The following is a 71,595-nucleotide window of genomic DNA, read 5'->3' on the forward strand; positions in this document are numbered from 1 at the left end:
TATGTCTGCTATAGATCAACTCTCCATGCCCTCTTCGATGTCTATGATACCAGGAAAGTTGTTATTTTTATGATTTCCAAACTGTCTTGTGAATAAATGACTGTGGAAGCAAGTGATTTAGTTCAGCAGTTAGGAAAAGATTCAAGGCCTGATCTCATATACAGTCATAGCTGTGCACATGTTTAACAACACACCATGAAAAGCAGTGAACCTGATACCTTTGCTAGTAACTGAGGGTTATCTGATTTAAGACTAAGAGAAGAACCCTTTTCTTTTGTCTCTCGTTCGAAATATAAAAACAGTGATAAACAATTTTTTAAAAAGTCTTTCCTTGGGTTTAATCAAGCTTTGTTTGATTTGGTTTGTCAGTCAAAAATAAACTCCGTCATGTAGCGCCCTCTGGTGCTGACAAAAATAATTATTTAGTTTACATCCAGGGATTCTTCAGATTAAGACAGACGTTTTTTTTCCTGCTCAACACAAAAACATTTTAAAATATTTGAACACCAAACTTTCACATGCATTCACTTCTACATGCACTAATGTGCACATGAAGTCTTTTACTGACAGAGCTATCATAAAAAACGCGTTCTGTCTGTGTGTTCCTTGATGTGGCTACCAACACAGCTGTGGTTTGTTTTTAAAATTCTAATTCTTATAAATAACACAAATTTAAATCTTCATCACTCTGTTGTCATTAGCATGTGCTGAATTTTATTTAAAAAAAAATCAAAGACAAGTCAGACCCCTTGATTTCTTTGCACTATGTTGAAATGGAAATTAAACATTTGTTGATTTGTTCTGTTGAAGACATCAGTAGAAGCCACAGTCTATGGAAGGATCTCTGCTTTCCCAAAACAGCATCAAGTCAATTTTAAATATTTACACCTTGCACACCTCTGATGGTGTCCTTGAGTGGACTTTGGATGGTACTGTGATGTGACCAAACCATAAAGAAATAATCAAGTAATGTGATTAAAACACTACTACTACTACAGTCACAGAGGTTATTGTACTGCATATATTTTCTCATCTTCATATTGCTACTTTTACTCAAGATAAATAAACACTCCAGATATGACTTCCATCACTTCTCCGTGAAGAAGAGGCAAGGCAAATGGGATCGACGACAAGAAAGACATAGAGCCACTAACTGAAGATTAATGAAAGGAAATCTGCATACACTACTACAATGAGAAGTGATGTATATTTACTAAAATGCTGTATGTGATTAAAATTTGAGATGCGTTTGTTTCTGTAGTTTAAACATCTGCTCTACTTAAATTCAAGATGAAAATTTTCAGCTTAAAATGTATTTACGTTAAATATTTTGATGTAAAGTCTGTTAATCTTACACAATTTAATATTAATGTGTTATATTATACTACTTGTTTATGAGTTGTTAGTAGTTTAAACAAGAAGATATTTGCCTGCATCTTTGCACAATGGTTTTGCTTAAAGAGCTCATTAAAAAAAAAAAAAGGTTCAAAGCAGCATGCCCTTTTTTTCTCCTTTCACTGTTTATGCTCAGATTTATTTTATGTTTGCTGGTTATGTATTCAGATCAACAATCTAAAATCACTCATCTAAAAAGAATACATCACTTACACTTTACATTGCTCAGCAAAAAACTGTAATAAACTCAAAATGAATAATTGAATTTTCTGATCACATTTAGTTTAGCTTGCAGCTCCTACCCATCTCATTGTTATTAACGCTTTCCTCAATAGCCCACAGCTCCAGCACTATATAAGCCCATTATATACACCAGGGGTGTCGAATTAAGGGTGATTAAGGGTGTGCAAAACTGTTGGTTAGGTTTAGAAGATTTTAGTTTGTCTCAAAATACAGGGATTATTAACACAAAACAGTCATGTCTTGGATTATTCTCACCTTCAAATCATCAAGTGTTGCTATACTGTTTCATTACATAAACATCTTTCCATTGTCTTAATTTTTTTTGCTAATATTTGATTGCTGTAATTATGACACTGACAATTTGTCAGTTTCTTTTAAATGCCTTTTTAATTTCATTTTAGCATGGTTTAGCTTTCTGTTTTAACTCGTTTCCAATAAACAAAATAACATAATGCACAGATAATTTCCACACCTGCATCATCAGATCTAGCAAACTTTCATTTATTGTATCACACAGCCTTAGCTGCTTTGAAAGCGCTTCCTCACGCTTAAATTGCTGTGTATATGCCTGACTCATAATCTATGAGAAGACAGATCAGACAGGACAGTCACACTGTTGTATTATCATTGTTATGAAATAATATACACATAATAACTTGGTTACAAATCAATGACAAAACTCATGAAACTGTAACATTTTGTCACTTCAAATTAAACATAACCCAACATTTTTTGATGTGAAATCATTCTTTAACACTGGATTTGAATCTCATTATAGAAAAATAAAAGACTAAATTACAAACACCCGCTCTCCCCCCAATAACAGATATCAAGCAAATGTGACGTTAATTGAGGACTTACAGCACAAATAAATAAGGTAAAAACAGAAAAAACAAAGCACTTAAGAACACTTCAAAGGAAAATACCATTTACACAATACCAAGGTTAGTGTAACGACCCCATGTTGAGCCCATAATTTAATCTCTCTGATAGGCTGGTCAAATAAACAAACACGATCAATGAGTACATCCAGCCGCTGCTTTTTTTCAGAATATAAAAGAAGTCTAAAGATCGCTGCATTAGTCTTCTACATGCGTATTATTATTAAACCTAATTTAAACGCTGTTAGATACCATACTGCATCTTTGGTGGTGGTGACGGTGAAGGCGTGGGGTGTTTAACACTAACCCTGAGAAGTGTGTGATGTGGGGAAAAAAAAAAAAGCCATCCATCTGCCACTCTGTCAAGGAATTAAGAGAAAGATATCAAAGTCACCCTAATACTAAGATCAAAAAGCACAACGACACCAAATAAAATCTTAGTGTCTTAAAGTGTAACAGCAAAAAATAAAATAACATAAAATTAAGGCACATCAGCAGTAAAGTACAAAATATAAAACCTTGAAATGGCAGAGCTCAAGATTTTACAGCATTTCTATTAAACAATACAGGTTCCTGTGTGATGATTTCATTGAAGGCATTTCACAAACCAAGTAAAAGAAACACGTAGGACCACCAAAGGAGTCTCCTGACTTGTAATGCGGCTCAAAGTCTCTTCTGTACATAAATTTATATTTCTGTCCATTTCTTTGTGCTTCAGGTACACTCGGGCAGATTTTTCTTTTCTTAAGTACTTAGAAGTAGGGCTGGGCCATATCATACCGTTCACGGTAATACCGGTGTAATTTTGGGCAACGATAGGAAAATGAAATATCGCGATAGAATATGGGTAAAACGCGCATGCGCAGTGCCTTTGTTTACATACGCACATGGCGGCGACGCAGAATGAGAAGAGCGAAAGTGGATCGTTAAATGAAACGGATGAACCAGAATTGGTTTGTAAAAATGCTGCAACTTCAGTGGTGTGGGACTGGTTTGGCTTTCATCCGTCAGATACACAACAAAGCACTATTTGCGGTAGAGCATGCTAGCGGGCCGTCGTTATTACCGTGTTGTTTGGAAAATACGGCACACTTAAAATCAATCCTTTGATTTTTCTGAAAATCGACAGCGCCCCTCATAATCCTGTGTGCCTTATGTATGAATTCTGGTTGTGTTTACTGACCTCGAAACGATTTTATGTGGTACACGGCGCTCGAAGATCTGTCAAATGTTTTAGTACGACTTTGCTAAGCTATGAACCCGCACTGCTTGATGGATTGTCGGAGCATTACGGCTATCGTAGGCAGGAGCCTCGCGGAGTGATACGTACTGTGCTTCAACATAATATTACCGTATTGTGTGTGTATAACCTCTTTTTAAATTTTGTGGATATTATACATGGTTATGTTGCCGATATGTCGGCCAATTTCCACTGGAAATGCCTTTTGGTTAAACTGTCAGCAAGGAATTTGCATTTGCACTGTTACATTTTTATATAACTTTAATGATACTAACCCCATGTTTGCCTACTGGTGGTGGTCAGAGGGCCCGGTGGCGCCAGTGTCCGGCAGCCTCGCCTCTGTCAGTGCGCCCCAGCGCAGCTGTGGCTACAATGTAGCTTGCCATCGCCAGTGTGTGAATGTGTGTGTGAATGGGTGAATGACTGAATGTAGTGTGAAGCGCTTTGGGGTCCTTAGGGACTAGAAAAGCGCTATACAAATGCAGGCCATTTACCATTTAATGCACATAAAAAGCTGCTTGTTTAAGTGAAAATACATTGATGGGTTTTTTTTGCATTAATAAAGTTGTGGAGTTGTAAAGTATTTTGTCTAGTGTCAATTATATCGTCAGTTATATCGTTATCGCAAATTTTCAAATGTATATCGTGATAAATATTTTTGGTCATATTGCCCTGCTCTACTTAGAAGTACCTAATAAGAACACATACAACAACAGTAGCCAAATATCATTCTCAGTTCAACTCTAATTTATTACATTAATAAAAACCTTTCCATTTTTTCCTCTTTAGCTAATATAACTTAATGTTAATAACAGCGACTGAACATTAAGTTAGCCTAAAGTCAGATTACTGATGTCGACATATCAAATTAAACATGTTTAAAAGACTAAAATAATGTGAAACAACTTTTCACTTGTGGAAAGTTTTTCTCTGTTGCCTTTGTTTTGGCATTTCTTTCACTAAAACATCAACAAAAGTGGACACAAGTCTGGCATTTTATGCATGAATAGGTCAGCGATCTTTGTCAGATCTCCTGAGCCAGACAGTAGGAGCAGAGAAGCATCCACTGGCAGCACCACCATGTATATATGTTCATGCCTTTTAAAACCAGGCATTTTAAGCAAGAGGAGGATCTGAGTGAGTGAGAAACCAGACGCACTACATCCTCGTATGACGGTATTTTGTCAGTCAGAAGGAAACCACACTGTAAATCACATGCATTTTATCATCTGTTACACTCTAAATGGGGACGTTATTTATAAAGCACAAAACAACCTTAGAAGCTAGAGTGAGACCATAACTTCATCACCAAAGTGTTTAGGTAATAAAATAAGATGAGCAGCAAGATTGTTTTTCATAGATTTCTATATATTGGGGCCAGAGCCTTTCGTTTACATACAGTCTACGTTCAGAGTGTTACTGAACAACAGTTGGTAAATCTGAACTCTAACCCATGCCTGAAGAATATCTTGCTTCTGTGGAAGGAACCCTGTTTACGACATTCATCGCAGCTGACATCACAACTGATCTGAACTTTGCCAACGTTGCAGCGTAATTTCTTTTTTAACACAATCCCAGTCTTAAAGTATTTTAAGGCACAAATGGATATCTCGACATTAAGCAGGCATAGTTCTGTATTTGACCACATTACAGCTAAGTATTCATTAAAACCAAACAAAAAGCATGAAATAAAAACTCCTCAGCAACATATCTTGAAGAAGCGCTCATCCAATAATGCACTCTTTCTAGATGCTGACATGCTGCAGGTGTTGCAGGTGGCAAAACTTAATCTAACAGTCTGCGCAGGAAGCCACACAAGTGTTATTAGTTCATTTCAAAGTCTTTCCAAAGAACATAGAGTTTCTGTCTGTTAGCTTCAGTCAGGTAAACGTTAACCAAACAGGCTGAGGAAGCAGAGCGTCACAGCAACTGCTCCCTCAATTTTAAAGGGCCAGGATCACACTTCTTCAAAGAAGGCCATCTGAGACATGTATGCAGAGTTTCTCTGCAAAACAAGAGAAGCATGAGCAATCATGGAGTAATCAGTAATTCTAAAAATACAAATGCAAACATTTTCAAGTATTTCATATTTGCCACATAAATGCTTTTGGCATTACAAAGTATTTACAACAGTAACTATTTACCAAGTCTGCTGATCCGGTATATCCTTAATTTAACTGAATCATCAGTATACGGCTGCATATTACATTCTGCTATCTTCAGGGCTAACTCGGTGAAACAGAAATGCGAGAATTCGAAGTGCAACGGTTTGTGTTACATGTTAAGATGCAATTTGAAATCATTTTCTTCTATGTGGTAAAATATTGACATAACAAAAGCAATTCCTTTGAAGATGTTTTCACATTAGTATAGTCAAAGGATTGAATTTAATATGAAAGAAAGCCAGGACGATGGATAACCTTTGAGTACAGTACCACTCCACTTTAAACCTTATTTGTCATCATTATAACATTTTCTTTAATCTAGACTTTTCTTAAATTCGTGTTCGAGAGATATTGTGGTGCTCTGGTTGTCCTTTGGATAATGAGATCTGAAATTCCAGCAGTGATTCAAGCTCAACAGGACAAACAGTAATTACCAGTGATGCAGTGAGTACACAGGCCAAATAAAAACTGAATTCAACTGAACTGATTGTGGTGGACTGCGTGTTTCTTGTAAACCTAGTTTATGCTGAAGAGTTTTTAAATTAGAACATTTATAAATGTGCTACAAATGAAAACAATCAATGACCTTAGGAGATAATATAAGATAAAAATAAATGATAAACACAATCTGCTTTTTGCATGTTAATGTTAATCTAGAATTTTTGAAATTTTAAGAAATATTACCCCAAAAAATTACATTTTGCACTTAAACTGTCCAAAATTTCATTTTGAATGAAAAGGTTATGTTTGGATATCAGATGTTTGTTCACAACCTGATTAATCTCCTAGGACCTGGCATCCACATATGTGGACATCACATTTTGGGTTATTTAGACCAAAATACTCAATTTTGCTCTACAAGGGCCTGATATCTACTTACGAGGACATTATACTGCTACTGTTCTATCAAAATTTTAAACGAATATCCTCATATGTGGCTCTCATTTTTCTTAAAAACAAAAATAAGGTAAAAAAAAAAAAAATCTGGTAATTCTTTGTTTTTACATTCATCAGGTCCCAATCAGCACAAATATCAAAGAAATTCAAAATGCATGCTGTGGAAGAGTTTGGGTCTTAGGATCATTAGTGGGCGTGAGCTGCAGTTACTGGTTTGGTTATACTAACACTCTGACACATAACTAAGCATCAATAAAACTAATGACATTACATGAATGGCTCATACGTACGTTGCTGTGAGCTATGTAGACGGGCTCTGGGATGTACCCCCTCGCCTCACTGTGCAGGTTGTAGAGACTGGCCTGTTGCTGCTGCTGCTCCTCCAGCTTCAGAGACTCGATCTCAGACTTGAGCTCCTTCAGCTGGTCCTGAAGATGTTTGCTCTTCTCCATGTACTCCAGCCTGTATTTATGCATGCCACAGTATCATCAACAAACAGCCAAACTGTCACTCTAAAGTGCCGTTGCAGGGGATTTAAACCCCAGCTTACCTCTCTCTCTCAATCTCCATAGAGAGCCGTTTCATGTCGGAGTCCTTGAAGTCGAGGCGTGCAGGTGGTGACTCGCAGGCAAAGTCGGCTGCTTCAGGAGGAGCAGGAGGAGCAGGGGGAGCAGAATAAGCTGCTATGAGCTGGAAGACAAGCACACAGATGTCATTTAAGTATAAATATTCACAAAGGTAAAGCACATTACACTTTTAAAATCTGGGGTCACATGAGGGCAAAAAACCAAAATAATTCACTGAATTATCATTATCAGAACATTCAGTTTTGTGTGTAATACCACTGCTATTTGAAATCCCTCATTTTGAGGAATAACACATAAAAGCATACAGCTTTCTCTATCTAACTTGGTTACTAACAAAGTCCATTTATAGTGAATGATATAAAACACATTAATGTTTTGTGGGTTTTTTCTCGTCAATTATCCACACTAATAAATATAAATCTGCAATACTAGTAACACCCACAGATTTCGCACCTCTTCTCTTGCCATTAAAAACATTCTGGGAGACATGAAATCGCTAACTTCAAGAAATAAATGAGGGAAGTTATAGAACAATGATAATCCTCCCTAAAAAAATAACTTTGAAGATCTCAAATTGATGGTCCATATTAAGCTCATAAATTACCTAGAGCAGCTAATCAATGGCCTTTGCAGCGTAATAACACGGAGATCAGAGCTTTTATAATGAAAACAAACTCCTTCAATCTACAAAAGAAATCCAGGCATCACAGAGATCAGAGAAGCAGTAGTGTGATCAACGTACAGGGTAGGTTGTTTTGGTGATCTCCAGCAGCTTCTGCTTGGCTCTCCTCTCAGCATCCTTTGCCTCAGTCAGGTCCTGTTTCAGGTGATCAGCTTCCTTCAACCTGGAATCAAAGATTTAGTCAGTTCAACTAAGAGTAAAGTAAATACATGTGATTATTATCAGAGCAGTACTTTTTTCTTTTCTTTTTACAACTTATTCTGAAACAAAAGGAACACAAATGAAGCATTATAGGCTTCTTATCAAAGACATGAAGATCATCATGTGTCTCTCGATGACATGACAATTGGGGGGCTTTTATCCTCCTATCGAAGTGATTTGCAGACCTATTTATGCATAGCACAGTTAGCACATTTATATATAGCAGTTTAGGTTTAGGTTGAGTTTAGGTGATTTCAGTAATTAAGTTTAAGGGATCATGTGCCTTTGAGTTTAACAATCCATGTTTAAACCCAGCCTTAATGTTATAACAGAATCAAGATAATGACAGAGCAACAGACCCAGTTTTTCTAACACATTCATTTTAGAAGTGAACCCCAATGCTGTTGGTGGTTGAGGAGGAATGCTGGGTTTTGAGAGGGAAGAAAACTGGATGGAATCAAAAGCATATCTCGGGTTTCCTGCATCTTTTTTTTTACTCATTTTGAAAATAGAATAAGTGGAAAACTCTTTTTAAAATTACCACCACATGCCAGCTTCGGCTAAATCTTTGCAGGTTTATGTGAAATATTTTTAGAGGACTTTTATTAATAGTGTTTCATTTATTTAGTTACCAGTTGATAAATGTTATGCACGGACAAAAGTTATAAGGGGATTAAATTTTAACTAATGAAAATATCTCAAATAAAAACTCAAATGATTTCAGACCTCCGCTCAGACTGCTCCACCAGTTTTACAGCCAGCTGCTCCGCCTCCCTCATCTTCTGCTCCATGAGCCTCTTCTCCTCCTTGGTCTTCATGGCTGTGACCTCTAACCTCTGCCTCTCTTGCTCAGCTTCTGCAGCTTTGTGGGCCAACAGCTTCGCTTCTTCCTCAGCAATCTGAGCTTTCTCTGCCAGCAGGTCTGCTGTCTCCTCAGATCGCAGCTGGACAAAATTTATTTAACATTTAATCCAAATTTTTACAAAGTTGCATAAGATAAACTCTGAAAATCCAACAGTTATCTCAGGTACCGTAAATGACAATATTCTCACCAGTGCCTCATTAGCCAGTCGTGCCTCATCCTGCAGCTGGAACAGCCTTCTTTCCATTTCCTCTTTTGCCCGTTCCGCTTCCTCCCTCATCTGTTTCTCCCGTGCCAGGATCTGGCGCTCCATCTACATGGCGGACCATTTAAAGTTTGTTAACCACAATAAAAGATTTATGATGGATCACTGTGAGCATCCTATCTAATGTGATGTTCCAATGGAGTTGAGACCACAGACCTTCTTGCGGGCCTTTTCCTCTTTGGCTTGAGCTTTCATCTGCTGCACTTCAATTGAGTCCACCTTCCTCCTCCTCATAAACAAATCATGATTCCCAATGCACAACTGCAGGATCTAAGGAGTCAGGTGAAACATAATCAGCACAAACTTACGACATACAACATTTAACCTTTAAGTAGATGACATCACAAACACAGAGGCAAACCAACCAGCTTGTTGACACGCAGCTGAGATGAGTAGAACTTGAAAACATCTTTCTTCTTGTCCAGAGGTTTGATTGTGAACTGGAACAACATGAAAACAGAAAAACAAAACAAAACATGCAGATTAACCGAGAGCACAGTTTACAACAGATCAATATGAAAGAAAATATGACACTGAAAGAAAGCAGTTTCCAATACACAGCTGTAAGGCTGTAATAATATAACAAAAAGGCAGTTCAAAATCAAAACCAAATGTCACACAGGCACGTTTGTTAACATACAACTTAAGATGTACATGGAAAATGTTACAAAAATATAAATAAGAAAAGTTAATTATCTGCATATATTAAATAACAATGCCCCTTAAATAAAATGTTATTTTCTTGCATACCAAAGACTCACATTTGTGCAATCAAGAAAATGCAACGCTTGCATGCAAAAGTATGAAATGGAATAAAATGAGGAAAATTCTATCCCTTTTTCTAGCCAGTGAGTTTCTTTGTAAAAACTGGGAATAATTATAAAGATATATACATATAGATATAGATATATAAAAAACAACAACAACAAAACAGAGCAAGATGCCCTGTGACAGGTTACATTGTTAAGCTGTAACTGAAAAGCTTTTCAGAAGGGTGTGTGGTAGCTGACACACAAAGATAATTTTTGGCCAGGCAGTTCATTGCTGGATAGCCAACTTTATGTTCCTTCCACCATTTGAGAGAATCAGCATCACAGTCTATGTTCCAAGAAGCTTGCCAGTGATCTTTTCTTTTTAGTCGAATGTGCTACGGCTGCTCATCCGAGTATAATTTTAATGAAACATAAACAACATTGTCTCATCCCGCATCCTTTTTAATATGTCTTAAAAACTCAATATATTGTCCAGACTTACACTCAGCTAGTATTTAACGAGTGTTTCCAGGAAATCTGGTATATTTGCACAAACTATGGTTGAAAAGAAAAGGAAAATATTAAAATTAAGTGAATGTCTCTATTTAAAAAAATAAATAAATCATGATGTGATATTATAGAAATCTGTTCACTACTTTTATTACAAATTATAGCAGTAAGGAAGCTGACTAAATATTAACTGATAATTTATGGCAAAGGGGTGGGATTAAATAAGCGTTTACTTCTTCCCACTCCGTTTCAACATGTAAATTAATCAGAACGGTAGCTATATTGAAATGTATTGATTTTTTTTTGTATATTATTATTTTTTCTTTCTTATTTTCTTTTCTAAATGTACCTGTATATTGTTTACATGTTTGAAATAAATTATGAATCAAAGTGTCTGTTAGGACCCAAAACAAATTGCAAGAGGGTTTCTAGTGCAGCAAACCTTGTAACGGAATTCATATAGTAACAGCCAGCAACCCATGGAGGTTGCTGGCTGTTACTCACTGTTGATCACTTTCACTGTTACTGAATCTGTACTCACCAACTCTTGCCTAGGCCAGAATGACTGGATGACATTAAAATGTTGAAAATACAAATTTGTTGGAATAGGACCAAAGATGTGGAATACAATCCAAGCGTGCCCATGAATGCTGCATTTATGTTTTTAATGGATTCTCAGATACACAGACACAGTAATACAAAACAGCCATTTAAAAATACCCACAAGTGTTTCAATTCAGGTGGCAGGAACGTAATGAGAGGCAAAAAAATTGCAGACAAAATATATCAATCTAAGAGTATTTTAAGCATATTATTTTGGATGTGAGCATTATGCCCAGTTTGTCTGCAGGACAGCCCACTCCTTGCCCTTACCTCCTTTTCACTATAGGAGATATTACGGATGCCGCTCCAAGGAAAGGACTTGTTAGGGGCGAGTTTGCTGTTGGGGCTGTAGATGTGAAGACCCTGGGCATCAACTCCAAGTAGGAGGTTTGTGTCCCTCTTATTTTGCTGCCAATATATGTAGAAACACAAATGTTAACCCAAGAGACAGCAAAGTTAAATGTCAGATTCAAAAATGTGAAATCAAGTCATACTAATTCACACTCACAGTAATTTCAAAGTAGCTGACACCATACATCTCAAGATCCTGAGCAATCTTTAGGTATTCCATCTCAGCTTCATCTCTATATGGACGATGTGAAAATAAGAAAGGGGATCACACAATGATACACCGATTACACTTAAACTACATGATCTCGTGCAATCTTTTGCTAAAGGTGTTAATAAGTCTTCACATGCTGGTCTTCAGCAGCCCCCTGGGTCAGCTGTACCTGGCGAGGCCTCTGTGCTCGGCATACCAAGCTGTGATCTTCTCCTCCCACATGTCTGCTGTCATTTGGTACTGCATCACAACCTGGGATAAAGACACAGGATCACAGGGAAAATGTTAATACACTGAATGCACAGATGGTGTCTGACAAACTCGGCCAGAAATGACTGCTAACAAAAGAAAATAATTCTGGGAAGCACCAGTTTTCATAGGTCAAATCTGCACAGAGACCTGTATACTTACTGTTTTTGGCAAAAGCTCATCTTGTGCCAGGAAGCCTGGTTTATGGAAGTTTGTATCAAAGTCTCCATACTGAAAGGGAAACAACAGTAAACAACAAATCAAACATTAATGACACACAGAGGAAAATATTTATTCAGAGTTTGGTTGAATAACATAGGTCATTAGGATCTGTGCAGTAAATAAGTTGCCCTTTATCAAATTTTAGCCCTTTTGTATCTCATGAATGCACTGCTCTTCATGCTGTCCATATAACTAATCTGCATTATATTGATTTTGTTTCATATTTGCATGATGGTCTCCAGCAGCAAATGTACTCCAGGAGACTAATTATTTTCAGATAAAAGAAGGCCGAGCAACTGCTGGTTTAGTGAGAATTTGACCCTCCAAATTTTCTTACCTTAGCTTGGACGGCATATGATGCCAACAGAACTGAAGCTTCAGGGGAGCAGAATATCTCTTCATCTAATATCTGTTTTTTTACCTAAACAAGAGTTTGACAACATGTGTGAACATGTACTGAGCTACATAAAAGCTTCTTAGACGTGAGGTAAATGCTACACACAGGTCGAGTTAAAATTCAAAATAAACTAAAAGAAAGAAATTCACCTAAAGGTTTCACCACAAAGTTATCAGAGTACCTGTAAGAAGAAGAGGTGTTGAGTTATTTCTTGAACCAGCTCTTCTTCTACTTTTTCCGGGAAAAATTTAGCAAGGAAATTAAATGTTATGGGAGAGTCCTTAGGAACCTCCTGGTCCAAGACCTTGATGAAAGATGAAAAGGAAAAGTTATTATATTGTGTTTATACAACCATTCAAAAAAAGTTGGGGTATTGGGCAGAATACAGTGATCTGCAGATCCTATAAAGCCATATACGTTTTACAGAAGAACATAGAAAACATCATGTTCCATTCCACGGAAAACAAATTTCTCAACTCATTTAGAATTTCTCTCTTCCAGCATGAAGAAATATTTGCACGCTGAAATACAACGCTGACTGATCTAGCCAATATAAATGTCTTATTTAAGCAACCTGTATAACCTTCCAAATATCCAGGTGACCTCTTTTTCCGGGAAAGCCTTCCATAATTCCATACTTCATAGTAGAGTCCAGGTACTGCCTGGCTGCAGTTCACCAGCTGAAATCATTTGGTACTCCATGGTACAAAAAAATACGAAAAAGCTAGAATATTAACTAGAATATTAACTCTGACAAGAACGGGACAACATTCATCTCCCAGAAATCCAGCAGCGGCTCTCTTCCTTTTCCAGATTTTTACAGGCTGGTATTAAAAGAATAGTGCATGCTTCACAGTGGTAAACATGACCCTGTCCCAACTTTCCTAAAATGGGACATTTTTGCCGTTCAAAGATTTTATATGCATTTATAGTCTATTGTGAATAACATGTGGCTCTATGAGGTCTGTAAATTATTGCGCCATGTTTTTATTGACATTTTACACTCTTTTTTTTTTAATTGGGGGTTTATTTGTTTATTTTTGGATCTCAGAGCCAATCTCCTTAGAATTATTCCTTCACTTACCCGCTTGTCTGGTTTTAGCCAGGCATAGGTATCCTTTACTGTGTACCTAAGTCCAAAAAACCAGGTCTCCCTCAAACCAACAGTTCGACATACCAGGTCAAAGAGGTCTTTACCTTTCCACTTGACCTGAAAAGAAAAGAGTTAGAAAGATATGAGCAAGTGAAAATGCTCAAAGCAAGGGTATTTGCAGCTGGAGCCCTTTAACTGTCCTGTCTCAATATAAAGAAAAATGTAAGAATAATTATTATAAGAATGTTTCAATCCTGGTGTACTGGCAGGGCTCCCTGCAGTGTGTTATAGTGTAGGTGGGACACATCCCCAAGAATCTAATGTATCCTGTGAAATGTAATCTTTCACAGGACAAAAATGAGCTGTGGTTTAAAAAGATAACATATCAATGTTTGTGGGGGGAAAGCAGTGGTATTATTTCACACAGCAGAGGCCCCACATGAGTATAGCCATTGTTGACTGTCATTTACTTGCTCAATCAATCACAAGATAACGTGTGTCAGGATCTATAACTGCTGCTGATAAACTATCTCCTGGGTAAACCCACACATGAGGTTGCATGACATGCGTCTTAGATTACAGCAGTGCCCTTCACGTTTAAAACCAGTGAAAGGCCTCGTACAATTTTGCCCAATTTAACTTTTGCAAGGTGTGATGCATGGACTTTTCAAGCAATTCTTTACTGTTAATCTGGGGGTTCATTTTAAATGAGCCAAAGATTATATATAAAAATGTAATCACAGTTAATTATTATACTTCGACATATCATACAGGCTCGCATATATCCATACCTCGCAGCTAAACTCCATTTCAGCATCCATAGTGATAACTTTGACTTTAAAAGTCTTTGGCTGCTTCTTCTTTAATCCCAGGATAGACATTTTGAAGACGTTTCGGTCAAAAAGCTGTGGAAAAAAATTAACACAACAGATTATAGAGCTACAAATTACATTTAACAAGTGATACGATGAACCAACTCATGACTTAAGTAGCATGTTTTTAATGTAATTTACGGTGTTAAGCGCATGGAAGGAACTGCTTCTTGATCATGTTCTCTTTAGCATCCAAACGATAATTTAGTTTTTCCAGCGGTTTTAGAGATACGAAAAAAATTAATCAAAACAACATGCATTAAAAAGTTAGATGGGGCCATTACCGCTTAATAAAGTTTGAAACTTCTGGTGTCCAACAACTCTGAGAAGAGGCAGGGCTTTTGTGTGGGGAGAGCAATGCTAGGCTAACATTTACTACAACAAACAGCAGTTAGCTTCCCAGCTATGCCACGAAAACCGAGCAAAAAAAGTTGTAGAAAGAGCGAAACTTTTGAGAAACTCCCATGATGAAATACATCTAATTAAGCGAAATTCAGATGTTAAAGCTGATTCAAATAACACTTGGGAACAACTGTGCTAACTCTCTCGATTTTAGGTGGGTTAGCTTTCTGTTAAAATCTAGGACGACTTTCCAGAAGATTTTTGTTTTGATTCCCAAACACTCTACAGGTGGGAACACGAATAGCAACTGTGGATAACGCTACTGCGCATGAGCAAGCGCGAGTTCAAAGGCCTCCTTCGGTGGTTGTTGGGAAATTCTGGTTCCAGGCGTGGTGTGTGGCCGTGAATGCAGCAGCTAGCAAAGATCACATACTATAAAATAAAATGTATAGGAAAGAAAATAATTTGAAAGAATGTAAACGCCTCTTTATGGCGGAAAAAGAGCAGAGAAAGCTGCCTCTTTACCTGAAAGACTTTACTGAGGGAATAGCGTGCCCGCTCTTTTATACAGTCATTGGTTGCTTCCTGGTGTTGCTGCACAGGCTCTCGGTGTCCCCGATTCAGTTTGCAGCAGTAGTCCTGTCTTTATTGTTGGAGTGTGAACGGAGAAAGAAGAAAGATCCAGGGAGACGACCGCTGGTAAACTGGCGCCCTGTCTCTGTATCTTGACACGTATACATACATATATGTATGTATGTAGCAGATTGTGTCTTCTACAACCGTAAAAGAAATCAGACGAGTGAGTGTTCAAGCCGAAAGAGCCCGTGTTATTTACTACATTGCAGAAGTTATAATAATACAATAAAAATAATAATGATAATAATGTGCAGCTGTTGTGTTAATTGATTAATGATTCAGTCTATTCAGACAAACGTATGCTGGTTTTAGTTTCCAAAACTGTTCATTTTTGCTCTTTAATTAGGCTAATGTGAAAGTAGTCAACAGATCTGTTGAGTAGATGAACAAATTAAATTTATGATGACTGGCAGAGCAATTAAAATCTCAAAACCAAAAATTTAATTTGCTAGAAAATGAACCAAAGAATGTACGCTGCCTGTATATTAAGACTTTATCTTACATTACTGGTTGTTATGATTTTGCTTGACTATGTTTGTTTCTTCTCAGCAGGTGTGTATATAATGTCAGCTGTGGCTAACACATTTGAAAATGTGAAAGCAGTTATTCTATCAGCCCATAAAAACACAACATCAAGGGACAAGGTCTCCTTTTACAACTCCTGGGCAGAGAACTATGATCAGGTGAGATAACCTTACCTTTTATATTTTACTAATACTTGCTGATTTTTATTATTAGCCACATCACTGCCTATATGGCTTGTTTTTCTATTCTAGTTCCTTGTAGTTTACATGCTTAAATGTTATCTGTATTGTTATAATTTTAGGCACTAGTGTTACATTTGTCACTCTGTTGTTTTGTATGGTATAACCTTTAGTCTACTGTAATTTTTTAGCAATGTTTGACACGTACTAATCTTTTGGATGGATATGTAATGGATAATAGTGAAAATATTGGTACTTTTTTCCAGGTCAATAAAATAAATTGTTAGCACAGTGCAATTTTATTATAAGAAGAATATGCATCTGAAAATACAATGTTGTGAAATTTATCGTTACATATGTAATATAAAGTAAAAGAGTACAAATTACAGTTCTATAGGATTTATCTGATGGAACAATGTTATGTATGTGTTTCATACATAATTAATGGGTAACTGTTCATGTTTTTGAGTAGGATGTGGCTGTCCTGGATTACCGTGCACCAACTCTGGCAGCAAACTGCATCTCTTCCCATTTCAGTGGAGATCGTGAAGGTGCCGTCGTATTGGATGTGGCCTGTGGTACAGGACTGGTGGCCACACAGGTAAAATAGAAAAAGAACACATGGCCTCAGGGAGAAACTGTAAATCTGCAGTCTTAATGAAGTGATTTGCAATTTAATATCTGACAAATCCTTTTTTGAAAACATTGTTGATATTTGATCTTTTTCAGTCTTAATAAATGTCTAGAAATTTCTTATAATGTAGTGACCTTTTCTTTCTTGATTCTACAACTTAATAACTATGTGTCTGATAACAACCTAAACATGTTGCACAGTTGAAGAAACTTGGATTTGGAAAGTTTGTGGGGGTAGATGGAAGCAAAGCTATGTTGGAGTTGGCAAGACAGAGCGGGTTGTACCAGGATTCGAAGCAGATCATGCTGGGAGAGGAGCCACTGCCTATCCAGTGGGGTATTTAAAGCTTTATTATTATTTTATCCAAGTCATTAATTACTGTGTAATTAAATTTTCGGTTCTCAGGTAAGATGCTTTTAATTAGTGCTTGTGTGTCTCTATTTTTCAGAGCTATTTTAAAATTATCGCATTTCAAGTGATTGTTTTCACGTTTTTTTATTGTTATGAAATCTAAAATCATAATTTTAAAAAGTAAAAGAATTACTGTTATTGTCATATGATATTATTTATCTTTATATTTTATACAACAACTGTTATTGCTTTCCTATGTCATTGTCATTCTCTGTACTCATATTAGGAAATTGTCCTTATTTCTGCTCAAGGTAATTTTTATATGTTGTTAAATTATAAATTTAATTGGCTCAAGAGTTGGCAGTTCATCCTGTAATCGGAAGGTTGCCGGTTCGAGCCCCGGCTCTGACAGTCTCGGTCGTTGTGTCCTTGGGCAAGACACTTCACCCGTTGCCTACTGGTGGTGGTCAGAGGGCCCAGTGGCACCAGTGTCCGGCAGCCTCGCTTCTGTCAGTGCGCCCCAGGGCAGCTGTGGCTACAATATAGCTTGTCATCACCAGTGTGTAAATGTGTGTGAATGGGTGGATGACTGAATGTAGTGTAAAGCGCTTTGGGGTCCATAGGGACTAAGTAAAGCGCTATACAAATACAGGCCACTTACCATTTATAAGGACATGCTTTCATGTTAAAAGATTATGCCCATGTTTTAAGTCCAAGCCTTATCCTTAAAGCACTAATTCCCCTTTTCTACCTTTTGCAGTAGATTCGTTTGATGTGGTTGTGATTGTTGGAGGACTAAGTTTTGGTCATGTCCCTCCTGCTGTGGTCAGAGATCTGTGCAAGTCCACCAAACCAGGTGTGAATATGTTTTTGTTGTTGTTGTTCCAGTGCTGTCTCACCTACAGTTTCCCATCACTTTACTGAAGATGAGCTCTCATCACTTACTGCACTATCATCTCTTTCCACCAGGTGGCTACATTTGCATGACTACCAGAAGTAACCAGGACAATCTGGAGTACAAAGGCTTTCTTGACTCTGAGCTCAGGCAGATGGAGAACGAGGGGCTTTGGACTTGTGTGGAGGTCACAGAGGTGGAAAACTGGGAGAGAGCTGTGTCGGAGCACGAGGATGGCTACATATCTGGCGCTGTATATCTCTACAAGAAACTATAATTATACATATATCACAAAAGTGTATGGTGGTTTAAAATCACACCAGCAAAGGTGCAAAATAGACTTATTAGAGAAGAAACAAAAACTGGATAAAATTGACGTAAGATTAAAAAGGAAGGCTTGATTTTTGCATTTGCAGAATTAAGTAGGCTCAAAGATGGAAAGCTGCTTTCAACCAAATGAGTATCTTGCAACTGAGTAACAGGTTTTTCCTTATTGAAAGTAAATGAACCATTTTCTAAATAAGTGGTTGTATAACTTGCGTCTGTAACTGTGTCTCTTGTGCATTAATATCTGCCATCCACTAATAAGTGAGTTTATGAGGTTACATTTTCTAATTCAGTGATTCAGTTGGCTCAGATGTTAGGTTATCCCCTTTGTGCTTAAAACTTTATTAACTTTATTTGCTATTTGTTTTAAATTTTAAAACTAATCAAGTCGATGAGAAATTGGACAATTATGCTTCTGTACACCACCACAGTGGATTTTATGTTAAGCAACCAAGATGAAGTGTAGATGTTTTACCAATGACATACAACCAGTGTTCATATCCTTGTGAGACCCAGCCTATCCATCTGTTCCATTCCATTCATCCAGTAGTGGACACAAATCACAAAAAAAGTTAAACTAAACCTTTTTTTTCCTCCTTTCCTCCTTTCTTTTTTATCCTCCTCCTCTGGAGGATAAAACATGGATTCTTCAGACCCGATTCTTAGTCTAGAAAGCTAGAAAGACTTAATTTCATTCACCCAAGGACTAACAATATATTTAAATGTTCTTTTCAAATGTTACATTGTATTAGACTAAAGACAAACAAAAGAATGCAATAAAAATGTAAGTGTGAGCCTAGAGTGTATGAATTGTCTATAGAACAAAAAAAAAAAAAAGACATGCAGGCATCCATCACACACAGAGAGGAGGGACAGGCAGAAGGTGGGGGAGCCAGAGACGAAGAAAAGGACAACAGGTGGCAGTGTAAGCAAGCTCGAACCATACCACATTTTGTGAAGGACAAAACAGCAATGTGTATGAAATGTTTAAAAAAAAACAAAAAAACAAACCACGTTTAAAGTGTCACTCAGTATTCCTGCTGGTCCATTTATGCAGAAAATTTCACATCTTTGTCTCTGATATAGCAGTGCTGCTCTGCATGCACTATCTGCGTGCACTATCCATCTGTAGGCTCTGGCTGGATGACTGCTTATCAGTCACCCATTTTGTTATTGGTCATATTTCTCTCTGGGTTTATCGCAGTGCATTATGAGCTGAAGAGATCTTTGGAATAAAAAGAAAATAACATAAGTCATTTGCTACCTTTTGCCCTAATAGTAAGTCCTAATTTTGCTCTTTCTCTTGGGTGTGTGGATGTTTAATTGTTCGACAATGTCAAGGCTGTGAAATTGTCTGCTGGCTGTCAGGTTTTGCATGATGCAAAGTTGATTTAAGGTCAGTTTACATATGTAGATTATCTTGTTTTCAATCACACTTTCCTTCACCTCTGCAGAATTTTGTGATGTGGTTAAGATTTCTTGAGCTCTTAGTTTTAGTCACATTTCTGTTGCTGTCATGAGAAAGCTGTGCAATGTCAACAGACCTGGTAAAATCCAGTTTAGCCACTTTTTGTTTTAATCATACTGAATTTTCAGCACTTTCATGCAAATGTTGCTTGAGGGAAAATCTGTAATACAAAATATGATCACTCCTAATCATGTTTCCTGCTTTCTGCAGAAAAAGGTTACCAGGTTACCTTCTGTTACCACCAGATAGATACATTTGCATGGCCTACTGAAATCACCATGACGATCGTCAATGCAAAACCATGTGAGCTGAAGCTGAGGAGTAAGAAGAGCTCTGGGAAGGCAAGAGGATGGGTGCTTATCTGGTGATGTGTAGAGTAGTGCAATGCTTTTGTAGTACAGTGTAGATTATACAAGTGAAGTCATATCAGGTCTTAAAACATGCTTTAAGACATGCTTGCAACAGGCATAACCTTAGAGAAAGCTTTTGTACATGACACAACATGACAGATGCATATTTCTATTTAAGGAACTGCATTTTGGGCAGCTCAAAATATCACTAAGTAATTAAAACAACATGCATGATCACATGATACGAGCATGATTCACTGAAACTAAATGTTGAATCCTCAACAAACACACAATGCTTCCTCTTTTAACACTGCACACCTGTCTGTAACTTTACTTTCTGCCAAACCAGTTTGTCCTGTGGCTTTTAATTGCCAGGAACAGGACTGAGAGTCCAGGGGGATTCTAAAAGGCCCTTTTCCACCTCATGCCTCACATTATGTAAAAATTAGCTGGATACTTTTCAGATCAGCTCACAGTCATTTATTGAACAGCAAATGCAAAAGTATCAGTCAACATAGTGCAATGACATTTCACTGTGCCAAATGGCATGATCATTAAAATAACAAAATAACAAAACTTTGTATTTTCAATAATTGAATTTCTTCATAGAGATATTCACCAAAGAGCACATTTAATAATGTAATGCTTTCAATTAATGTATAATATATAATGTGTATGTGTCTAATAAAATATGTGTCTACTCGAAGGTAAAACCCTGCTGCCCATTTTAAACGAGAACTTTAAAAGTCTGAGGTAAACACCAAAAAATAAATAAATATATATATATATATATATCTGGTAGCAAATTAATGTTTCACATTTACAGTAACAGAGTTTAAATAGGAATTTGTTAGAAGTTAATTTGTCGCATTCTTCACACATTTCTTTGGCATGTTGATAAATGTACTCCTGAACTTTTCTATCTCATCCTTTAAAAAGGAAGCATCATGGAGTATATTTATACCCAAATAAAGTCAGTACACACTCACAAACAAAGAAAAGGCAACTTATAAATAGCAGTATAGTAAACTGTCTTTTGTGCCAACATAAGTACACATATTTAATTATATGTAATTATATTATAAGTATGTCTTTGGTGGGTTTGAGGATAAATCTTCCCCGTCACTCTTAACTGATAAGGTGTCCATTTCTGCTTCTTTCAGCTGAGACTTTGTAGATGGTACATCACTGTGTTTCGATTTTGTCGAGTCTGCCTTTTTCAGTTGTGACTTTGTTGAAGGTGCCCATGATTTCTCTGACTCCTCTTTTGAGCCCTGCTCAGACATATACTGATAGGATGGAGGCCTTGGGTACTGCTGGGGCTTTGAAGTCACTCCCTCATAGCCATGAGGCCTGGGGTAGTCCACTCCAACAGGCAGTGTCTTTGCTGATGGCGCCCTGCTGCGATGAGAACCCCCCAGGTTGGACCCGTTGTAGGAGCGAACCACCTGGTAACGCACAGACGTCCTCTTCTCTGTGTCATGGGCTTTTATGGGGCGTGTGGAGCTGATGAATAAACCGCCTCCCAGAACAAGCAAAACAGATGCTCCCCAGCCAATGTAAAGACAGGCACCAATCTCCCTCTTCTGAGCATCACTGTAGGCACTGTAGAAGTTCTTCACTAAAGCCCCAGCCACCCAAGATGTAGGAATCAAACAGAACAGACCTGCAGCCATCAACATTGCTCCTGCCACAACAGCCACCTTGCCCTTTGCCCCATTTCCAGTTTCATCCAAGAAGCGGGTGCACTTTCCTCCAACAAAGGCCATAATAAGTCCTGCTGCACCTACAGTGATTGAAATGACAGTGAGAGCTCTGGCAGCCTGCATGTCACCACTGAGGGCAAGGAGGGACTCGTAAGGTTTACACTGCATCTGACCTGTGCTTTGGACCACGCAGGCCATCCAAATACCCTCCCAGAAAATCTGGGAGGTGACGATGGAGGTGCCCACAAAGGACGAGACCCTCCACATTGGCAGTAAGCAGATGACGATGACCCCTGCCCAACCGAGGAGGCAGAGGCCACTAGCAAACATCTGCATCCCCATCGAGGCCATAATGTAGGTCTGGAGAAAAAAAAAATCTTTTTTGTAAAATCCTTGCAGAGTTTTAAAAGGTGACTTGCTGCGTTTCTTGATTTCTGCTGAGTCTCTTTTGCATTTGCTTGTCTTTTCCTCTGGTTGCTCTTCTCTTGTATCTTTCTGTGAGTGTTTCTTTGTCAGTCCTTCTCAACATGTGCGTACTGTGCGTACTTTTTCTTGCTACTGTTGCAGTGTTGTAAACTATGTATGTCAGGAGAGCCTAGTCTGTTGCAGTTGTTGTCCTGCCTACAGTTTTTTGCTACTGGGATCGAGGCGTGTCTTACTTAAGCCTCACTTCATTTGTTTACAGCATATGTCCCTCCCCTTTTGTACCATGCCTTTCTGCCTCTTCCTTCTTTACTTTTTACTTAAGCACCTGAGAGCATTCGTTCTTTTTTGTCACCTGAGCAGACGCCTATGTGGTACTGAACAGGTGTAGACAGTGCCACACCTACTCTGTAGAAAAAATAAAGGACTGGAAGTTGACAGAGAGAGAGAAAGAGAGAGAGAGAAAGAAAATGAATAGGCAATGACATCACCCTCGCTCATTATCTTTGCCTCATGAGAACATTTTGTAAACAACAGCTATGAAGTAGGCAGAAGAGACAGGTATAAACCAACGCCTACCAATGGTCTGTTCTGATGTTAATCTGTCACATACAATACCTCTGCGAAAATGCTGCATTTCATTAACAGGTGATTTAATTTGATTAAGAACTTAATACATGTGTTAGGTCAGAGGCCTCTTCACGCAGCTAATGTATTTGAATAATGTGCGCATGCAGAGTATGTGAAACAGAAGGAGGGTGGAAAGTTTCCTGGGAGAGGACAGGACAGAAGTTTCACTTGAATAGCACACAGTGCAGAAAAACCTGTTCGAAATATGCAAAACCCCCGTACTACACAAGAGAACACACACTTATGTAAACTTGTGTGGCAGAAAATGAAACCTTTTTATCAAGCTCGAAATCATTTTTAATCTCTATGACTTATAAAGGTTAGACTTTACAGGGGCTATAAATTATTTTCGGAATTAATTTTATGGTTAAGCCTGATACAACACAGTGCATTTAATTTGAAATCTTTTTAAGGTTTACCTATTTGAACAGAGATATTTTGTGTAGATAAGCTCATGTATTGTAATTTGTACCACTGTGAATGACTTTTCCCCCCTTGTTTCCTCAGAAACAGAAACTATGCACGGTTTTAATGATTAAGCTGATTCAGGAAAACACATTTGAACATTCTTTGAGTCTAACTGTCCTGGCCTTGCCAGTCCCCTAGACATCATAGAGGACGCGGGTAAGAGCTCGATGATGGCTAAGCTAATGTACATTATGGACAACACCTTTCACCCCCTGCATACAACTGTGGAGTCCCTGTGCAGCTCCTTCAGCAGTAGATTGTTACTACCGTGGTGTAAGATGAAGAGCTATCACAGGTGCTTCAACAGAGAGCACAGTACCCACACAGGATACGTACTTTTTAAGTGTATTACATGTGTATTACTATCGGTCCCACTGCACATTATGTACATATAAAAAATTGGGGTATATGTTACTGTATATACTACATATCTACATAGTATAGTAGTTTTTGCAAATTTGCAAATTAAAAAAAAAATTCTAGTATATTTTTAATTCACTTTTTCTTTCTGTCCCTTGTGCTACTGTAACAAGGAAATTTCCTTCGTGTGGGACTAAATAAAGTCTCTTCCTATGTATAATTAGCTCAACTTTATATCTACTGTCTGAGACAATAAGGATTTTAAAGGAACTGAAACACTGGTTTAATGTGCGTTCACTAAAAATGCTACACATTATTTTTTTTTTAAATGTTTTTTAACATCAGATACAAAGAGCCAAGTTTTCAGTGATGTATTTAAGAATATTTTTTATCCTGATTTTGGTGTTTAATTCAGAAATCCACAAAACTAAATAAAGAAATGAACACATACTAAATAGCATTACATAAATGCTAGCATCCAGTGTCTGTTTTTCAGGCTCTTTGATGAGAAGGAAATGTCCCAAAACCGGTTTGTAAAGATTCTTTCAAGGACACTCGCAAAACCAGATCTTCTGTTTGAATTTCTTTACTGTTTGTCACTAGTGTGACTCATCTTATGATGAAATTTTAAAAAAAAACACAAGCAATGTCACATGCACATTTAATACAATTTTATTGACATACAGTCATCCATAATACATATATATATCAGTATTCCACTAGTTTAACAGAGAAAGCAGTCAAAAAAATGAGGTCTAGAGTTACAAGGGTGTTAATACGGATTTACAATGGTTTTAATTAAACAAGCATCAGATTTCAGACATAACCCTGAAAGAAAGTATCCCATATTGATATAAAAAAGAACAGAAAATAAAAATGTAAAAAAATCTCTGGTAGAAAACATAAAAACAACAGATATATTCAAAAACAGGCTGAAAATACTGCATGTGTGTATATTTTGAAGAAAAAAAGCTTAAGTTATTAACTTAACTTATTTTAATCACAGACATTGTAATTCTAAAAGGTGGACTCTTTAAGATATCCAGCAGAATGCTCGCTATCTAAACATATTCCTTATGACTATCAACAGAGCGAGCCTTGGAGTACCTAACGTCATAATCAGTGGCATTGTTGGGGGGACAAGAGCTACAGAGCAGGCCCCCTCCCAGGATCAGAACCCCTGCAGTTCCCCAGCCGATGTACAGAGATGCTCCCAGCTCTCTCTTCTGTGCAGCAATCAGGGTAGGGTTGTAGAAATCACGAATGACGGTGTTAGCGGTCCAGCAGACTGGAATAAGCACCAAGAGGCCGGCAATGATGAAGACAATTCCAGCAGCTACTGCCACTCTGCTCTTTTGCACTTCGTCTTCGACAAAATTTGTGCACTTGCCTCCAACCACCGCAAGCAGAATCCCAAAAACTCCAGCGATGATGGCGATGACAGTGAGTGCTCTGGCAGCCTGCAGGTCTTGAGCTAATTCTAGCATAGAATCATAGACCTTGCACTGCATCTGGCCTGTACTCTGGGTCACACAGTTCATCCACAGACCCTCCCAGATGACCTGAGAAGTGACGATGTTGGCACCAATGAAAGCGGTGACTCGCCATTGTGGGAGTCCACAGGTGATGATCGACCCAAGAAAGCCGATGACTCCCAAAAATAAACCAACAAGCTGTCCACAACCAGCAACCATGTTGATCCTGTCAAAGAAAAAAGATTGAGCGTCCTTGAGAGCTTTGTGTGTGAAACAAAAGTTCAGCAGGTAGTTGTTTCAGCTGATCACTCAGAGAAGAAGCTGACTGTGAGTTCCTTGCTCAGTGGTTAAAATTTTAAAGGAGGTGACAGAGGAGGTGTTTTTCTAGTGCTGTATGCAAGGTCAAACAGGTTTGTGAAGAAATGTCACCCAACCAGCTTTTTTCAACACTTGTAGAAAAGATAGCAGTTTCATGTGCATAACAAAGGCCAATATAATGGGAAAAAAACACCAAAAAACACCAAAACGAGTTACACAGAAATACAGACTGCCACCAATGTCATCAATTTTTTATGTTCTGTGAAACAATAAAATGAATATTTTGAACTGGCATATTTATGAGAACACTAGTCACTTGGGTGATACTAAATACCAAACAGGGATTTACCAAATGAACAATGCTAGAAAAATGACGCACATGACTTTCAGAGTGAGCTCATTGTCAACCGATACCTGTAGCTCATAGGTTAATAGATGTCAATAGATGTAGGTGTTTCTACACTGAAACTGTCTGTTCTTGTGACTGAGTGAGATGAAAAATTGCATTTATCGAGCTCAGCTGTGTTTTAAAGAGTGCTTTAAAGTGTATCTATGAATCACACACACTTACAGCCGAATCCCTTAGGGTTGCCATACAAGGTCCTGACCTCCTTAGGTTGGAGGACCCAAAACACCCTCAAAAAACACTTGGACTTATATCAGAGTTATAAGTCCAAAGGTTACACACACAGTTCTTGGGTGTGAGTTACTTCCTCTTTTAATTTTAAACTGTGACACAGGTGTTCATTGAACTAGAACTTCAGCAGTGAATGAGACAGGATTTAGATTAGGTCTAGTTCTGGTAAAGTAAAAGATTATGTTCAAAGTTTTATGCCCTGGAGGCCAAGAGTTGTATATAGAGAAGAACATGACTTAGAAAAGGACATTTAATGTCACATTTTGTCTAAGATGGGGAGAATTGTCCCATATGTGTTTATTTCTCTTCTCTTTTAAGAGGACATACGCACTTAACTGGGTGCGGTCTACTTCCTCTTTCTGATTCTAAAAAGCATGTTTGATAAAATACTCTTAGGAAAGCATATTTTGAGTGATTCTAAGTGTGTGAATGTTGTGAGTACTGGATTTGAGTGATTCTGTGTGATTTGTACAAAATAATAAATAAGTAATAATAACACTACGTAGGTTCATAGCAGAGTGCGGGAAAAAGAGGAAGTCTGAGAGAAGAGAGTGTGTGTGTGTGCATCAAACAGCAAGTCTGAATATAGCTTGTGAGCTGGTGAGAGACGTTGCAACATGAAAGCAGAGGAATTAGAGACTGAATGTCTTAAGAAAAAGTAATAAAATGATATTAATTACATGTTTTAGTGTGTCAGTACAGGTGGACTCTTCTCAACCTAAACACATGGGTACAGCGGCAAAAGGATAGATTAACAGAATTGGGATGAGAAACAGGCCAGGCTTTGGCTTAAAAATTTTTACAGTTTGATCTCTCAAACCATTCTGAATTGAGCTGTTAGGAGAAGATCTCTGTCTGTTTTTATGCTTATATCTTATATCTTACCCTGGGTGTGTTTAATAAAATTAAAAGTGTTGCGCACACACATAAAGAGCATTGAGATTAAGTAAATAAAGATTAAGTAAAGTTAATATAAAGACTAGAGCCCAGAACATGATATGGTGAAAAAACTTTGAATGATTAAAGGAACATTAGATGAACACAGTAGATTAGCAGGTTGTGTAGCAGAGAGAGGCTTTTTGTTTTCTATCCTTTACAGGAGAAGATTTCAGGACCACAGCGACCACAGGGGTCGCGAGAATCCTGGAAGCCCGAGAACGAATGGAACCAACCAGAGAAAGGAGAAGAACAGAGCACAAAGACACCTAGTTGTTTACATTGCAAAGAAGAGCAAAAGCTTGTTAGACACAGGTTATAATGGGAGCATGAAAGTAATGAGAGGGACTTTAGGAATAGTTGCAGGATTTTTATGTTATGTAAATTGCCCAAACACAGTGTTCAGGCTGGATATGCGCTACGCGTTAAAGGGGGCGAAGAAACCAGGCCTAAGTTTTAAAGATGAAACGGGTTAACTCTATAGCGGATGTTTCCAAAGGTTGACAAAATGATCTAGGACCTTTTACCAGAAAAGCTAATTGTATCTTTTGGAGGTTACAGTGTGCACTGAGGGAAGTCAGGAGTGGTTTTAAACTACACTCAACAAAAATATAAACGCAACACCTTTGTTACTGCTCCCATTCCCCATGGGATGGACGTAGAGACCTAAAATTCATTCCAGATACACAATAGAACCATCCCTCCCAAACAGTGGTCACAAATCAGTCCAAATGTGTGGTAGTGGGCACATCTGCTATATTGAGATAATCCATCCCACCTCACAGGTGTGCCACATCAGGATGCTGATCTGACATCATGAGTAGTGCACAGGTGTACCTCAGACTGCCCACAACAAAAGGCCACCCTGGAATGTGCAGTTTTGTCTCACAGCAAAATGCCACAGATGCCACAAGCAATGAGGGAGCGTGCAATTGGCATGCTGACAGCAGGAATGTCAACCAGATCTGTCGCCCGTGCATTGAATGTTCATTTCTCAACCATAAGCCGTCTCCACAGGCGTTTCAGAGAATATGGCAGCACATCCAACCGGCCTCACAACCGCAGACCTCGTGTAACCACACCAGCCCAGGACCTCCACATCCAGCAGGTTCACCTCCAAGATCGTCTGAGACCAGCCACCCAGACAGCTGCTGGAACAATTGGTTTGCACAACCAAACAATATCTGCACAAACTGTCAGAAACCGTCTCAGGGACGCTCAACTGCATGCCCGTCGTCCTCATCGGGGTCTTGACCTGACTCCAGCTCGTCGCCGTAACAGACTTGTGTGGGCAAATGCTCACATTCGATGGTGTCTGGCACGTTGGAGAGGTGTGCGCTTCACGGATGAATCATGGTTCACATTGTTCAGGGCAGATGGCAGCTGAGAATGTCCCAGTTCTTGCATGGCCAGCATACTCACCGGACATGTCACCCATTGAGCATGTTCGGGATGTGCTTGACCGGCGTATACGACAGCGTGTACCAGTTCCCACGAATATCCAACAACCTCACACAGCCATTGAAGTGGAGTGGACCAACATTCCACAGGCCACAATTGACAATCTGATAGACTCCATGCGACGATGTGTTGCACTGCATGAGGCAAATGGTGGTCACACCAGATACTGACCGGTTCTGGGTCCCCAGACCCCCAATAGCGCAAAAAACTGCACATTCCAGGGTGGCCTTTTGTTGTGGGCAGTCTGAGGTACACCTGTGCACTACTCATGATGTCAGATCAGCATCCTGATGTGGCACACCTGTGAGGTGGGATGGATTATCTCAATATAGCAGATGTGCCCACTACCACACATTTGGACTGATTTGTGACCACTGTTTGGGAGGGATGGTTATATTGTGTATCTGGAATGAATTTTAGGTCTCTACGTCCATCCCATGGGGAATGGGAGCAGTAACAAAGGTGTTGCGTTTATATTTTTGTTGAGTGTAGTTGAAAAGGGGGTGTAGGAAGTAGATTTAGGGCAGCTCACAGCCCGGCGTAAATGCAAGGTGATGTCACAGAGCTTGATTTATTTGTTTGATTTATTTTTATGACAAAAATAATAAGGAAACATTGAAAACATACAACCCGTTGAGGGGACAGATAGGGTTGGGCAATTGAAAGGTTTTGTTTTGTTTAGCATAATTTCTTTTGTTATATTTTAGCTTTTAACATGGAACACGCCTCTCTGGAGCTTCTCTCCTGATGCTACCCCGCCAAAAACCCATCTCCATAGAGACTGTGTCAGCTCCCAAGCAGACAAATACAAACTAAAAGCGAGCAAACAAACAAACAAACCATCACAGCTCTTCACAACTTAAACATAAACAATCACAAAGAAAGAACAGTACATAATCCACATCTGAACTAAAGAGTAAAACAGTGAAATGTGGATTATTAAATATTAGGTTTCTCTCCTCAAAGTCTCTGTTATCTCACCACAACCGGTCGCAGCAGATGGCCGCCCCTCCCTGAGCCTGGTTCTGCCGGAGGTTTCTTCCTGTTAAAAGGGAGTTTTTCCTTCCCACTGTTGCCAAAGTGCTTGCTCACAGGGGGTCATATGATTGTTGGGTTTTTCTCTGTACCTATTAAGCGCCTTGAGGTGACTTTTGTTGTGATTTGGCGCTATATAAATAAAATTGAATTGGATTTAATTGAATTGAAGTAAACTTAATGGGATAAATTACAAAGGAGCTGAAAGGTCAAATAAAATGCAACTTAAGAAAACAACAGCAAATAGAAAAAAACGATGCAATAGAATAGAAAACACAACTTAACCAAATAGAATACCATAGAAATGGTAAAAAACAATCTCACAAAACACAATAGCTGTTAGTCATCATATTGGAAGAGTAGAGAAACCATATGATGTGAATGAACTTGCTGCTTGTGGAATCGAAACGTCTGACCCCACAAATGATCCCTTGCACCACATATGGAGGTTACATAACAAAGCAATTCCTAAAATGTAAATATAGTCTTCAAAGATGTTGCTTGTGATCCATCTGTAAATATAAAATGAATATCCAAACGCTTCTAAGCTACAAATGGAAATGGTTTATGTAGAGTGTGCAGTGTCTGAGAGAAACTTATGTTCTCTAATTTAAAGTTTAAGAAAATAATGAAGAATAGAAATATATTCTGGACTCATCACAGAAAGTACAAATATGCAGTGAATATGTCAGTTTCTTAAGATAGAATATACCTTTTAAAGTTGTACCTCTTTAAATTTCTGCTCTGCATGAATATGTTCTTTAAAACAAACACAATTACCTGCATACATTTTTGTTACATCTGCTAATTATCTCAAGCAACTAGTACCCCAGGCATTCTCTTGCTTAACCCCTGCAAAACATAAAGGCAGACTATGGACTACACAGTTAAATGTGCTAAACATTTTAGAGGAGTTGTAGCCAAAAATTTCAGTTGAGTGCAATTAACTGTTGACATATATGATGAAAATAGAGCTTCAAAGGATGAAATCACCAAGACTGAATGTTGTGGGCCAGAGAAAGCATCCAAAATGAAACGTCTTTAAGAAACACTTTTCTTTCCTAGTTCCTTATATGGACTCAACAGTTAACTTAGAACTCTCTACTCTCTACCACATATCAGCGTCTCTCAGGGAAGCAGAGTGTGCCTTTATCAGGACAAGCTGCACAATAACAGAGTGCTGAACCACGTGGATGCTAACATGACGTAAATGTGAAACAAACTTTAAGCATGCATGGAAAATATGAGGGATTAATGCTTCTTTTTTATTCATTTTGAGACAGGCTGTGTTGTGTGTGCTAGCATACAGTTGTCACAATACGGCTGTGTGCAGGCAAGAGTACGACCCAAACGCAAACTCGCAGAGACAAAAAGTAAACATGCCAGGACTCGCTGGCAAGCTGGAAACCCGTGCCAGCCCCCTGTATGCAGATTGCAGTGCGGCAACCCACATAGACAATTGGCTGCTTGGGATCCTGTGACGCTCCATGAAGCAATTAGTGGCTTGATTGTGCTGAAGATTCTTCACACTGTGGGCTGCTGCCGAGGACTGAACATGCAGTTTGTCCCCCTTGCCTCTCTTTTTGAACTTTGCTTGTTAATCTCTATGGTTGAACTTAGCTGGAGCAGATTTTTGTGGTGTTACTGCTTGTGAGGTTAGCCTTAGTTTGCTTTAGTTTTTCACTCCCGTGTGTGTGTTAGTTGTGTGCTGATTATATGCCCAGTGGTCTGCTGAATGCAGCCCTGTCAGTTTTCTGTTTGAATTTTGCAATAAAACCTTTATTTCACTTAGTTTCCTGTGTGAGGGCTTATGTATGTTACTCCTCCCTGTCCCCTAGCAGAGGGGGTCGTAACACAGAGCACTGTTATGAGTGGAGGACTGTAGCAGCGCACACAAGAGGAATTCATGAGTCAACACACTGAAAATAGCTACCCCATAAAAGTGAAGAAATAAGTCAAAACCTTACTACCACAGATGTACAGGACTTAAGGCACAGAAAAGTGCATTAGCCACTGTAAATATCAACACTTCATCGAGTTCTTTTGATTCCTCAGAGGCATCCGATAGAAGACAAAACAACAAAACACTGCTCAGTAGACCATTTATTACTTCTAGAAGGGAGATGCGTCCTGCATGACACGCTGCTGCGGATCTCAAAATGGTGGTGTGCCCCTAACAGTTTTATTACAGAAGCTCTCTCATTCTAGACTAAACAATTCCAGTAACTTTCCACAGAAAATGGTTTCCTCTTATCTTTAATTTCCCAGGCAAGCATGAGAGAGAGTCTGCAGCTTTCTACTCCCCTTTATTTTCAGGGCTGTGTCCACTTAATACTACACTATATAACTTTATAACACTTATTAATAAAAAAGAATAGCATAATTGAGGCACTGAAAATGATTTATTCCCAACAGTCCCTCCTTCGATCTGATCAGAGTAGATCGACACTACTAAAAGTCATCAAGCATGATCATGTTGTCTTCAGATCCCCAACAGCCCTGTTAACCAACCTTAACAAGCATCCTCAGATAGAAGGCACACCACCACAAATTACCCAACTAAGCTGTAAAAACAGATAAGGAAACCCTAATGGACATAATACATCCCTTCCATTGCCCAAGGACAGATGCCACCCACTCCTCCAATGAATCATCAATTCCAAATATTCATGCATTTATTCTATTCTATTTATTAATTTTCTTAAATGATGTCCTGAATCTTCCCAGGGCTCTAGTTACAGAACCATCTGGGATCATGTTATTGGGAATGAAAGTGCAGCACATATCTCCAGATATTACACACTAGGTGAAGAGTCTTGACCACGGACACAACGACCGAGAGTGTCCGAGCCGGGGCTTCAACCGGCAACCTTCTGATCACAAGGCGAACTGACAACTCTTGAGCCACGATCGCCCTAAATAGCAATGATAATAATAATACTTATGTGATGTAACACAAGCTTATAGGGATCATGTTATATACTTTCCCATAGCATTACATTTGAATTCAACAGTTCAATCTTTCAAATAACGGACAGATATTTGTGAAATCGTGATACATTTGTGAATGTATTTTAACAATCTAAATATACTAAATTCTAAAGAATTCTTTATTTTGATGCACGGGGCTCTTGTGGTCCTCCATAGGAGTGAGCTTTAGAGTACGTGACCTCACATTTAGTTTCACCCTTTGGAGGACAGGAGCTGCACAGGAGGCCTCGTCCCAGGCACGGGAGTCCTGCAGATGTCCAGCCAATGTAGAGTGAGGTTCCAAGCTCCATCTTCATGAAAGGTTTGTAGAAATTATTCATGATGGTGTTAGCACTCCAGCAAACTGCTATAAGCACGAAGATGCCTGCAATGATGAAGACAACTCCAGAAGCTATAGCTATATACTTTGCTCTTTTGCTTTTTGTCCCGCAGTTACTTGACAGACTTATTTCCAATCACACCAAGCAAGACTGCAAAGAACCCGATGATGATGGAGATCACGACAAGTGCTCTTGCAGTCCGCAAGTCTTGAGGTAATGTGAGTACAGAACTGTGGACTTTACATTTTATCTGGCCTGTACTCTGAACCACGCAGTACATCCACAAGCCCTCAAAGATGAACTCAGCAGTGATGTTGTTGGAACCAATGAAGGCTGTGACTTTCCATGAGGGGAGAGCACAGGTGGTGATGGTCCCCAGAAAGCCGATGATAGCCAAGGTCAAACCCAGACACTGCCTACAGTCTGCTCTCATGGTGAAGTTCTGTAAATCTCTTCAAGGAGGAAAGTGTCTTCTTGAGAGCTGCCGTAATTTATATTTGACAAAACTGCTGCTCAGTAACTTAGAGGGGAAGTGGAAAGTGCATTCCTCAGATACTAGTCATATTTTCTGAAACTCTGTTGCAGAAGTTCCCATGAATGTGTGGTACTTAAAGGTTGTGTTGTTTTCACTCTTCTGTCCACTTCATCCCAAACCAGCTTAATGTTGTTTGAGTCTGAAGACTGTGTAGTACAAAGCAATGAACAATGATAAAACAAACAAATACAACCTTTTTTAGATAAATACAATTGAACAAGTTAAAAACCACTAGATACACACAGATATATATAATCCAGGACATTAAAAGGCATTAGTGTTTATGAGAAGCCAAATGGGAAGTTTTAGAAAGATATTTTAAAGAGGTTACAGAGTTTGCCCATTTGAGATGTTCAGGCAGGGAATTCCATAGTGGCCGGATTTAGAAAAGAACATCCATGCTGCCATCTCTTCCTTGAAAACTGTAACTGTAGCATTTTATTCATTCACTTTGCACCAATCCTGGTCTCTCTGTAAATGCCCACGGGATCTGTGAATTTTCCAAGTAGGATAGCAGAGTCACCAAATGGAGTACACTCAAGCACTGCACCTAGTGACTCCAAGAAGGATGTGTACATAACCGCATATGACAGTCAGGGCCCACTGACCAGCCTGAAGGCGGAGAAAAGAATCCCCCTTGTCTGCCAATTAAAAACTCCAACGAAAAGACAGCAAGATGAGGTGATTTAAGAATACCTTTCTAGGACAGCCACCTCTTACCAAGGGCAATTCGAGACTGGAATAGAGTCCAATCCCTCTCCAGGATACTGGTACCAGAGCTTGAGCTATGCTTTAAGGTATCACCAGTGCGTCTCAACCCCATGCACTAGCTCAGGCTCCTTCCCCACCAGAAAGGTGGTATTTCACGCCCCAACAGCCTGCCTTGATTAACACAGACCTCTGCCACCAACCTCTGCAGCACTGGAGCTTAGAATTTCTACTGTTGCCTAGTGGTTCTGAAAAGAATTCAGAGTCTTCAAGATGAAGAGAAAAATTTCATATAGTAGCATAAAAGTGCACAAAAACAATCTGTATGTTCTTTAAAAATGTAAATAGTTCGAGCACTTTATTTCCTTCTATCGTGGTCTGTACTGCATATAAAACACCAGGACACAACCACAAAATACACCCGAAACACCACAGAAAAGCAGCAGTATCAGTCACTTACATAAATACATAGCAACGAAAGTGTCTAAGTCATTATTAGGGATTCAAATATGCCACTGCACTCTGGCACATAGACAAGGCAGTAGGAACAGAAACAAGAAAACACAGAGGAGTCCAAGCAATAAAATCAAAAAGGGGAATTGAAACTCAATAATGCAGCAAAAACTAAAATTTGCATTGTCAGCTGATATTTGTACCTCGAAGGGAAAGAACAGAGAACAGAATTTTGCCAGATTTTGACAAAATCAATTTTAAAAACTCTGTTTTTGAAAATGCTTTGAATAATGTGTTATTATAATTGTTGTTAAACTCATCACATCACACTGCTGCTCAAATATATGTTGTATTATATTGTTTTGCCTTTTTTTACAATATTTCATATTAATCAAATATTATTTAACACATAAATATTCTCAGTATATAATACATTTAGTGCATGTGAATAGGTGGAATACTGTGGTATGTACATTAGTGATGTGTCGGTCGCGAACCAAACGGCTCTTAGAGCCGACTCTTTGAGGTGAACGACGTGAGATTTTTTTTCTTTCTCTCACCCTCTCTCTCACACTTTTTTCCCCGCTTCTATGGAAGCCCGTTTCCGCCACTAAAAAAAAAAAAAAAGCCAGTATCCATAACTCGAAATTTCGAGTTATTATCTCGAAATTTCGAGAAATATAACTCGAAATTTCGAGTTACTTTTCTCAAAATTTCGAGTTAGCTCTGCCAATCAAAAATATACGTGAATGAGGTCGCTTTCTTGTTACCCGGAAGCATATGGCGCAGGACCGCGCACTCAAAAACGGATCCCAACAAATTAAAGTATGTTTGCTGATAGTAACACCATGTGATTCAGCTAATAACACAGGGTTTTCATCATTTGTGAAGCCAGGCTGAAAACACTCAGCAATCTGTGCATTCACGACTGGATGTAATACCGGTAGCTTAGCTGTAGTATTTGTAGCTGAGGGCTTCAGCTTCCGGGTAACATGGAAATGACGTCATTCACGTAGATTACTGATTGGCAGCGCTAACTCGAAATTTCGAGTTGCTTTTCTCAAAATTTTGAGTTAATATGTCGAAATTTCGAGAAAATAACTCGAAATTTCGAGATAATAACTCGAAATTTTGAGAAAATAACTCGAAATTTCAAAAAAATAACTCGAAATTTTGAGTTATGGATCCTTTTTTTTTTTTTTTAGTGGCGGAAACGGGCTTCCATACACTTCACTCAGCACACGAGCCTTGTGCTTTGCGCTGGGAAGAGGGGGGAGGGGCGGTAGTTACACTCGCAGTAGCACAGGAACAGAGCAGGAGGGAGAGACAGAGAAAGAGAGCCAGGGACAACAACAACACATTAGAAAGGTATAGAAATCATCCACAACTATTCTCAGTTGCGGATGATAAAGGATTCAGAACGTTTATTCATGCAGACCCATATGACAGAGAATGTACATCTTCTTTTTGTTTTCACATTTTTTCACATTTGAATTTAATTGTGTTGTGGTTTGCAGCATTTTGTGTTGTTTCACTTTAAATTTGTTTAAAAGGAAAAAGCTGAAAATTTAAATAGTTAAAAGTTGAAATGTACATATTTGGTTTTTGTATTATATGATTTATTTATTACATTTTATGTGGAGTGAATAAATAAAAGTATATTTACGGTGGCCCCTAGAGGCAAAACACATACGAACTCCAAAACACATACAGACTCCGAAGCTCGTACAAAACACAACAGAAGTGCTCCAGGATGCTAGGGGCAGTGTTGAGCTGTTGTTACATAGTGGCTACACAAGCCAGGAAGTACCAACGACCGGATTTGGTGTGTGGTAGTAACAGGTAAATGAACATTGTATTAAATTATTTGAATATATATGAGTGCTTCTGTATAAATACACAAAGAATACACATATGCTTTCAATTGTGTAATTTAAGTGATCTAGGTAGCTCTGTTTTGGAAGTTCAGTTAACGCTAGAAATGTGTTTTTGAGTTTGTACGTGTTTTGTCTCTAGGGGCCACCATAAATATTTATATATAAACATATATAAATAAAACCACATTTTTTTTTACATTAATAAGTCCTTTTGTGCATAATTTCATATTGTTGTTAATAACAAATTAATTAAATCAACAAAACAACCTGAAGAGCCGGTTGGGAGCTGAAAGAGCCGGTTCTCTAAAAGGAGCCAGAAAACACATCACTAATGTATATATACTGTGATTTTTTTTTTAAAATTAGAATACATAAATTCAAGCATTGCAAAGTTACATTACTATTTCTCTTGTTGTATAGAAAAAAGCAAACCAAATGCAGACACAAAACCAGTTTGTACTTTCAGAGTGAGAAAATAACATTTAAAAAAATGTGCAAAGGGCTTCACAATGATAAGAAAATAAGAAAACAACCAAACATGCAGAGGCCACATGCACAGGAACTTTCATATTGACATGCAAAAAACCAAGAAAGAACATCCAGTCAATGTCCAGATCTAAATCCAATCGAGAATCTGTGGCAAGATCTGAAAACTGCTGTTCACAAACACTGTCCATCTAATCTGACCGAGCTGGAGCTGTTTTGCAAAGAAGAAGGATTTCAGTTGCTAGATGTGCAAAGCTGCTAGAGACATACCCTAAAAGACTGGCAGCTGTAGTTGCAGCAAATGTTGGTTCTACAAAGTATTATCTCAGGGGCCTGAATAATTACACACACCCCACTTTTCAGTTATTTATTTGTAAAAAATGTTTGGAATCATGTATGATTTTCGTTCCACTTCTCACGTGTACACCACTTTGTGTTGGCCTTTCACGTGGAATTCCAATAAAATTGATTCATGTTTGTGGCTGTAATGTGACAAAATGTGGAAAAGTTCAAGGGGGCCAAATACTTTTGCAAGCCTCTGTATTTCGTCATATTGCACAGAGGGGATGCACAGAGATAGAGATCTGTGATGTGGTACTTTGCAAATGAATGAAACTCTCAAAACCAAGTTATATATATTTTTTAATATAGCAATGATGCTAATAAACTGGCTTTTTATACATTATTTCCAGAGAATGATAGTATCAGATGCTTAATTATACAGTATAAGGTGATGCTTGTAACCAAACTGTCACATATACCTTTCCTTTTTTTTCAACGTGTAAGATGGCGCCGGTGTGCATGGCTCGCCGTCCACGGTTGTCGGACCCACTTTTGCTTTGCCTGTTTCTATTGTTTTTGTCACTTTTATTGAACAACGCTGACTCTCTATTGACCTACGATCGTGAAGCTCTGTTAAATATTCGACTTGCCTCAGGGAATTTGGGAAGGACTAACGCTGATGGACAGGATTTTTTTCCACCTCCGCTACTATCTGGAGTACTGCATCACCTGGATTGCACCCCTACTACATCTCATAAGAGGAAGCGCTTTAAACGTCGGGGAAAACGCAGCGGGCTACTCGTGAAACTGAAATCATACTTGGCTCTTTCATCTGGCAGGAACAGATTAATTTCCGAATGCACTCTGACTGAATTCAGACCTTTGCACTGGCGTTTTGTCTCCCGTCGCTTCCTGGAACCTATTGGCACCTGGCTGGTACCTGTTGTCGGCTTGGCTGAAGAGATCCAGCATCCCCGCCTTCTCTTACCTCATCTTCGTTGCGGTGGAGTGAATTCGCGGAACCTTCGGCAACTGAAACAGATTCCCTGGATGGCTGTCACCGGTCTGACGGACCCTACCAGGTTTGCCCTTGTTAATGCTAGGTCGCTAGCAAATAAAACGTTCATATTGAAGGATTTCTTCACCTCTCATAATCTGGATTTCCTCTGTGTGACAGAAACCTGGCTAAGTGACGGTGAGTTAAGCTCTTTCTCAGAACTATTACCGCCAAATTGTTCGTATTTTAACTCACCAAGGACTACGGGCCGAGGTGGAGGAGTGGCCACAGTTTATAAATCTACTTTTCACTGTCGCCAGCTGTCACCTGTCACTTTCTCCAGTTTTGAACTGAATATGTTTGAGCTTGGTAGCAGTCATCCTGTTCTTTGTGCGCTGATCTACCGTCCACCAAAATATAATAGGGACTTTGTTAATGACTTCTCTGAGTTCTTGGCTGAAATAATGCCAAAGTACGACAAGGTTTTAATCTTGGGTGATATGAATATTCATGTGTGTTGTCCTACTAAACCATTGGCAAAGGACTTTTTAAACCTACTTGATGCTTTTAATGTTTTGCAATCTGTCACTGGTCCCACTCATAAATATGGACACACTCTGGATCTGGTTTTGTCTTATGGTTTACCTATTTATAATCTTCAAACTTATGATGTTGTCTTTTCTGATCATATGCCTGTATTGTTTGAAACTTCTCTTCCCTGTAATATCACTACCTGTGGCCCTCCTATTGCTTCTCGCATGTTTAAACCATCAAGTGCCGTCCAGTTTTCTACTGCCTTTAATAAGGCCTTAATTGTTGACTCAGAGCTCTCAGTCTGTGCTGACACTGAGGTGCTGGCTGCAAAATTCTTATCTACTTGTCAAATCATTCTGGACACTGTTGCTCCCCTGAAGATCAGGCGGCCTAAATTGAAGTCTGAGCCGTGGCTGAACGACATCACTCGGGCTGCACGAAGAGAGTGCAGAAAAGCAGAACGCAAATGGGAAAAAGACAAGCTACAAGTGTCTTATGATATCTTAAGAGATAGCTGGCATAGATACCAGAAAATTGTCAAGAACCAGAAATCCGCCTATTTTGCAGGTGTTATTAATGACAACTGCCATAAGCCCCGTGTCTTATTTAGTATTTTAAACTCTGTTCTTAACCCTCCCCAATCCAACTGTATAGAAGCCTCTGCTGAAACCTGTGAAGCTTTTTTAAATTTCTTTGTGGAGAAGATTTTATCTATTAGAGCACATATTTTACCCCCTTCTTATGACCCTTCTGTTATTCTTACGCCCTTAGCAATTTTTAGCCATTTTGAACCAGTGTCTCTATTTAAACTGGGTAAAATTGTCACCCAAATCAAGTCTGGCTCTCCCAGTGATGTTCTTCCCCCTCGCTTTTTAAAAGAAGTTTGGGGCACTATTGGACCTTATATTCAAAGGCTTATAAACAGCAGCCTGACTTTAGGCCATGTACCTGTAATTTTTAAACAGGCAGTGGTCCAGCCTCTGCTGAAACGCCCTGGCTTGGATGCTTCTTTGTTGAGTAATTTTAGACCTATTTCAAAGCTTCCTTTTGTTTCTAAAATTTTAGAAAAAGAAGTGTGCTCACAGCTGCAGACTTTTTTAGAGAGTCAAAACATTTTTGAGGTATTTCAATCTGGTTTTAAAGCACTTCACAGCACAGAGACTGCACTTTTGAGAGTTTTTAATGATATCTTATTAACTGCTGACTCTGGCAAGTCTGTCTTACTTGTGCTTTTGGATCTCACAGCAGCTTTTGATACAGTCGATCACAATATTTTGATTTATCGTCTAGAACATCATGTTGGAATTAGAGGCACTGCCTTGGAGTGGTTTAAGTCATACCTCTCTGATAGAAGTTTTTCAGTCTCACTTGGTAAATTTCATTCATCTTCCGCCCCCCTCCCATGTGGTGTACCTCAAGGATCCATCCTTGGGCCCCTTCTTTTTAGTATTTATTTACTTCCCCTTGGCCATATTATTAAAAAACATAAAGTCTCATTTCATTTTTATGCAGATGATTGTCAAATTTATCTACCGCTGAAACACAATGACCCTAACCCCCTCAGGCCTATTTTAGAATGTCTTAAGGATATCAGAGCATGGCTGGCTTTGAATTTTTTAAACTTTAATGAAAAGAAGACTGAGGTCATTATATTTGGGCCGAGTGGATCTGGTGTCCCTCCATCTGACTTGGGTCCTCTTACATCGTGTGTCAAATCAATTGTCACCAACCTTGGAGTAAAATTTGACACAGCTCTTAAAATGGACAAACAAGTAAATACAGTGGTGAGAAAAAGCTTTTTTCAGTTGAGGCAGCTCTCTAAAGTAAAACCTTTTATTTCTTTTTGTGACTTGGAGAGAGTTTTGCACGCATTTGTGACCACTCGCCTTGATTATTGTAATGGACTTTATATTGGTATTGATCAGGCTTCACTATCGCGCTTGCAAATGGTCCAGAATGCTGCTGCTCGCCTGTTGACAGGGACACGCAAACATGAGCACATTACCCCTGTTCTTGCCTCCTTACACTGGTTGCCTGTCCATTTTAGAATTCATTTTAAAATTTTATTGCTTGCTTTTAAAGTCTTAAATGGCCTGGCTCCGTCTTACCTGTCAGACCTTTTACACCAATACACTCCACAAAGATCTCTCAGATCATCTGACCAGTCACTCCTTACTGTCCCCATGTCGAGACTGAAACACCGAGGGGACCGAGCTTTCGCTGTTGTGGCCCCCAAACTATGGAACGAACTGCCCCTCCATATCAGGCTGGCCCCAACACTTGAAATGTTTAAATCACTTTTAAAGACACACTTTTTTTCAAAGGCTTTCTAGGAGTATTATCAGAGTCAGTTTGTAGTCAGTTTTTAGTCAGCTGTTGATCATTCTTAATCTTTCTACCTTGTTAATTTTATTCATTGTATATCTTATTGTTTATTCTACTCATGTTGTGATATTTAATATATACACTGATTTATTTTTATCTTTTTTAATTATATATTTATTTTGTTTATTGATTTCATTGTATGCTTAAAGTATGGTTTTTAACTGCTATCTCTGTTTTATTATTGGAAAGCACTTTGGTCAACTTGTTGTTTTTAAAAGTGCTATATAAATAAAGTTGGATTGGATTGGATTGGATATACATAAAATAATATGATGCATGAATAACTGAGCTGCTAACGTGGGTGTTGAATTAACTAAAAGCTATTCAGATTAGCCTTAACAGTCTTTGAAATCATCGTTATGTACTTCACTCGTACATGTGAATCTAAAATTATGCCTAAAAACTTATTTTTTTAGGCGCAATTTTAACTTATATTTAACCTCCTCTTTTTCTTCACTTACTGTACTATACTATTTTTTCTAATAGAAAAACATATAAAGACATCATCCAAATATGTTATTGGAGTTTTTACTTTACCAGGTGAGTTACCTGGTACATACACAGCTAGGTCTATAAATATTTGGACAGAGACAATTTTTTTCTAATTTTGGTTCTGTGCATTACCGCAATTCTAAATGAAATAACTCAGATGTAGTTGAACTGCAAACTTTCACCTTTAATTCAGTGGGTTGAACAAAGAGATTGCATAAAAATGTGACGCACTAAAGCATTTTTTTTAACACAATCCCTTCATTTCATCACTTAAATAATAATGGATTGGATATATATGTAGCGCTTTTCAAGGCACCCAAAGCGCTTTACAATGCCACTATTCATTCACTCTCACATTCACACACTGGTGGAGGCAGCTACAGTTGTAGCCACAGCTGCCCTGGGGCAGACTGACAGAAGCGAGGGTGCCATCGGCCCCTCTGGCCAACACCAGTAGGCGGGAGGGTAAAGTGTCTTGCCCAAGGACACAACGACCAGGACAGAGAGCCCGGGGATCGAACCGACGACCTTCTGGTTACAGATCCGCTTCCCAACCCCCTGAGCCACGGTTGTCAAAGAGCAGATTGTCCCAATGGCATCCATGTGCGATACCAACTAACGTGTGGTCACGTTTAGGTAAATTAATTTATACTGAAGCTATTTTACTTTAAATGCAAGTGATATTTTCATTTAAAAATGAAAATATCGATCCCAGGCTTGGGCAAGGGCTAAAGAACCAAAATATTGTTTTTATTATTGTTTTCATACTTGAATACCTCTGCAATGCAACAACCAGTACATATGTTATTGTACTCTTTTTAATCCAGCTGGTGAGGAATCCACTGCCTCACACAGCTCCTTTTGTCACAGTTTCCTCCTCATGACCTTACAGGGCATGTCTGGATAATGTTATATCATGAGTAAAAATTCAAAGAAAACCTATACATATAAAACACGTACACACACACACACGCACATACACATACAGTGACATTTGATACCTTCTGCAGAATACTGTATATACTACGGCCACAAGTTTGCATCATGGTGCTGATCCAGAATCCTTTCCTTAACATGTATTCCTAGTGCTATAATAATAAAGTCGTTAAAACAAAAAATAAAGTAATAAATATAAAACAATGTATTTACGACAATTAAATTTGTTTGAATATCCACTCTGTGCAGGCATAAAGCTTTTTAAATGTTTAAACTGTAGAGATACAATAAATTTGCTGCTGTAAAATCAGCATTTTGTCATATGTGAAATATAAATCTAATCTGTTTTTCAAATTATTTTCTTTAAAATATAGTGGGTTTTTGAATATGGTCATTTTAATCATTCATAATTATGTGGATATGCATATTTACGGAAGCGTAGAGCTGCCACCCAGGCAAAAGAAAAATACAAGTGTATCACGTTATAACGTGAAAGGTTTATTGTTCTAACAAGATACTTTTCATGTTTGTACAATATACTTTTCACGTTTGAACAACATAATATCACGTTATTACAATATACATAATTATCACGTTCGTACAATATAGGATCACGTTCGTACAATATAAATATTATATTGTAATAACGTGATATTATGTTGTTCAAACGTGAAAAGTATATTGTACAAACATGATAGTATATTGTACAAACAGGAAAAGTATCTTGTTAGAACAATAAACCTTTCACTTTATAACGTGATACACTTGTATTTTTCTTTTGCCTGGGTGGCAGCTCTACGCTTCCGTAGCATATTAGATAGCTTTTAGTGAAATATAAGCCCTCCAGAAAGGCAGTGAAAAGCAGGTGCTCAAGCCCCCCCTGCCCCCCTGCATCTGCCTGAATTATAGTATCTGCCTTGGTGGTGTGATAACGAGTGGCAGTGGCAGTTTTTAAATAAGACTGGAAACTTTGCGATTATAGAAATATGTTACACTAAGGTATTGCAGTACATAGGAGCCAGACTTACTAACGCTTTGCGCCAGCACATATAAAATAATATAAAATTTTGTTGGTATTTTAAAACAAACAATGCAGTGACAAGATTGCGTGCAAGAGATGGAACTTAGAAATTTCTGACTGACCCTGTGACATGCATTTCTGGGACTTAATTTCTCAATGTACAAAATATGGAGGGGGGGGTATACGATAAATCAAATCCGCGAACCGGTTTACTAAATTTGATACTAAATGAACTGAGTGATTTAGAAAACAGTGCACAACACCTATGAACTTTATTTGGGGATTGTTACCACACGCTATTTTTCCCTCTTTATTAAATCTGGCCCTCGGTATAGTCTTAAATATCAGACTATTAAATATTGCCCCATTTCAAGCATGTGAATACAAACTCATTAAACTTCATTTGTAACTACCTTTTTCTTCTGGTACCTGATGTCCAACTGCCGAAGCATTACTGAGGTTAATAACGCGGTGCAGGTGCACATTCTCTCCTGACCGTAGATGCCACTGGCATGGACAAGCCGCTACGCTGACGTGAGGGAAAGAGAGATGCCAAGTGACTATCCTGTTAATCTACACTGGTACTTGCAACGTTTTGCTGCCCTACGACTGTCGCATTTGACAGAGTTCTGATGGTCTCTGCTGAGACTAATATATTGTTAAGTAATTTCCTTCTTCACTGTCCTGTTCAGGAAACTCCTCCCTGTTCAGCTAGTGTGTGAGAGCGTTTCAGTAATAATTTCTCTATTGGCACCTCATACCAACCACACACACAGCACAGAGGAACAGTTACCTGGAAGACCCTCCATCACCTTCAGCTCTCGGCCTGGACACAAAAAGGACATGAACTCAGCAGGGTCTCACACACACACACATACACACACGCACACACACACACACACACACACACACACACACACACACACACACACACACACACACACACACACACACACACACAGGAGAAATTATACTTTAAGTGTATACTTTAATTATACTTGTTAAATCCTTTAACAATTAATCAAGCGACCATTTGGAAACAAAAAAAAAAAAACAAAAGTTAAAAAAGGCTTGATCAAATAAAAATTGCAAAATGAAGCCCACCTCAGACACACACACCCATATACATTAAAATTATTATATATAATATCTGTAAAATGACAAATTGCGTTTAGTGGAACACCACTTTCAATTCAAAGCCGGAAAGGGCAGCTTATACAGTACATACCTGGCCCACTAAACTACTGCACCTAGACCATAGAGGAGCACTTCCTGACCCAGCAGCAACAGGTGACCCAACATCCCAGTGATTTCTACCTTACAAATAGCCCACATCAGGATAGTTTAGTCCCAAGGCTAACAACACTGTGAACAATGCAATACATACCTCTTCTATTGTTTATTCTTGTAGTGTGCGCACCTGGGAAGGAGTAGTAAATTTTCCAGCCCAACAGCAACAGGAGATGCCACAGCAAGAGGCCTCTAAGTGAGCAACCAATTTCTATATTTCTAATTCATTTAGTAAAAGGACTAGATGTTACAGTCCTTGATAATGCATTGCTTTAAATGTCATTTTTTGTGGGGGGATTAGAGATCTGATCTAGATTATCATATTAAGATTTGGGACATATCGCCAGTAGCGGACCTTGGATTCATTGGGTGTTTAGTCCATTATCATTAGACACCCTCATCCAAGGAAGCCCTGCCAGGGTTGATCAGGCCCCGGGGGGTTTTACTGGTTTATGCTAAATTCTTATTTCTCTTCTTCTTTCTTCTCTTTAGTTTTCTGCAGTTTATTTTCTCCCATCTATTCACTGCAACTAAGAAATAATACTTACCTCTTTAGCATTTATGGAGCCTCACTTCTTCAAAGCCATAGAAAAGGTGATAGAGAGAAGTAAGACAAAAGGGACAAGATAGGAGAGAGCAGAGAGGAGAGCCGGAATATTTTCTTTTCTCTTGCAGCTAGCTGACTGCTTTAGCTGCCCAAGTGATGTCAGCCCTTTTTAACCATAGCCAGTGACTGGTCCTCTCAGCAGTGTTAGCTAATTCTCTTATAGCCTGTCCTCTGATCCCAATCTCTCTAAGCAGTTTTGTGTTGTACTGGCAACAAAGCCCCTGCACCCCACTTCCACCAGGTGCACCTTGATCTTCCAGCCTCTGTCCTCTGCCTCAGCTGCCAAGTTGGCATACCGCAGCTTCAACGCTTCCTCAATTGCTTCCTCCCATGGTACTGTTAGTTCAATGACGTACACAAGTTTTTGGGAGTTAGACCAAAGGACAAGGTCTGGTCGCAGAGTTGTTGTTACGATCTCTGTGGGAAAAATTAGCCTCTGATCCAAGTCCACTTGCATCTGCCAATCCCTGGCAACCTTCACCGGGCCCAGGTCTGGGTTTGAGGGGCTTGTCCTCGGCTTGTCTCCTTCCCGCACAAATGTTGATAAAAACTGACGCTCCTCTTGGTTTGTGAAAGGTTGAGCGTTGATGGATTTTCTTTTGCACTCAACTTTCTCAGCTAGACACCTGAGAACCTGGTTGTGTCTCCATGTGTATCTGCGGAAGGCTAGTCCTACAACCGACCAAGATGTGCTTGAGTGTTGCTGGGACTGTACACAGGGGGCAGGATGGGTCCTTTCCAAACCACAGCTGCAGATTTATTGGGGAAGGTAGCACATCGTATGTCGCGTAGATGATGAAACTTAGTCTATTAGACTCCATGCCCCAGATTTCCCTCCATGAGAGTTTCCTCTTTTCCACACTCTCCCAATTCATCCAGCGACCCTGCTTGGCCACTGCCACGGCTCTGGCATGTCTGGCTGTTTCTTCCTGTCCATTTTTCGACGTTCGATTACAGATTCCTCTTGCCACCGAGGTGTTACTGCGCCAAGACCAAATCCTCCTCTACCCTGTTGGACGTGACCCACCACGCTACAATGCTGAAGAGCGGATTTCGCCTGTAGCACAGATGTGGCTGGGGTCCACTTCCTCCCCGTTGCTAGGGTGGGAGCAGTGCCTCTCACTATGGGGTCCCGGGAGTCCGTGAGTGACATCTCAAGCCTCACTTTTGCACGTAACCCCCTAACTCCTCAACCAGGCTAGGGATAGGCAATGACAGTATCCCGTCGCTGTAGAGTCCAACGCTGCTGAGGCATTTGGGAAGTCCAAGCCATTTCTTAACGTCGGAGCTCACTAGGCTCTCTAGTCGATTGGCATGATTGAGTGAGACCTCGTACATTGTCAGTGGCCACAGTAGTCTGGGTAATAACCCAAACTGGAAGCACCAGAGCTTCAGTTTCCCTGGGAGTGCAGTGTTGTTAATCTGCTTGAGGTCATCAGCCAAATTCTGCCTAGTTATTCTAGCTGCCACGTATCATTGAGGTCTGCATTATACCACCGTCAGAGGCTCTTTATGGGCTTCTCTAAGACTGTTGGAATTGGTTCTCCACTGATATAGACTCAAAAACAGCTTCTTCCCCTGGGCCTTTCAGACTGTTAACAAACACTATCCTGCCCACAACCTACCCCTGCCCACGCACCAACCAATCTGAGCCATGATCTGAGTAACCCTTATCACTCAGGCCACTCAGCCATTCCTGCACAGAATAAAATACACATTCCTGGTGTTGAGCACACACAATTTCATTATATGTGTAAAATGACAATAAAGGGTTATTCTATTCTATTCTATTCTACAGGGTGGGCCATTTATATGGATACACCGTAATAAAATGGGAATAGTTGGTGATATTAAAGTCCTGTCTGTGGCACATTAGTACATGTGAGGGAGCAAACTCCTCAAGATGGGTGGTGACCAGGGGCGTAGATTTCATTTTGACATTGGTGGGGACGAATGATTCAGTTTTTTTTTCCTTTTTGTCTTTGCTTCTTGATAACAAAAGGAGAAATGTACTTGCCTACATATGCTATTCCACATGCTTTTAAACCATTTAAAATTACAATTGATAGTTTTATATGCAGTGTTGGGACTAACGTGTTATTAAGTAATGCGTTACAGTAACTACGTTATTATTGTGGTAACAAGCACGGTAACTAGTTATTATGCCAAAACCAGGAACGCGTTACTCGTTACTGGGATTTAGATAGGCTCGTTATTCGTTACTTCGTGTGGTGGCTATCGCGGAGCTTCCACAGATTCAATAACATTAGCAAGTGGTGGAGGCCAGCAGGTGTATGAAGGAAAGGGGACGCAGGAGGAGAGACCCGAAGCGGTCGCTGGTCCGAGAGTGTCAGGTGAACTGAACTTCAGGTAAGAAGTTATGACCTGCAGTCCATCTGGGTCAGATATAAACCAAGTTTAGGTGGAGTTTATTTTCGTTGTGCTGACTTTTTACAGTCAGTTACGTCAGTTACAATAACTCATACTGCGTATTAGCTAGCATGACGGAGTTTCTATACTGCTGGGTGGGTGCTATGTTACTGATGTTGAACTTTATTTTGTTCATAAGGTTAATTATTAGAGTTGCCAACAGTCCAGTAAAAAACGGAATCGTCTGGTATTCAGAGAAAATATTACGCGTTTCGTATTGAGGTGAAAAGGAACACAGTTTGTCCCGGACTTCAGCTACAATGAAAAAGACACAAAGCTGGAGTTATTCTGTGTTTAAGCTGCACAGCTGCCTCTTCTTCTTTCATTCTCTCCCCCTCCCTCTCCTGTTTCTACTTCAATCATGAAACTGATCAATGATCAGCTGATCGGCTTTTCTCTCTTATTTGTTTATCTCCCACTTTGCGCCAGAAAGAGGAAACCAGCGGATGTCGCAGTAAACAACAGCAGCACGTTTAAGCTTGATCATCTGTTGTTAGGATTTATTTAATATTAATTTCTAGTATCAGCTGATGTTTGCTGGAGCCACAGCTGTAAAACCTGCTGGTCATGATATTGTTTGGTTATCTGGTGAGAGGGAAACATGAAGATGAAACCAGGAGATGTCCTTACTGAATCATCAGAGCTGTGATGGAGAAACAGGTTTACCTTTTAGGTGACATGAATGAGTTGAAGGGAAGTTATGAACTGTTTCTGAGAGACAAATAACACCAGGATCCTTTTTTAGGTAGCTGACAGCTGGTAACTGTGCAGGGGCGGGTCTAGCAAAGTTTTGCCAGGGGGGCAGGTAGGGCATTAACAGGGAAAGGGGGGCATAAGGAAATACTTTCTTATTCTCATTTAAAATGTCTCACTTTAAAAAAAATAATTATCTGAGTCTTACAACAAACAATTGATAGACTGATACATATATACCATCAGAACTGTGTACATCACTGTCACAACAGTGTTTATTTTCATTCAAAGGCTTTATGATTTTTCCTATAATGGTGGGCCGGTCAAAATGCCCGGGACGATTTTTTTGTCCCAGTCCAGCCCTGTATGCAGCTCATCTTCAGTCTGGTGTTACCTACATCTTCCTATTCAGAAGGCAGAATTTCCAAGTTCTGAGTACAATCGAAAGCACCACGACTGCGGTTTTCGTGTTGGATGTAAAAAGCAGGCTAGGATAGAATCAGATGTGGGATTTCTCTCGTGGAAATATGCACATTATTTTTTCCTTTCTATTGGTAGGTGGCACAGTGCACTTGTGGCAAGTAAGCAAGCTAGAAGACTGGCACTCTTGCTGGATATCCAGTTACGGAAGCAACACAACTAAGTTACTAATTTAAAGTAACTTACCCAACACTGGCTAAAACTAAACAGAGCTCCCCGAAAGGCTCAGTCAATCACATTGGCCATATTTGTCACATGACATAGGACTCCAGTAGAGGACGTAATTTAACTCTTTCTGCACCGCTGGGTGAATGAGACGCTGACAGATCGGGTTTTTTCTTTCTATCGGGTTGTTTTTCTTTACTCGAAGAGATCAAATTATTGGTGGGGACACGTCCCTTCCGTCCATGCCAAATCTACGCCCTTGGTGGTGACCATGGTGGCCATTTAGAAGTCGGCCATCTTGGATACAACTTTTGTTTTTTTAATAGGAAGAGGGCCATGTGACACATCAAACTTAAAATGTCACAAGAAAAACAATGGTGTGCTTGGTGTGCCATTGGCACAACTTAAACCAGGCACGAGGGTTGGGGCACAAATCACCTCAAAACTTGCTCTTTATAGGCTTTTAGTTTTGTTTTCAATGCGCTGAGGTCATAGAAAATTATAACAAACATCCTAATGTGTGATGCAGCAGAACTGTGTTCTGTTTATGGAATAGCTTATTGGTGACAACTCCTCCAGAGTAGCAAGTGGAATTTGCCTTTTTTGCGGACGGTGTGTTTATGTTTTCATGTAGAGCAAATTTTGGGGCTGCTGCTGAGGAGAAGTCAATGTTATGTGCAACCTTTGGCTGTATCTTGGTCATATGGTTTACGTATTCACAGCGTGGAGGCTTAAAAATGGACAAATCTTGCACACAGTCGTTTGTGAATTAGATTTGTGCCTCCAGGGATTTATAATTCCTAAACTGATTCGCCATGTATGTGCTAACTCCACAGACACGGTGTGCGAAGATATCGGGATAGGACAACGGCGGTAGGTGGTCTGGGTTTTCGCTCCACTGCCTTATTTCATATGGGTCCACATTACCAATGCACGCTATTTTTTCCAAGTACCGTCTCTTGGTGTCTGGTCGCGATACAGCCCTTTGTCTTTTCGCGCTGATTTTAAGCGTGGTTCTGGCAGTCGTCCTTCCAACACAGTTCCAACACAGTGTGTTTGTTTTGACTCGTGGCCCTCAAAGATGGCGGTGCGCTCCCACAATGCATTGTGGCGTGATCAGTGATATCAAGTAATTTTGTGCAACAAACAACATTCCTATAACAAGGTAGAAGCCGCAATCAGATTTTGGCAGTGACTTTTATGTATCCTTTATTAATACAGTTAAAAAAAATTCTTGTTGAATTTAAAAATGCCTCTTTTAGAGTAATCTGGCCAAGAGGACAGCTGAAATTGCAACAAATGCAAAAATAGTTCTGTAAACATATTCCAAGTGACAAAAGGGAGCTGATATATTATAATGTAAGAACAATAACACAGTTACAAAGATACTTGAGAAACAGGTAATTTTTTAATTTTATATATAACCCCTTTGTAATACCTGTTCACCAAAGTCTATTTAGCAACATATGTGACGATATTACACATAACAAACACAAGGAAACATTAGAAATCAGTTTTTGGCACAACACCAGCAAGGGAATAAGCTTGACAATGGTTTATCTTTTCATTCTTTCCCCACCTGGAAGCAACATGAGGGAGCTCGTGTATCAGATTTTACCAAAAGAAGGCATCTAGTCTGGATAGCAGCTGTGAGACGAGCTGATATGCAGCTCTCTTCCATCTCCAAATATCTGTTGGTGTGCTCCAGACATTTTCATTCCGGTAAGTTCTAAATAGGTTTATATGACTCTTTATAGCCTATTAGTTTTATTTTCAATGCACGTTGAGGTCATAGCAAATTAGAACAAACATCCTACTGACTGATTTTGCAGAACTACTTTCTATTTATAGAGTTGCTAATTATTTGGCATTATTGCAGGCCAACCAGCCTATGAAATGGATGAAACACATTGTGACTGGGTTCCAGCGCTACACAAGGGGCACTCCGAAATCCTTGCTTCAAACATACCACCATGCCATTCGACCTATTCACAAATCTTGTACCCAATCTTTGGTGAACTGGATGTGTCCCTCCAGAGATTTAAAACTGCAAAACTGGTTCACCTTGTATACGCTGACTCCACAGACAAGGTCCGAAAATATATCAGGCTACGTCAATAGCGGTGGGTCTTCAGGGTTTCTACTCCACGGCCATATTTCATACGGGTCCACATTTCCAATGCACGCTACCGTCCTTTTTCTTTTAAACGGCTTTCTAGCAACCGTCCTTTCAACACTGTGTTTGTTTTGATTCGTGGCCCAGATATATGGCGCCGTGCTCCCAATATACATTGCAGCGTGACGTCAACTCCAAAGACCTATTAGCGTGAGCTTTACTTTGGTATATTTTAAATTATGTAAATTTTGTAAATTATGCAGTAAATTTGGTGGCTAATGATTGCAGGAAACATTTTTAGAGTTCTAGTTAAATGCAGAAGTTTCCTATCTACGGAGCCCCGCAAGGGACATGGGAGAAAAAAAAATTTATATGAACTTTTGCGAGATTTCGCAAAAGTTTTGTCTTAATAATTTGTTTCTAAAATCAGCATTTTGTACAGAATTACACTGCCTTAGTGGCAGCAGTGGGGGCAGGGACTAAGCCCGTGTGAGCACAAAAAGGGGGCAAACACACACTTTCTTGATTGCATTAATATATTTTATACACTAAAAATGTTTCTTGGCAATAAATATAAGAGCAACAATTTTTCTACCCCATGCAAAAGAAACACACTATGCATATAGTTATATTTTATCGTTATTAATTAATCAAACATAGTTTTTTCACCCAACAAAATACATTGTAACAGCGGTAGCCCGATATTAGACAGAACTGTCACACGATATTAAACAGAAGATTCAGCTCTGTAGAGTTATAATGAGGTAGTTCATTTCAAGTTGTAGATTCAAGCTGCTCTTAATATTTTTGGCCGCCAGATGTCAGTAAAGTAAAGCAAAGTGTTGAAAAGCTTTGAGTAATTCGGTTTTTAGTACAAGAGTCAGTAGCTTCAGAAATCTTCATTTGCCGATCACGAATAAACTTTATACCAGATCTAATCACTCCATTAAGAAATGGAGCATTAAGTTCTTCTAGTGAAGAGCCGTCCTTTAGGCAGACCATCAGAAAAGATCAAGAACAGGAACACCAACTGGCAGTTACGGGAAATAGAACTAGTGCAGAGAAACAAAGAAAGAAAAGAAAACCTAACCCTGACAGACTAGGCGTGTACTACCAAGTATGATTTTGTCTTTGGGGTGTCACTGTGCTTTTAACATTATTTTATTTGTAAAACCAGAGACCTGAAGGCAAATGAAGCGAAAGACGGAGGCATTTATATTCCCTGTAGGCCTGAAGTGCATCGTTTTAGCTTCTGAATCTTTAAGACAAGCGTGGTTTGTGCAGGTGAAAGTCAGGAGTATTCCTTCAACAAGCTGTTGTTAGCATAAAAGTGTAGTGTTGCAGTGCTTGTGTCAGTTACTAGTGTAGTGGTTTTATCTTACAATATAAAGAGTAATGCAAATATATTTGATCTGAATTAGAGAAATGTGAATATATCTTCACACCATTACAAGTACATGTGATTGTTTTTCCTTACATTTTCACACATATATTTACATTTATTCTCAAATGTACTGATAAATATATTAAAATGTATTAAATGTGTCACGGTTCTGGGTCCGTTGGACCCAGTATTTTGAGTTCATTATGTTTTGGTACTTTTGCATCATGGATTTTCCTTTATGTTTCTCTGGTACTTGGTGTTTCAGTTATCTTGGTGTTTTTTCTATATTATGATTTATGATCTGATACTGTTGTGATTATGATTATCATTTAGTAGCCTTTGGTCAGTGTCAAGTCTGTCTCTGTCTAGTCTGTGTCTTAGTAAAGTGTGTTTTGTTTCCTGTTTTACTTTGAAGGTTCTTGTTCCTGTCTGATGTTAGTATGTGCAGCTTTGTTCCCCCTGTCTCGTTAGCCCTGATCTCTCCCAGCTGTGTCTCCCTCCTGTTGCCGATTCCCCCGTTACTACCCTGTGTATTTAAGCCCTGTGTTTTCCCATGCCCAGTGTCGCGTCGTACCATCAGATTATGCCTATGTGTCCTTGGTCTCAGTGTTCCATCATCACTTCATGTTTGTTTTCCTGCCAGCAATAAAGCTGAGGTTTTTGAGTTTCAATTCTGTGTTCGAGTCCTGCATTTGGATCCTCATCTCTGCCTGCCCGCACACAGAGCCCTGACAAAATGTGCATAAATTCCTAGATTTTCTTTCAGTTTTCTGTAAAATGGAAGTAAACAACTGTCTCGAAGAAAAAAACGCAAAAAAGCCTGCGGAAAAGAAATCTTGGTGAACCAAAGAACATTGCTGACATCGGCTTTAATGATGATAGCCTCGAAATAAAATACACCTCTTAAAATTAAAGACGGGATGCTCGATTAGGTTTAGACTTTGTGTTTAACCTCTAAACCTAATCGAACCAACTGGACTAAGCCCAACAAAACCCCCCAGAAAAGAAACGTGCAACAAGTTTATTTATTCTTTTTATTAAGTCAGGAGTGGTAATTTATGAAAAAAAAAAAACTCAAACAAACACTAATCTTCATTTTCAGTAAGCTTAATAGCATTTATTACACCATAGACAAAGTATTGCCCACAAACATAATTCAGTATTGTTTGTAATTAAAAATTTTATGACAACATTCAACAACAAAAACAGTCTCCAGTCTAAACTAAATCCTTTTGGTAGTTACTGTTTGACACAACAGATGTGTTGAAGTACAGAAACCGACACTTTGTCAACTCTAAATTATCTTCCACGACTTAAAAACCTAAAAACTTAGTTGTCTCTTTTAATGTATCATTTGTAAACTTAAAAACACACCGACTCAAGTCTTTGTTAACATCTTGTCATTTTATTCTAAAATGGGAAACTCTCAAATGATGAGTCTTTTATAAAGTCATTCATAATATGTTATTGACCGTTTTCTGTAATATTTCTTTTTGGCCTTTTTCAACTTTTTATTCAATAGGCACAGTGTAAAGAGGACAGGAAAGCAAGGGCAGAGAGAGGGGAAGACATGCGGCAAAGGGCTGCGAGGGGACTCGAACCCGGCTGGCCACTGGCATGTGATTGCCCGCTTAAAGATAACCGGTGCCCTAATGAGCCGTTTTAACAAAAACAAAACAAAAACAAGCAAACAAACAAAAAAAAGACACAAAAAAGAGATGCAAAAGATTATTTTACATGCTCAGAAATATTATTTTCATTTGAGATCAATTTTACTTGTAAACAATCAATCAAATATATTTATATTAAGAACGAAAAAACAATTCCATGATCATCAATTTTGAGTCAATTTAATAAAGAGATGGTAATGAAAGATATAACATAGACTTAAACCAGTGGATACATAGTCAGAAATCATAGCAGTTTACCAAAAAAAGTAAAGTCTGTCTCCACGCAACAGAGTAAATAACAAAAAGAATAAATGGAAAAAAAAATAGGAAAGGTGGTTATAATGGTGTAGGATACCTCAAAATACATTCAGAAGCAAGTTACACAATCAAATTGTAAAGATTTCTATCCATTTTAATCTGATTTTATACTTTGTTAATCTACTCATTCCACTGACAAACTCAAGGTGAAAACTTTCATAAAACCTTTTTCTTATTTCCAAAAAACTGCTCGATGTATGAAAATAGGCCTTATTTTAAAAGCGATAAGTAAGGCCTTGCTTACACAGAGTTGGAGTAATGTTCTACTCAGTTCCATTTCTGCGGAAAAAGGAGCTGCATACGAGGCCTCCTCCCAGGAACAGAAGGACGGTGGTGAACCAGCCAATGTAGAGCGCGGCTCCCAACTCCATCTTTTTAAGTACCCCATGATCAGGACCATAAGTAGACTGGGTAGGATGAAAATGATCATTGATGGTGTTGGTGGTCCAGCTGACTGGGATGAGAAAAAAGAAGCCTGCAATGAGGAAGGCAATTCCAGAAGTCAGAGCCATTTTGCTCCTTTGCCTTTCGTCTGGCACAAAGTTCATAAAATTCCTCCCAGCCACACCAAGCAGGATCCCAAGGACCTCAATGAAAATGGCAGTGATGATGAGTCCTCTGGCAGCCTTCATGTCTTCAGGTAACAGCATATATTCGTACCCCATGCACTGCATTTGACCTGTTGGTGAGATCGCACATCTCTTCCATAAACCCTCCACAATGCACATGAGCATTTCTAAATCTTTGAAGGCTGTCATGATTCTCCATGTGGGGAGAGCACAGCTTATGATGCTTCCCACGAAGGCGATGCAGGCCAAAGCCAGGCCTAGAAGCTGTCTTTCGCAAGCCACCATAATGAAGCTCTGTGACTCTCTCCAAGGACCAAAGATGATGTGTTCAAAGGAGGTCACACATTTATCTGAAGAGCTCAGAAGGAAGTGGTTATTGTTTGGTTTTTTTACTCGGAATTTGACTGTGGCTTCTACTTTAACTGTGAAAATGCAAGTAGTATTTGATTGGATCATACTAAATATGAATTATGAAAAATGCTACATCGTCATTACAATTATAGTTGTATTGTTAACTTTTTAATATTTAGAACTTCATGACAAACTAGTCACTAAGTAAGTTAATTCAGTGCAAATAAAGAAAATGTGTTCATTATCACCAGTGTTGGGTAAGTTACTTTAAAAAAGTAACTTAGTTACATTACTAGTTACTTCTCTCAAAAGTAACTCAGTTACTTCAAGTTACTCGTTACTTTCAAAGTAACTAGTTACTAGGGAAAGTAACCTGCACAGTTACCAGCTGTCAGCTACCTAAAAAAGGATCCTGGGGTTATTTGTCTCTCAGAAACAGTTCATAACTTCCCTTCAACTCATTCATGTCACCTAAAACAGCTGTGTGAAGGACCAAAAAGCTCTCCAGAGAGTGATCCGTACAGCAGAACGCTGCTGCAGAGTTGCTCTCCCCCCGCTTCAGGACACCTACACCAGGAGATGCCGGACTAGAGCAGCGCAGATACTGAAGGACCCGTCCCATCCTGGCAACAAACTGTTCCAACTTCTGCAATCTGGTAGAAGGTTCTGCATCATCCGGGCAAGGACAGAGAGACTCAAGAGGAGCTTCTATCCCCAAGCCATCCGGGCCCTAAACACACACACCCGCCTTCTCACATCATCTATAATTGACTGCGTCAGGACTCTTCCAGACACTAAACCAAGGCACAATGTACATTTCAATTCCTTTAATTTTAAATATGTTTATATTGTCTATCCTGTAAAATAGTCAGATGTCTATTCATATTAATGTACAGAATGCACCTGCTTGCTGCTACTACTGCACATTCACCCAATGTATATACTACACACATATATATATATATATAAAACACCCAGCACGCCCCTGTGGGCGGTTTATCCTTCAAGCTCGGGTCCTCTACCAGAGGCCTGGGAGCTTGAGGGTCCTGCGCAGTATCTTAGCTGTTCCCAGGACTGCGCTCTTCTGGACAGAGATCTCCGATGTTATTCCCGGGATCTGCTGGAGCTACTCGCCTAGCTTGGGAGTCACCGCACCTAGTGCTCCGATTACCACGGGGACCACCGTTACCTTCACCCTCCACATCCTCTCGAGCTCTTCTCTGAGCCCTTGGTATTTCTCCAGCTTCTCGTGTTCCTTCTTCCTGATATTGCTGTCATTCGGAACCGCTACATCGATCACTATGGCCGTCTTCTTCTGTTTGTCTACCACCACTATGTCCGGTTGGTTAGCCACCACCATTTTGTCCGTCTGTATCTGGAAGTCCCACAGGATCTTAGCTCGGTCATTCTCCACCACCCTTGGGGGCATCTCCCATTTTGACCTCGGGACTTCCAGGTTATACTCGGCACAGATGTTCCTGTACACTATGCCGGCCACTTGGTTATGGCGTTCCATGTATGCCTTGCCTGCTAGCATCTTGCACCCTGCTGTTATGTGCTGGATTGTCTCTGGGGCATCTTTACACAGCCTGCACCTGGGGTCTTGCCTGGTGTGATAGACCCCAGCCTCTATGGATCTTGTACTCAGAGCTTGTTCTTGTGCTGCCACGATTAGTGCCTCTGTGCTGTCTTTCAGTCCAGCTTTGTCCAGCCACTGGTAGGATTTCTGGATATCAGCCACCTCCTCTATCTGCCGGTGGTACATACCGTGCAGGGGCCTGTCCTTCCATGATGGTTCCTCGTCTCCCTCCTCTTTCTTGGGTTTCTGCTGCCTGAGGTATTCACTGAGCACTCGGTCAGTTGGGGCCATCTTCCCAATGTATTCTTGGATGTTCGTTGTCTCATCCTGGACTGTGGTGCTGACACTCACCAGTCCCCGGCCCCCTTCCTTCCGCTTAGCGTACAGCCTCAGGGTGCTGGACTTGGGGTGAAACCCTCCATGCATGGTGAGGAGCTTTCTTGTCTTGATGTCAGTGGCTTCTATCTCCTCCTTTGGCCAGCCTATTACCCCAGCAGGGTACCTGATCACGGGCAGGGCGTACGTGTTGATGGCCCGGATCTTGTTCTTACCATTCAGCTGACTCCTCAGGACTTGCCTGACCCTCTGCAGGTACTTGGTGGTTGCAGCCTTTCTAGCGGCCTCTTCATGGTTCCCATTTGCCTGTGGGATCCCCAGGTACTTGTAACTGTTCAATCCCCTCAGTTCTGACTACCTTCCCTCTCTTTGTTACCATCCGACTACACTTCTCCAGTCCGAACGACATTCCAATGTCATTGCTGTATAGCCTGGTAGTGTGGATCAGTGAATCGATGTCTCGTTCACTCTTGGCATACAGCTTCATGTCATCCATGTACAGGAGGTGGCTGACAACTGCTCCGTTCCGTAGTCGGTATCCGTAGCCAGTCTTGTTAATGATCTCACTGAGGGGGTTCAGGCCTATGCAGAACAGCAGTGGGGACAGAGCATCTCCTTGGTAGATCCCGCACTTGATGGTGACTTGTGCTATGGGCTTGGAGTTGGCCTCTAGTGTTGTACGCCACATCCCCATTGAGTTCCTGATGAAGGCTCTCAGGGTCCTGTTGATCTTATATAGTTCTAGGCATTCCAGTATCCAGCTGTGGGGCATTGAGTCATAGGCCTTCTTGTAATCAATCCAGGCAGTGCACAGGTTGGTCAGTCTGGTCTTGCAGTCTCGGCTGACTGTTCTGTCTACCAGTAGCTGGTGTTTTGCGCCTCTGGTATTCTTGCCAATTCCTTTCTGTGTCCCACTCATGTATTGACCCATGTGCCTGTTCATCTTAGCCGATATGATGCCTGACAGGAGCTTCCATGTAGTACTGAGGCAGGTTATTGGTCGGTAGTTGGAGGGGACTGGTCCCTTCTTGGGGTCCTTGGGGATCAGGACCGTCCGACCTTCGGTTAGCCATTCCGGGTGTCTCTCGTTAACTAGCAGCTGGTTCATTTGTGCTGCCAGACGCTCGTGGAGTGCAGTCAGCTTCTTTAGCCAGTAGGCATGAACCATGTCGGGCCCTGGTGCTGTCCAACTCTTCATACTGGAGACCCTTTCTTGGATATCTGCCACTGTGATGGTTACTGGACCCTGTTCAGGGAGGTCGCTGTGGTCTGCCCTCAGATCCACTAGCCACTGAGCATTGCCGTTATGGGTTGCGTCCTTCTCCCATATGCTCTTCAGTATTGCTCCGTCTCCAGCCTTAGTGGTGCTGTTCTCTTATTATTGTTCCCTTGCCACTGAGAGTACACCTTTGCTGGTTCTGTGGAGAACAGCTGGTTTATTCTCCTGCCTTCTATCTCTCTGGTGTACCTCCTCAAGCGGCTGGCCAAGGCTGTGAGTCTTTGCTTGGCAGTTTAAAGGCCTCAGGTATGGACAGCTTGCTGTATTTCTTATGCACCTTCTTTGTCGCACCTTTCTGCAACTCCTCCTTGCCGTAGCATTTGTGTTGTACCTTGTCAATCTCTAGCTGTGAGAGCAGTCCCTTCTTTCGAATGTTGGAACACTGGGCTACTAGTTGTTTCGCCGTCATTGTGGATGTTGGGTATCGAAGAATCATAGGTCCCTCATCCTATTCATGTAGCCCCTTCCGCCGGGGTTACTTGCGTAGTAGCATTCCAACAACGCCCTGTTTTCGTCTCTTGCCCACCGATGCCTTCTTGTTCCAGTAGCCCACTTTTCGTCAGGGTGCCCTGGTTCCTCAACACCTGACGCGGACCTTGTTGATCCGGGCGACGTCCGAGCCGGCATGCCTTCATATTTATCTGTCTCGCTCATGTCTGCGGTAGGCTCGCTTAGCCTACATACTAGAAATTAATATTAAATAAATTCTAACAAGAGCTGATCCCAACACTGATTATCACTGAAATGTGTGAGATTTATTCAAAGCAGATAGTAACATAGAGTTTCCAGGAAGAATTTATATCTTTCAGAGTGACTTTATTGATGGTTGAGGGTCAACTTGTTGAAAAAAAGTTTTGAACAATAAAGTGTGTTTCATGGAGAGTGGCCAAAAGTTCCCTGGCTAGATGCTGATTTTGATTCCTAAGCAAAAAGTGCAGCCTAGCCTTGCTCAAAGCCCATAGAAAATGTAAACCAAGTACACCAATGTAACTTTCTGAGTGTATTGGCAAACCTGGGCTATATTTTTCATGGGATTTCGCTTTGCTGCATGATCATCAGACAAGCAATCATCTGTGGGCCAGTGGATTTTGTAACATAAGATTTTACTGTGACGGTGCTGACTAGTTATGATTTGGTGGTCTTTCTGAAAAAAGGTCTGAATAAAAAACTGAATAAAAAGGAATCTGATTTGTGAAATCAGGGGCTTTTGCATGCAATGTGTGCAAATGTGTGTGAATAAGAACCACATGTGATCCTCTTTGCTCCAGTTTCACTGTGGCAACATGAAATGCTCAGAACAATCATTAATCTTTTTAATTTCTTTTATTTTTTTTCTCCTTGTTTGTACTATTTATTGTTGTATGTTACTTGTAATCTTTATGTTTATGTTTTACTAAGAGTTTTCTTCTTTCATTTCCCTCCGGAATTCCCCTCTGTGCCCCTCTGTGTCTCTCTACGTGAGTGTGGTTTTGGTTCCTCTTTCTGTTTGTTTGATTCCTTCCTTCCTTTTAAACGTTAGACCCACATGTAACTTACAAAGACCTGAGTCTTTGTCAGGTTGTCAATGTTTTCTCATGCTGATGTGAAACGTGGGGGGAAAAGGGTTAAGAAAAAAATGAGTATTGTTGAAAAGCCATCTTTTTTGATGCAAGTTTTATATTAATGTTACTGTCAGACATTATTGAGGTGATAATTCAGTCCAGTATTGGCTAAATTACTTGTTTATTCCCTTCATTCATCACTGGTTTTAACTAAAAGCTTTTATTAATGCAGAGCATTGTTATCAGTGGAGGACTGCAGCAGTGAAGACAATTCATGAATCAACACGCTGAGCTGAAGTTAGCTACCCCATAAAAGTGGTCAACTTTAAGAAGAAATAAGTCTAAATCTTATGAAATTAGAGAAACTTTGGGTTAGTATCTTTCCCAGGAAAAATGCAAAATGCATGCAGACTGAGAGCAGGCAGGGATCAAACCACCAACTTTCCAGCTCCAGTAGAATTTGGCATATCAACATTACAAATAAAAATAATAATAATAATTATAAAAGTGCAACTTACATTACAAATAAGTAAAGTTTGTACAACAATACAACATGTTTGGTTTCCTGCATGTGTTTTCCAGAATCCATTTTGTTGTCAAATTTCATTACATTGTGCATTAGGTGCAAATTATAGATTTATGTATTGACTTCCTTGTATGGACGCTGGCGAAATCAGAGTCTACAGACAGACCAAAATGTTTCGGTCACAAGACTCTGAGAAATATTATCAATTGGACCTTTAAATCCCCTCCCCCCCCCCCCCACCACCAACCCCGCATGCAATTTTGTGCATCCCCCAACCAATTGACACAGATTACCCGTCTAAGAATCTGATTTCACTGTTAGACTGTCAGACCTACCTACTTGTCTTGAAGAAGAACTCACTCATAAGCTAACTCTTAACATAAGAATGCGACTTTCAATGCTGCTGAAACAGTAAAATTAAATTCAGTTGTTCATTTATAGGAACATCAATTTTCAAGGCAGTCGGTCAAAAAAAAAAAGAGTTAAAGAGATCTAACCGTCTAGAATTAAATATTCAGCAGCAGTGCAAAGATCATTGGAGAGCATATACACAGACCTTCTCCAACACGCTGTATGAAAAGTGGAGTTTGCTAATTACATGTGATGTGTGCAATTCCTTCTTTTGCTTTCTGAGTCTGCTGCTTCAAAGTCTTCTTACCCAAACACTTAGGACCACGACAGGTGGTCAGGACTTAAGACACAGAAAAGTGGAATTTGAACAATAGCATGAGGCTACACCTTTTTGGGAGGCTTAGCATAGCAGAAGAGTTGGAAGAAGGCTATCAAATTATCAGAATAAAGCACAACAAAAAAATCACATCATGTCTAGACTCATAGTAGTAGAAGATACTTGCCCCAGTTTGACTTGTGTTGAAGTGTTTATGTTTATTTAAAATTTGTATAAATATTTATGTTTCAAAGGGTTTTGTTTTTCCATAGCAAACATTTAAAAAATATTTGTGCTGATTTAAGATTTGTGCTTTTTTTCTCTGACCTCTAAGATGCTTTACATTGTTTGACCTGTCGTTCACTCGCCAGCCAGCTAGCCCTGGTTTAGAAACACAATCAGGTACTAGGTCGCCTGTCCAATCAACAGGATGTATTACTCCTGTCATGGGCCTGGGTCTGGGGACCCATGGTTCATGTGTGCGTTATGGACTTCTGTACTTTTGCAGGTCTGTTTTGGGACTGGCAGTCCCCGCTGGTTTACCGACCATGTTTATTTGTTGTGTCCTAAGATAAGATAAAATAAGATAAGATAAGATAAGATAACCTTTATTAGTCCCACAAATGGGAAATTTGTTTTGTCACAGCAGGAAGTGGACAGTGCAAAAGTTATATAGCAAAAATTAGAATACAATAAGAATAAAATACTGTACACAACTGTACAGAATAGAATAAAATAAAATACTATATACAGTAGAATAAATATAATAAAATATACAATAGGATAAAAATAGAATACAAATGCTTTATACAACTGAGTAAAAATACAACTTTGTCAGAAAAAGAGTATTGCACTGGGGTACGAGCTGGCCCTGCAGATCACCCTGTTCAGTCTCTTCCTGTCCCCGACAGAGATGTTGCCACCCCAGCAGACCACACCATAAAAGATGGCTGAGGCCACCACAGAGTCATAGAAGGTCTTCAGGAGTGGGCCCTCTACTCCAAACGACCTGAGTCTCCGCAACAGGTACAGTCTGCTCTGCCCTTTCCTGTAGAGGGCGTCTGGATTATGAGTCCAGTCCAGTTTGTTGTTCAGATGAACACCAAGGTACCTGTAGCTGTCCACAGCCTCAATGTCCATACCTTGGATGTTCAGTGGTTGCAGTGGATGATGTTTGTGCCTGCGGAAGTCTACCACCAGCTCCTTGGTTTTACTGGTGTTGATGTGGAGGTAGTTCAGCTGGCACCAGTCCACAAAGTCTTGGATCAGTCCTCTGTACTCCTTATCATCCCCATCAGTGATGAGGCCGACTATTGCAGAGTCATCAGAGAACTTCTGCAGGAAGCACTGGGTGGAGTTGTGGGAGAAGTCTGCAGTGTAGATGGTGAAGAGGAACGGAGCCAGAACCGTTCCCTGTGGGGCCCCCGTACTGCAGATGACCCTGTCCGACACACAGCCCTGAGTTCTCACATACTGTGATCGGTTGGTGAGGTAGTCCAAAATCCAGGTAGTGAGGTGATGGTCCACTCCAGAGTTCTCCAGCTTGTCCTTCAGGACCGAGGGAAGAATAGTGTTGAAGGCACTGGAGAAATCAAAGAACATGATTCTCACAGTGCTTCCAGCGGTCTCCAGGTGTGCGAGGGAACGATGTAGGAGGTGAATGACGACATCATCTGCTCCAATGCCAGGCTGGTAGGCAAACTGAAGTGGGTCCAGACGGCTGAGCTCACCAGGTGCCGAAGCTGAGCCAGGACCAGGGTCTTCATCAGGTGGGATGTCAGAGCCACTGGCCTATAGCTGTTGAGGTCCTTGGGGCGAGAAGTCTTTGGCACTGGTACAACACAGGAGGTTTTCCAGAGCTGTGGAACTATCCCCAGCCTCAGGCTCAGGTTTAAGAGGTGCTCCATCACCCCACACAGTTGGTCCCTGCAGGACCTGACAACCCTTGAGCTGATGCCATCTGGGCCCGCTGCCTTCTTGGCTTTAATCCTCCTCAGTTCCCTCCTAACCTGGGCGGTTGAGAGAGACAGGCTGGAGCCTTGTGTTGAATGTGTATTGGATGCTGTTATTGGGGGTGGGGAGGAGTGAGCAGGGTGAGTAGAGGAGGTGTGAAGTGTCTGAGGTGTCAGAGGTGGAACAGCAGTAGTGGGGGTGGGTGAGTCTGCAGCCGATGTTGGAGACTGCCTCATGGATGAATCAAATCTGTTGTAGAAATGATTTCGTTCATTTGCCCACCTCACATCCCTCCCAGGCAGAGAGTTCTGATGTTTGTGGCCTGAGATGGTTCTGAGGCCTCTCCAGACTTCGCCAACGTTGTTTGGGCAGGTAGTACGGACGCATGCTAACGGCTAACAGCTCAATGTCTCTGCTGCAGAGTTGTTCTTTCACTGTGGGTTAGGGTAGGGTCCCCCTCCTTTCCTCTTACCGCTGTCTCTTGTCTTGTCTGCTCACGGCAGCTGGGATCCCATGATGCTACAATACCAGTACTCCCTCTGTGACCAGGTTAGAGACGTGAGCTCATCCATCTTATTGGGCAAAGATCTTACGTTTCCAATAATTACAGAAGGAAGAGATGGTCGATAACGTCTCCTTCTCCTCATGTTCTCTGTCTGTGTTCTGGTCTCTCTGCAAGTCTGGGCCCAGAGAGTGGTGTCCCTGTCATGGGGCTTGTTGCACCTGGAACGCTATCACACACCTGCAGCTGATCAGCCTCATCTCAGGAGCAGTCTTACCAGAGTGGCTGAGCACCTCTCAGTGCTGGATCATTGCAAGACTTCCGGTTAGTTTCTCAGCAAGTCAGCTGAAAGGGTGAGTCTGCCACTATTGTAGACTTTCAAACAGCTGCCTATGTGAACATATGGCTTCAAAATAATCACTTTTACTTTTTCTATGTTATGACAACTATCATAACTATCATTTTGGATAGGCCTTTGCCATCTCAAGTTTAGCTTGATATGGAATTTGCTTTGTCTTGGTCTATCTCCTTGATAACACTGTGACCATGTTTGCCCTCTTTTTTGGAAAATTTTGGCTGTTTCTGATTCTCAGCCAAGCTTCTTTAGCAGTGAATTCACAAAATTTCACAATTATTCAATTTCACTTCCTGTGCTTTCTGTAAGACTCTGAGTAATAGATTTTTTATAAACACAATTATGTCCCATTTCATTCACCACAAATAACTATCTGACTGAATAGTTTTCTTATCAGATATAAAAATAAAATGAGTTGCAAAATATAAAAGCAAAATTTCCCCGCCTGGGCTGCCTTGCACCTCTGTTTCAACGTGTGACCCCGCCCCTCCTTCGGACAGTCGTTGATGAGTGCACTAACATACCTGTATGTTGCTGTTTTAATGAGTGTTTGATGGAAAAAGACAGTCGCATGATAGGTGAGTCCTAGTAAATAATTTTCCAGTACGTGTACGTTACACATGCTATTTTTTAAAATTATGATTATTTTGCTAGCTATCAAACTCGCTGGAGCAATGATTGAAATGCACTGAGTGTGATGCAGTATGGCAGTGCTATTATGGAATATGTTGTGAACTTAGCTAACATTACTTAGCAGTAATATGAGTTACTTTGCTCAAGTGAAAGCTTTAAACATTAGCCCGATACATAACTAGCCTACTTAAGGCTTTCTGATTAACCCTCTGGGGTCGACGGGCCCAGAGTCTCCATTTCAACTTGGGTCGAATGTGCAGACTTCACAAAAAAAACAGCTAAACATGAGAGGTTTTTAGACAAAGTTTGTGTTCTCCATTCTTTAAGCACCAGTTCGAGTACCGTTTAAGCACTGGTACCGTTTCAAAAGTACCGTTTTGGCACCAGTATCGGGTAAAACCTAAACGATACTCATCTCTAGTGTTATCAAGACAATAATTCTTAAGAACACAAGTTAATAAATGTGCAATTACTAAGAGTTGTGTGGTTTTTATTTGTCTACTGTCACTTTTGATTTCCTTTGCCTTAAGGATTACAAGTATCCAGGCTCAGGAGAGGGAGTCAGTGGGAAGCCCACTGCTGCTACTTGGCCCATCGCAGCCACTTAAAAATGTTATTGTTTGGCTTTTTTCAGTATTTTATTTGTTCCCGAGTAAATCGGTCTGGCTGAGATTAAAGTTATAGTTTTTACACAGCTGAATAAACGTCAAGCAGACAACTGATTATCAGAAGTGTGAGACGCTCGAGAATATACTCCGGTGTCCTGTTATATTTTAGAGCACGGAGCAGACGGCTGAGTTTATTAAACTCCACCGAAACAATCTGCAAATTTCATTAAAATTTAATAAACTATCATCTTGTCTTTATTTTTAGTTAGCACATATCTTAAACACTTAAAGCTGTAAGCTAATGATAGTTATATAAGAGCAGATGCATGCTGGTGCTATAAGCTGTACGCTTTACGTCCAATGGATGCATGATATGATTAGTCGACTACAAGGCTGGACTGGGACAAAAAATCGGCCCGGGCATTTTGACTAGAGACCGGCCCACCAGGATAAATGTGACGTCATTCAGTGGTAAAATCGCAAAGGATTCTGGGAACTCGTGGCAAGCGGTACTAGCGCACGCAGGCTTTCAATTGAACTCAGTTACACAGCGATAAAAAGAAACCCAAAAAATGGCAAGAAGCTCTTGTATTATTAACTGCAATAGCCAGTCGCATGACAGCCACGGGAAGCCGACGGGTAAAGAGATCGTTTTTTTTTTTATCGGATTAAGTCGTTGAAGAGAAATTTTTTAAGCCATGTTTCCGAAGTAAGAGCCGACGGATGGTCTGGATATACCAAATATAACGTCTCAGAACACTCCAGCTCACATGTTAGTCTGCTCCGAGCATTCCCACAAAGGTCAGAGTTTTGTAGTAGTTAATACGTCATTTTTCTTAACATAATTGGTGATATAGGTTACAAGCAAGTCTGGCGCTGAACAGAAATTGTCGCGCTATGCTCCTTTGTTTATTGTGTTTATTGTGCATAAATAGTGAATTGTCCTGACACAATATTGCGTTTCGCTTCTGTTATTATGGTACATTGACAAAAACATATACTTTTATTCACAGAATAAAACAGTTGTTTTGTATCACTAATTGTCCAGTGCGATTACAGCATACAGTATTATTGTCACTGCTACATTTCTGTGATGCTACCAGAAATTATTTCCACTACTAATTAATTACCGTTGAGCTCAAAGGTTATATTAATAAACGGTTAACGAATGTGTATTTATGACGACGATTTGTGAGGTTGGTAAACTTACCTTTGTTCGTACGATGGTCTTTCGTTCTACACGGTGCATTTCAAGGTCCTGTACCCATCCGTCGGTAAACTGTACCTGGGCTTGTTGCAGTGACCTGAAGTTACTAAACTTCATGAGTGTATGCACTCACTCCAAGAACCGTATAATTATAAATCTGAGCGTGGTGAAAGTTGGGCAGCACGCTAACGTCTTTTGTCCACTCGTAAGGGTCTAACCCAGGGCTGCCCAATCCCAGTCCTCGAGAGCTACTATCCTGCAGCTTTTAGATGCATCCCTACTTCAACACAGCTGAATCAAATGGTTTGATTACCTCTTCAGCATGCCATCATGTTTGGCAAAGGCCTGATAACAAGCCATTCATTTGATTCGGGTGTGTGGGAACAAGGATGCATCTAAAAGCTGCAGGACGGTAGCTCTCGAGGACCGGGATTGGGCACCCCTGGTCTAACCCTTTCACTCCTTTGATTTTTTTTCCTCGTATCTTTTCTTTGTCTTTTCGTCGAGTCTGTCTTTGTACGGACCGGCATTGTTCTCCTTTTGTTTTGTACATTTTGTACATACTTTTTTGTGCAGCAAAGAAAAACAAGAAGGTATTGGAACTGGAGAATGAACGTTTTGCGGTGCTGCAAATGCTTGCATTTGATGCGGTACTTGGATTGTTTTGCCACGAGTTCCCGGCATGCAATGCGCGAAAATCACGTGATTGCTAAACAAGGGGGAGGGTGCATCCGGCCTCCTCGGCTGTAATTGGTCCAGCCCAGAGTCGATCATGACCAATTGGCCAATCCAACACCTTTCATTATATATACCCTTCCTAAAGAAAAAAAAATCCATCGGCCCATAAAAACAAAAAATCGCCAGCGGCCCACCAGGCAAATGCCCGGTACGCCCGATGGCCAGTCCAGCTATGGTCGACTAATAGCAAAAATAATAGGTGACTAGTTGACTATCAAAATAATTGTTTGTGGCAGCCCTAAAAGTACTTCACAGAAACTTGGCTCCTCCAGAAATTCTCTGAATACACAGTAGGGCTACCACAAATGATTATTTTGACTAGTTACCAATTATTTTTGCGATTAGTTGACTAACCAGATTATGCATCCATTGGACATAAAATGTACAGCTTATTGCACCAGCATGCATCTGCTCTTGTATAACTATCATCCGCTTACAGCTTTAAGTGTTTAAGGCATGTGCATCATAGTTTATTACACTTTCAATGAAATTTGTAGATGCCGAGGTGTGCATGTTGTTGGCTGGGTGACATTTCATCCATTCGAGACGAACATGTTGTTTAGCAGTACTGTAACGTAACGTTTACAGCTATCAATACGAGTAAGTAGCTCGCTAATGTTGGCAGCTAACTAGCCAGTTACTTTACCGAGACGACTACCACTTTGTCGTCAGAAGCCACGTAGGTCTCTTCAGTTTTATTGCTTTTTCAGCAATAGTCTTCATGGATGATGAATTCAGGGGCCCGTTTCTTCACTTTGTCAATGAATCCTTTACTGTTTTACATGTGTCATGAGATTCGCAGCCTTGGTACACGTCTCTCCTGACTTTATTTGCTTGACTGTTTTATTCATTTTCAAGCACCATCAGTGTAACAGTGGTGGCTTGGTTACAAGTATGAAATAAAAGAAATGGTTACAGAGGTAACACTAGTTCTATGAATGAAGGTCAGTGAACCAGACTTAACGGAGAATGAGTTGGCACAGCTGTATATGTGCTATATTAACAGGAGAGTGGTTAATTTGGGATTTTATTTCTTATAAACAAGTCACCCACAGGCTGATGCACACAGTGGCATTCCGTGCTTCATTTGAAAACCACCCATCTGGAAAAGAAATAGTAAAAACTTATATGTGATTACTCATGAAAGTGGCCACTTTCATGAGTAAATCATATAAGGCTTACATGATTTACTCATGAAAGTGGCCACTTTCTCATTACTTTCATACATTGTTTTAGTAAGTATCCAAAACATACAAGTTTCATTATATAATTTTTCAAGGGATCTTATATCTGTTTTCACTCTTATATGCTTTTCATACAAGTTTCACACAAGACAGATACAAACTTTATAAGATATATATATATCTTTTCCATATGGGCACAGTAACGTCATCTGTTATTTCCTGACAGAAAAAAAGTGCAGCAAATAGTTTTGAAATACGGTGGTGTGAAAAAGTGTTTGTTCTCTTCCTGATTTCCCTTTTTTGTCAATGTTTGGTAGACTTGTAGTCAAGACCGCCTAAACAGAGACCAAGACAAGACCAAGTCGAGGCGAGACCAAGACCGCAACAAAAAAATGTCTTTAAACTGCAGCCAGATGCTGCTTCGTTTACGGGTGTGAGGTATATTTATGTGTTTTTGCTTTTCCACAGCTCTCCTCACAGCTGTCTACTGTCTCACTCACTTACTGAGAGGACAGACACACGCTCCACTTGACTGTCGCGTCCATCACCCTCTCTGTTTTTCATGTAATGATAATATCCTATATTCTCGCATATGATTGGCCACAATATGGAGGGATTGGAGCATAGCTGAGCCAATGTCCGAGAGCTGAGCAGCGAAAGGAAATTAAGTGAGGAGCCGGCTCTCGCTCAATGGGAGTCGACTATTCTGATTCACTACAAAGCACTCTCTAAGCACGGCTCTTAGACCTGATGCCTTTGCGCATGACACATTATCGAACGTTACGTTGTGTGTCATGGATACTGTTGACTCCAGAAGCGGAGGCAGACATTTTATACACCCAGGGCTTAGTCCAAAAGGGTAGTATGCATGTGGGATTTGGGGGGGGGGGGTTAGAAATGACTGAAAGATTAATATGCTCTGTTTTAAGTTTTGTTCAGAAAAGAATGACTTCATATAGGAAAAAGAATATATTACATGTGCAGGAGACCTTAAACTAGTTTTATAATTAAGCAGCGAGGCAGAACAAAGTCGGGGCTGTATCACAGGGACTAAACCAGACTAAACTAAACCTTCAACCAGAACCAGAACTGATCCAGAATTAAAACAGGATTACAACAGTTCAAAATCAGGACTACTTAGGACTTAATCGAGACAGGACCAGAATCAAAACTAGATGATAGTAGCACTAAAAATCATCATACACTTGCACTACACTACCAAAGTACACTAGATTCAGAAAAGTTTATATAACTATTTAGCCTTGTTGTGCAAACAAGCCTGCATAACTTAATAAATATAGAATTTGAAAAGTAACAAATGGTATCTAAAAAGATACACTAGTTACTAGATACATGTTCTGATGAGTTTTGGCAAACAACCATTTGACTAACATCTCTGTCTCACCTGGCTCCTGTTCCATCTCTGTTCTGTCCTCATTCTGTTCCCCTCTCTCCCTTTCTGTTCCCCTCTCTCCCTTTCTGTTCCTCTCTCTCCCTTTCTGTTCCTCTCTCTCCCTCTCTGTTCCTCTCCAAACACCAACATCATTAAATATACAGTTGAAACCAGATATTTACATAGTCTTCAGATAAAAACACAAACACTTTTTAATTGTACCATCAAATTGGACTAAATGTTTATTTATTCTGATAAATATAAAAATATAAATACCATTTTTGTTAAATTTAAGAGTAAAGAGATAAATTGTATGTATTTCTTAATTGCAAATGGCACCTAAATTGTATTCACAATTGAGCCACACTTATGGAGGTCCTCTGGTGTCTTGGTTGATATCTCTTGATTTTCCCATGTCAAAGAAACAGGCTCTGTGTTTTGGGGGTGCATCCACGTGTGTGCCACCAATTTACTCAGATGGACTTTACTAACCTATCAGAAGCTTCTTAAGCTCAGAATGGAATCATCTGGAGTTTTCTTATTAATTAATAATAAACTTAGTGTACATATATATATATATATATATATATATATATATATATATATATATATATATATATATATATATATATATATATATAAGTGTAGTCGGATGGTAACAAAGAGAGTGAAGGTAGTCAGAACTGAGGGGATTGAACTACCAGAAGGCAACATTGCAGACACAGAGGACAGTTACAAGTACCTGGGGATCCCGCAGGCGAATGGGAACCATGAAGAGGCCGCTAGAAAAGCTGCAACCACCAAGTACCTGCAGAGGGTCAGGCAAGTCCTGAGGAGTCAGCTGAATGGTAAGAACAAGATCCGGGCCATCAACACGTACGCCCTGCCCGTGATCAGGTACCTTGCTGGGGTAATAGGCTGGCCAAAGGAGGAGATAGAAGCCACTGACATAAAGACAAGAAAGCTCCTTACCATGCATAGAGGGTTTCACCCCAAGTCCAGCACCCTGAGGCTGTACGCTAAGCGGAAGGAAAGGGGCCGGGGACTGGTGAGTGTCAGCACCACAGTCCAGGATGAGACAACGAACATCCAAGAATACATTGGGAAGATGGCCCCAACTGACCGAGTGCTCAGTGAATACCTCAGGCAGCAGAAACCCAAGAAAGAGGA

The 71,595-nt window shown here is 40.0% G+C and overlaps 5 protein-coding genes and 1 pseudogene across 9 annotated transcripts; 1 reads left to right on the plus strand and 5 right to left on the minus strand.

The window, feature by feature from the left end:
* Positions 1 to 2,118: 2,118 nt before the first annotated feature.
* nf2b (NF2, moesin-ezrin-radixin like (MERLIN) tumor suppressor b) lies at positions 2,119 to 15,321 on the minus strand. Its single transcript, XM_085420841.1, has 17 exons — positions 14,963 to 15,321; positions 14,598 to 14,711; positions 13,798 to 13,923; positions 12,895 to 13,017; positions 12,654 to 12,737; positions 12,257 to 12,325; positions 12,015 to 12,097; positions 11,792 to 11,867; positions 11,554 to 11,691; positions 9,784 to 9,858; positions 9,575 to 9,688; positions 9,344 to 9,466; positions 9,018 to 9,235; positions 8,151 to 8,253; positions 7,372 to 7,511; positions 7,112 to 7,283; positions 2,119 to 5,764 (listed from the first exon to the last, which is right to left on the minus strand). Exons 2-17 carry the CDS (start codon positions 14,685 to 14,687, stop codon positions 5,717 to 5,719), a joined length of 1,782 nt encoding a protein of 593 aa, XP_085276967.1. The 5' UTR covers positions 14,688 to 14,711; positions 14,963 to 15,321; the 3' UTR covers positions 2,119 to 5,716.
* A 109-nt stretch (positions 15,322 to 15,430) lies between these two features.
* Positions 15,431 to 18,775, plus strand: mettl27 (methyltransferase like 27). Of its 5 annotated transcripts, none has more exons than XM_085420846.1 (6): positions 15,431 to 15,819; positions 16,206 to 16,339; positions 16,833 to 16,961; positions 17,195 to 17,330; positions 18,109 to 18,201; positions 18,315 to 18,775. In XM_085420846.1, the coding sequence occupies exons 1-6, from the start codon at positions 15,771 to 15,773 to the stop codon at positions 18,515 to 18,517; spliced, it is 744 nt and encodes a 247-aa protein (XP_085276972.1). In that variant the 5' UTR covers positions 15,431 to 15,770; the 3' UTR covers positions 18,518 to 18,775. The 5 variants fall into 5 exon arrangements, with proteins under 5 accessions (XP_085276972.1, XP_085276970.1, XP_085276973.1 ...); XM_085420844.1 differs by having other exon boundaries at positions 15,440 to 15,819; positions 18,106 to 18,201; XM_085420847.1 differs by having other exon boundaries at positions 15,440 to 15,719; positions 18,106 to 18,201.
* Positions 18,776 to 20,414: 1,639 nt separating this feature from the next.
* On the minus strand, positions 20,415 to 22,594 carry LOC146660810 (claudin-4-like). The gene is made up of 2 exons (XM_085420842.1): positions 22,265 to 22,594; positions 20,415 to 22,171 (listed from the first exon to the last, which is right to left on the minus strand). The coding sequence occupies exons 1-2, from the start codon at positions 22,440 to 22,442 to the stop codon at positions 21,465 to 21,467; spliced, it is 885 nt and encodes a 294-aa protein (XP_085276968.1). The 5' UTR covers positions 22,443 to 22,594; the 3' UTR covers positions 20,415 to 21,464.
* Positions 22,595 to 24,628: 2,034 nt separating this feature from the next.
* LOC146660811 (claudin-4-like) lies at positions 24,629 to 25,814 on the minus strand. Its single transcript, XM_085420849.1, has one exon. The coding sequence runs from the start codon at positions 25,664 to 25,666 to the stop codon at positions 25,034 to 25,036; it is 633 nt and encodes a 210-aa protein (XP_085276975.1). The 5' UTR covers positions 25,667 to 25,814; the 3' UTR covers positions 24,629 to 25,033.
* A 7,130-nt stretch (positions 25,815 to 32,944) lies between these two features.
* Positions 32,945 to 33,578, minus strand: LOC146660812 (claudin-4-like; annotated as a pseudogene).
* A 21,454-nt stretch (positions 33,579 to 55,032) lies between these two features.
* Positions 55,033 to 55,858, minus strand: LOC146660813 (claudin-4-like). Its single transcript, XM_085420869.1, has one exon. The coding sequence runs from the start codon at positions 55,856 to 55,858 to the stop codon at positions 55,268 to 55,270; it is 591 nt and encodes a 196-aa protein (XP_085276995.1). The 3' UTR covers positions 55,033 to 55,267.
* Positions 55,859 to 71,595: the final 15,737 nt, after the last annotated feature.

This window comes from Rhamphochromis longiceps, linkage group LG10 (genome assembly GCF_057381845.1).
Source record: "Rhamphochromis longiceps isolate RC_006_pf linkage group LG10, R_longiceps_female_GT1.1, whole genome shotgun sequence".
Lineage (NCBI taxonomy): Eukaryota > Metazoa > Chordata > Actinopteri > Cichliformes > Cichlidae > Rhamphochromis > Rhamphochromis longiceps.

Bases quoted from the DNA above. Each gene is read 5' to 3' on its own strand.
- LOC146660811 (XM_085420849.1), bottom strand. From the start codon at position 25,666: ATGGTTGCTGGTTGTGGACAGCTTGTTGGTTTATTTTTGGGAGTCATC.
- LOC146660810 (XM_085420842.1), bottom strand. From the start codon at position 22,442: ATGGCCTCGATGGGGATGCAGATGTTTGCTAGTGGCCTCTGCCTCCTC. The intron at 22,172-22,264 runs GTCAGATGCAGT...CAATCACTGTAG, and splicing joins CTGCGTGGTCCAAAGCACAG to GTGCAGCAGGACTTATTATG.
- LOC146660813 (XM_085420869.1), bottom strand. From the start codon at position 55,858: ATGGTGGCTTGCGAAAGACAGCTTCTAGGCCTGGCTTTGGCCTGCATC.
- nf2b (XM_085420841.1), bottom strand. From the start codon at position 14,687: ATGTCTATCCTGGGATTAAAGAAGAAGCAGCCAAAGACTTTTAAAGTC. The intron at 12,326-12,653 runs GTAAGAAAATTT...TTTCCCTTTCAG, and splicing joins CATATGCCGTCCAAGCTAAG to TATGGAGACTTTGATACAAA. The intron at 7,512-8,150 runs GTACGTTGATCA...CTTGTCTTCCAG, and splicing joins TCACCAAAACAACCTACCCT to CTCATAGCAGCTTATTCTGC.
- mettl27 (XM_085420844.1), top strand. From the start codon at position 15,771: ATGTATGTAGCAGATTGTGTCTTCTACAACCGTAAAAGAAATCAGACG. The intron at 15,820-16,205 runs GTGAGTGTTCAA...GTTTCTTCTCAG, and splicing joins CCGTAAAAGAAATCAGACGA to CAGGTGTGTATATAATGTCA. The intron at 16,340-16,832 runs GTGAGATAACCT...GTTTTTGAGTAG, and splicing joins GGGCAGAGAACTATGATCAG to GATGTGGCTGTCCTGGATTA.